The sequence below is a fragment of the Vicia villosa genome, linkage group LG3 (genome assembly GCF_029867415.1).
Source record: "Vicia villosa cultivar HV-30 ecotype Madison, WI linkage group LG3, Vvil1.0, whole genome shotgun sequence".
Taxonomy (NCBI): domain Eukaryota; kingdom Viridiplantae; phylum Streptophyta; class Magnoliopsida; order Fabales; family Fabaceae; genus Vicia; species Vicia villosa.
In genome coordinates, this window is record NC_081182.1 from 191879459 (window position 1) to 191951547 (window position 72089).

General features: G+C 33.8%; 3 protein-coding genes across 6 annotated transcripts; 1 reads left to right on the forward strand and 2 right to left on the reverse strand.

Annotated features, from left to right (window-relative positions):
• Nucleotides 1-1209: 1209 nt before the first annotated feature.
• LOC131593166 (putative disease resistance RPP13-like protein 1) lies at nt 1210-17111 on the reverse strand. 3 transcript variants are annotated; one of them, XM_058865436.1, is made up of 4 exons: nt 16961-17111; nt 16788-16846; nt 13085-13170; nt 1210-4496 (listed from the first exon to the last, which is right to left on the reverse strand). In XM_058865436.1, the coding sequence occupies exon 4, from the start codon at nt 4488-4490 to the stop codon at nt 2430-2432; it is 2061 nt and encodes a 686-aa protein (XP_058721419.1). In that variant the 5' UTR covers nt 4491-4496; nt 13085-13170; nt 16788-16846; nt 16961-17111; the 3' UTR covers nt 1210-2429. The 3 variants fall into 3 exon arrangements, with proteins under 3 accessions (XP_058721419.1, XP_058721418.1, XP_058721417.1); XM_058865435.1 differs by having other exon boundaries at nt 13085-15696; XM_058865434.1 differs by lacking the exon at nt 13085-13170.
• An 11740-nt stretch (nt 17112-28851) lies between these two features.
• On the reverse strand, nt 28852-33688 carry LOC131593164 (putative disease resistance RPP13-like protein 1). 2 transcript variants are annotated; one of them, XM_058865432.1, is made up of 4 exons: nt 33566-33688; nt 33398-33451; nt 29307-32656; nt 28852-29227 (listed from the first exon to the last, which is right to left on the reverse strand). In XM_058865432.1, exon 3 carries the CDS (start codon nt 32648-32650, stop codon nt 29339-29341), a length of 3312 nt encoding a protein of 1103 aa, XP_058721415.1. In that variant the 5' UTR covers nt 32651-32656; nt 33398-33451; nt 33566-33688; the 3' UTR covers nt 28852-29227; nt 29307-29338. The 2 variants fall into 2 exon arrangements, with proteins under 2 accessions (XP_058721415.1, XP_058721416.1); XM_058865433.1 differs by lacking the exons at nt 33398-33451; nt 33566-33688 and having other exon boundaries at nt 29307-33230.
• Nucleotides 33689-50092: 16404 nt separating this feature from the next.
• Nucleotides 50093-50729, forward strand: LOC131659612 (chromatin remodeling protein EBS-like). Its single transcript, XM_058928779.1, has 3 exons — nt 50093-50135; nt 50226-50568; nt 50654-50729. Exons 1-3 carry the CDS (start codon nt 50093-50095, stop codon nt 50727-50729), a joined length of 462 nt encoding a protein of 153 aa, XP_058784762.1.
• The last annotated feature ends 21360 nt before the right edge of the window (nt 50730-72089 follow it).

The window sequence follows — 72089 nt, forward strand, 5'->3', positions numbered from 1 at the left end:
CAGTTAGACCGGAAACTAACTCATCTCTAGTAAGTTCAGAAAATACCTCTTCAGAATCTGATTCTGATGTAGATTCTGATCCGTCATCTTCTGTCGCCATCAGCGCACAGTTGGCCTGCTCATCTTCTGAATCATCTTCTGACTCATCCCAGGTTGCCATAAGACCTTTCTTCTTATGAAACTTTTTCTTGGGATTCTCCTTCTGAAGATTTGGACATTCATTCCTGAAGTGTCCTGGTTCATTGCATTCATAGCACATGACCTTCTTCTTGTCAGATCTTCTGTCATCAGAAGATTCTCCACGTTCAAATTTCCTTGAACTTCTGAAGCCTCTGAACTTCCTTTGCTTGGTCTTCCAGAGTTGATTTAGCCTTCTGGAGATCAGGGACAGTTCATCTTCTTCTTCAGATTCTGATTCTTCAGGATCTTCTTCTCTGGCCTGAAAAGCGTTAGTGCAATTCTTGATATTAGATTTTAATGCAATAGATTTACCTTTCTTTTGAGGCTCATTTGCATCCAGCTCTATTTCATGACTTCTCAAGGCGCTGATAAGCTCTTCCAGAGAAACTTCATTCAGATTCTTTGCAATCTTGAATGCAGTCACCATAGGACCCCATCTTCTGGGTAAGCTTCTGATGATCTTCTTTACATGATCAGCCTTGGTGTATCCTTTGTCAAGAACTCTCAATCCAGCAGTCAGAGTTTGAAATCTTGAAAACATCTTTTCAATGTCTTCATCATCCTCCATCTTGAAGGCTTCATACTTCTGGATTAAGGCTAGAGCTTTAGTCTCCTTGACTTGAGCGTTTCCTTCATGAGTCATTTTCAAGGACTCATATATGTCATAGGCCGTTTCCCTGTTAGATATCTTCTCATACTCAGCATGAGAGATAGCATTCAGCAAAACAGTTCTGCATTTATGATGATTCCTGAAAAACTTCTTCTGATCATCATTCATTTCTTGCCTTGACAGCTTTACGCCTCTGGCATTTATGGGATGTTTGTAACCATCCATTAGAAGATCCCATAGATCACCATCTAGACCCAGAAAGTAACTTTCCAGTTTATCTTTCCAGTATTCAAAGTTTTCACCATCAAATACCGGCGGTCTAGTATAACCATTGTTACCGTTGTATTGCTCGGCAGAGCCAGATGTAGATGCAGGTGTAGGTGTAGTCCTTTCACTTTCATCAACCATCTTTTAAATGAAGCGTTTTTCTCTTCCTGAATCTTTTCTAAACACGGTTAAGTGCTTGCACCTTAGAACCGGCGCTCTGATGCCAATTGAAGGATAGAAAAACACTTAGAAAGGGGGGGATTGAATAAGTGTAACTTTAAATCTTGAACGATAAAAATAAATTGCACAATTATTTTTATCCTGGTTCACTGTTAACGAAGCTACTCCAGTCCACCCCCGCAGAGATGATTTACCTCAACCTGAGGATTTAATCCACTAATCGCACGGATTACAATGGTTTTCCACTTAGTCCACGACTAAGTCTTCCAGAGTATACAGATCACAACTTGATCACTCCAGGAACAACTGCTTAGTTCACTCCTAATACTTTTCTAGAGTCTACTGATCAACACGATCACTCTAGGCTTAGTTCACTCCTAAGACTTTCTGCTCAGCCAACTGCCAAGACTTCCTAGAGTATACAGATCACACGATCACTCTAGTTCCTTACAACTTAATGTAATCAATTCAAGAGTTTACAAATGCTTCTTAAAAGCGATAATCACAACTGTGATATTTCTCTTACAGTTTAAGCTTAATCTCACTAAAATATTACAACAGCAATGTAGTGAGCTTTGATGAAGATGAAGATTCTGAGTTTTTGATTGAACAGAGTTTCAGCAAGTTAATTTGAATTGTATTGGTGCGAAATCGTTAACCTTGCTTCTCATCAGAACTTCATATTTATAGGCGTTGAGAAGATGACCGTTGAATGCATTTAATGCTTTGCGTGTTCCGTACAGCTTTGCATTTAATGTTATACGCTTTTGTCAACTACCTCGAGCCTTGTTCACGCTGTGTCTACTGACGTAGCCTTTAGTAGCTTTAACGTTCCTTTTGTCAGTCAGCGTAGTCTGCCACGTGTACTTCCTTCTGATCTGATGTTTGTGAATACGACGTTTGAATATCATCAGAGTCAAACAGCTTGGTGCATAGCATCTTCTGATTTTGAAGTGCTTCTGTTGCGTGATACCATCTTCTGATCTTCAGTGCTTCTGATCTCATGTTCTTCTGATGCTTCCATAGACCCATGTTCTGATTCTGCTTCGACCATCTTCTGATGTCTTGCCAGACCATGTTCTGATGTTGCATGCTGAACCATTTGAGACACAACTTCTGAGCGCTGAATTATGCGTACTCTTTATATATTTCCTGAAAGGGAAATTGCATTGGATTAGAGTACCATATTATCTTAAGCAAAATTCATATTATTGTTATCATCAAAACTAAGATAATTGATAAGAACAAATCTTGTTCTAAAAGTTTGTAGATGGTTTAGTTTCCTTATCTGCTTTGGCATTTTCTTTATTGCAGTTCCTTCCAGATTAAGATGGCGTAAATGGTCAAGTTTGTAAAAATCTAAAGGAAATTCAGTCAAATTACGACACCCTTTCAATTCCAGTCTCTCTAAGTTATAAAGCTTACAGATAGAGTCGGGCAACCTTTTAATATTTGTCCAAGACAGGTCTAGATAACGTAAAGAATTTAAGCTACCTATCTCATCAGCTAGTTCTTGATTTTCAAATGAAAAACCAAAACCACAAAACGACAACATCCGCAAATATTTTAGCTTTGAAAACAAATCACATTGCACATTGTTGCTTTTCATGAAGCATTCGCCACCATCTCCTCGTCTGTTTACCAACAAACTGTGTAATCCCTTAGCTTTATAAATATGCTTTAATATCCCATCGCCGGCTTTCAAATTACGAGAACACCAAATGTGGCGTGTCCTTTCAGATATCTCTTGCACCTTTTCACCCTCGACTTGTAAGCAAAACTCTCCAGACTCTGATTTTGCCAAGTCATTGACAAGATCATGCATGACAAAACTACCACCTAGTGATCTTTGGAAAAATGAAATTGACTCAAGATCATCAAATGACTCACTGCCCAACTCTTCTTTACTTTTGTTACTTTTGTAGGAATTCAACAAACCATTTGCCATCCACATTTTGATTAACTCATTCTTGTGAAACTCATAACCCTTGGGAAATATGGAACAATATGCAAAACAACGCTTCGAATTTGAAGGAAGATTATGGTAACTCAGTCTCAATACTGGATTTATGTCACTGTCTCTCTCTGATAAACGCCACATATCAGTCTTTAATATTTTCTCCCATTCATTTTTAGAGAAATTTTTTCTCAAGAGGTTCCCCATTGTTTTAACAGCTAATGGCAACCCTCCACACTTGTCTACTATCATCTTTCCAATTGATTCAAGATCTGGATATTCATTCACGTTTCTATCCTGAAAAGCATGTGTCACAAATAAACTCCAGCAATTACTCTCCTCTAGTTGTTCTAATTCAACTAACTTGACAGAATCCATGGCTGATGCATCATCCTTACTTCGTGTTGTCACGATCATCTTACTTCCAGAAGATCCTTTATTAAAAGGAATTAGTAACTGCTCCCAACTTTTCTCATTAGCTTTCCAAATATCATCTAGAACAAGCAAATATTTCTTTCCCATTACGGTCTGTTGCAATTGACGTTGAAGTATTTCCAAGCTTTCATCTGTTGGAGAATTAAATTGCTCGAGAATTTCTTTAGTGAGCCCAAAAATATCAAATGGATTTGAAACATAAACCCAAGCTTTAAGTTCAAAGCTGTTTTGCACCTTGTCGTCATTGTAGACGAGCCGAGCAAGGGTTGTCTTACCCATCCCACCAAGACCAACTATGCTGATTATTGGTGCGTGGTTGCAAATACTACCATTGTCTAAAAGTAAGAAATCAATAATTTCCTCTTTATCACCATTTCTACCAAGTATTCTAGATTCATCCACCAAAGAAGTCGTTGGCACTCTTTTTGAAGATTCTGGACCGACTTCAAGTCCATTACGAGCAGATGTTCCTTCTTTCAATCCCACCACATCATTTTGCTTTAAAAGATGTTCTAGCTTATCTAGCGAGTCTTTCATCCTAGATTCAAACTGATTAGTCAGAGATGAAAAGAAGTGTTTAACTTTGCTCTTTCGTTGTGCACTTGTAGCAATCTCATCCAACAGCTGTTCTACTTCATATACCTCATGTTTTATATCATCAAGCCAAATCCTCACATTTGGATTCTGGTACTGCTTTGTCTCTGCATCATCCAACACTTGATTGATAGAATTCAAATTGATTTCGAGTTTATTCACCATTCGTTTCTTGAAGATGTCTTTGTAATCTCCTGAGACAACCCTCTCTACAATTACTTGGATGACAGGTGTAAGAAATGCTCCTGCAACCATCAGCCCTGCCATGGCTACCTATAAGATGGTAATATGTTATCTTCTGTTAAGAATAAAAACTTATCTTCGTACACACATTGTTGCAATATCAATGTTAAACCATACATATTACATAAAGTGTAATGTTCTAAACATATATTAAAAATAATAGACTGTTTGATTAATGACACATTATGCTGTTATGATAACAGTTATACATGGAGACCATCTTCATTGCAAACAACAAAATCATTTGTGACTTTTATATTTCTACACCACTATTCTATTTTTAGAAATCAATAATTTTATTATTCGAAATAAAATTAGTACAAAGACTATGAGTGATTTATCAGATTTCATAATCATGACAATTTTTATTACATTTTCATTAATAATTAATAATGTAATTTGTTTAAAAAAAACTAGTAAAAAGCTGAATAAAAAACTAGTCAAATATTTTATTAAAAACTTAAAAAATATAAGGAATTTGATAATTAATAAAGTAATTTGTTAAAAAAAAAACTAGTAAAATATTTTATTAAATAATTAAAAACTGTAAGGAATTTGAAATTGCATTTGAATATATAGTTGGGAGAAAGTTTGCAGTTAAATTATACATAATATTAACTCCTCCAAATTTCTGGTAAAATCTTCATAATAACTCTCTTTTGCATTCTTTAATAATATATCTATAATATTGATATTTTACAAAATTTCACTAGTTTGTCAATACCTTTTTTAAAATATTAGTTTAAAATTTAATATTTAGGAAATAGAATTTTTTTAAGAAATTAGTTGACATAAATTGATGGTATAAATTTTTTTACATAGTGCATACCAATTTAACTTTTAAAATCTTTTTTTAAAATAATTAAACACTTCAGTTATAATATAATGTAAGTAATATCTATTAAATCATAATGAAAAAATAAATTTTATTTAATTGTTAATTATATGATAATTAAGATTAAGTTATTACAAGTAAATAATATAAATGTATAATAATTGAAAGCTAAATGTTATGTTGTCCAAGTAATTGAAAGTTAAAATATCAATAAGAATTTATTTATGATATAAAATAAACAATTACTACAAGATTTATGTTTTCTAATAATAATAATAATAAGCATAATAATATTAATAAAAAAAATAATAATAATAATAGACTTTTAAATTCTATTTATAATTAATTAGAGAAAATAGTAATATGCTTTCAATATTATAATGATATAAATGACTTATTTAAAGACACAATTTTTTTTTTGTTTACGACTAAAGTTGATATTTATTAGAGCTTAAAGGTAGTGCTAGGGGTGGCAAAACGGGTCAGGCCCGCCGGGTCAGCTCGTTTGACCCACCATTTTAGGCGGGCTGGGCTGAGGTTTTTCGGCTCGGTACCTTAAGTTGGCCCGCCCCGCCTAACCCGCTTAAAAAATGGGCCGAGGCGGGGCGGGGCGGGTTTTGCCCGCGGGCTTTTTGTTAAAAAAAAAATTTATTTAGAATTAAAACAACTTTAACTATAAAAATAACACTCTTCTCTTAGATTGGAAAAGTTTGAAATAAAAGAACAGTTGTATAACATGCATAATTATTAAGTTGTTAATACATTAGCTCACATGTTTTCTTTAGAATTTTAAGTAAATGAGGGATTTGATGAGTCTATAAGTGTGACAAATTTTGGATTCAACTATTAAGGAATCGATTAATATAAAATTTTATATGAAGTAATTAGTGAGAAAGTTAGGTGTTGATATTTTATGCACCGAGATGTATTATGCGGTGTAATTGTTATCACTGTCTGTCTTACGTAAATTCTTAATTGGGTTTTCTAGTAGCTAGTTTTTAAATAGAATTAGAGTGATATGTATTATTTATTTATTTATTTATTTTGATACGCTTTTTTATTGAGGTCGAGTTTATTTTGTTATAATTGATCTTTATTTGTCTTATTTTTTGAACTGTTTGGACTTAAGACATGTTGAAGTTCTATTGTGCGTTGTTAAAAAATATTTTATCGACATTTTTGGTAATAATTAATTTTTTATGTTAATTATGTAGTAAATCAAACTGTAAAAATAAAAAAATTAATAAAAATTGGCGGGCCGACCCGCCAACCCGCCAACTCGTTAGTAAATGGGGCGGGCATGACTTTTGAGCTCGGACACCTAAGTAGGCCCGCCCCGCCCCACCCCGCTTTTGGACGGGCTTAAATGAGGCGGGCCTAAACGGGGCGGGCCGCCCACTTTGCCACCCCTAGGTAGTGCAGTAAAATTCTTTACACAGTCTGTGCATCACAATCCTTGAAAATAAATACTTTAAATATTATTTAAAGAAAAAGTCAAACATTTATAAAAGTTAACGGTTTGAATTTCACTGACAGTGTAAAACTACTTTACATTATCAGTGTATTTTCATTAAATCCTATTTATTATTATATAAAATAAATTTCAACTATTTCTTTTTGAGTTTTCATTAATATATTATATTAATATTTAATATACAACTATAAAAGTGAAATAGTATTAGTAAATAATATTAAATTTTAAGGTAATAAAAAAAAGTATTAATGTAAATTTACAGTATAAAATTAAATAATGAATGCAACAACTAAAATTTATAACTACAATAATGAAATTTAAAATTTTATTTAAAGTCGCGATTAATTTTAAAAAAAATAATACTTTAGTGTGTATTAGATTCAAATAAAAAATTAAATTGCATTTATATTTTGAATCAAGAAAATAAATTATATATTAAATTTTTAATTTTAATAGTGATATAATGTAACATTAAAAATTATATTATGTTTAACATCACAATATATTGTTGTTAAAAATTATATATTAAATTTTTTTTAATAGTGATATGTGATTTATATTAACATTAAAAATGTGGGTATTAATAGTAAACATACATTTAAAACTTTAAAAAAATGAACTAATTTCTTTGGTTTTAAATTAATGAAAAAACAATAGTGAATTTCTAGTCATTTATAAAATTGATACACTTTTACTTTTTTGCAGTGTTTTAAAAACCGGACCGGTCATCAAACCGGTGAGGGTACTGGGTCACTGGTTTATCGGTCGAACCACTGGGTCACCGGTCGAACCACACGAGCAAACCGAATTAAACCGGATTAATCCGGATAACTCGGTTGAATAGACCTGTCATTATATAGGTATAAAATCGGTCGAACCGGATAATTCAGTCTCTAAAAAAATTTAACTAGTTTTTAAATTTTTTAAAAATATCATATCATAAATTCACAATTTCATTACTTAAATTCAAATTTTAAACAAAGGTATCACACATAACAAAATAGTAAAAAATTACAAAGTCTAATTTCAACATAATCTAATTGAATAGTTTATAACAAAATAACTCTAATGTGTACCAAATTTAATTACAAATAGGATCCTCCATAAAAGAAAATCAAATAAAATTTAATATGTTTATGCTATTTAAGAAAATTTATTAGCAAAGATAACAAATAGACAATAAAGTTTTTTTTTTGAGCAAAGAGAATAAAGTTTTTAATTTGTCACTAACGAAAAAAATTATGTGAGAATGCTATTTAAGTAATACACTATTAAATATATTAAAAAAAAAAAATTAAAAAGAAATGTTAAAAAAAGTTTTAAAAAAAATTTTAAAAAACAAGAAAAAAAAAGCAATTAAACCGCCGGTTTTCCGGTTTGATGGCATACCCGATCCGACTATTGAATCAGACCAGTTACCGGTCCGGTTTTTAAAACTATGCTTTTTTGTCTTCATATATTTCATATAAAAGTATAAATTGTATCAATAAGAATTAATTAAGATCGCTCTTCTCGATAATATGAAAACATTATTAGAATTATCTATATTTAACTCTTGAGAATTTTAATTAAAATTAATTTTAAATTCATTTTGTTGATCTAAAAATTATATTTCTTTTTTATATTATTATTAGGTTGTTGTTCTAACTTCTAATTATTCAACTTCTTTTATATTGTGATTTGGTGAAATACATAACGGGACATAGGGCTGGCAATGAACCAAACTAATTCGAACATAGTTCGAAACTCGATTCGAAAACTAAATCGTTGAACTAGGTTCATGAACCAAATGAGCTGAGTATGAGCTAAAAACTAAATTCTTTAACTAAATGAGCTGAACTTGAACTATACATAGTTCGACTCGTTAGGTTCATGAGTCAACTCGATTATATATGAGATAGATTATATTGTATTTAAAAGTAGGTTTAAATATTTTCTCCAAATCTTAGTATCATATTTTATTTTAATCTAACTGTTTTAATTGATAATTTATATACTCTAGTGAGCAAAATATTTCTACAAATAATTATACAAATAAAATTATCATCGTATGAATTCCAATCTTATAAATTTAATTTTATTTCTATATTTTTTATTTAAAAAATATTAATTTAAAATGTCAAATCTATATATAAAAAAATATACTTTAAAAAATTACTTTTAAGTCCGTGAAATAAACGAGTTGCACCTAACAAGATAAACCTAATGAGTTGAATCGAGATGTTTGTGAACTTCTAACAAGTCGAGTTTGACCTGAAAAAAAGTTCGAGATAAACTCGAACTCGAACTCAAACTCGGCCAATTGTTAACGAGTTGAGTTTGAGCTGAAAAAAAAATTCGTCATGAACTCGAACTCGAACTCGGCCAATTCTTAACGAGTCAAACTGAGCTGAGGCGAGTTCGACTCGACTCGACTCATTTCCAGCCCTAATGTCGGGACATTTTGTGAAATATGAACACGAAATTGTCATTAAACATTTTTAGAAGACAGAAAAAAATAATGAAAATGAAAAATTACTAAAGAATATCTAAAGTCAATATTAATAATAGTAATTAAAAATAACAAAATTAAGATAAAATATCATATAAGAGCTAAAATAAATTAATAATTCTTTTAAAATAAGAAAAAATTAACAGCAAAATAATTATATCTTTAATCAAATACTATTAAGAGAAAATAGATGGTCTACTTTTGGAATAATGGCTTGCCTATATGTTTTTATTAGGTTTATAGAGTCAATCAATATATCATTCTAACAACTTAGTTCTTTTAAAAGAAATATAATATCTTAGCGAGTGAGACATAAAATAAATAAATAAAACACCTCATAAATTAATGGGGATTATAAACAACATATTATGATTTTGGAATATTCGATTTTAATGTGAAAATTTGGCCATAGAAAAGTTGACATATTTAGTTAAAAAATTATAATTATTGAAATGCACTTTTTTATTTGACAAAATAAATCCAAAACATTACATATTTTTATAATTTTTATTGTAGAATTGATAAATATATATTAATTTGTAATAGACAATTCTTGGTTAAATTATAAGTAAAAATATATATTAAATTGTAATTTATGATTATTTGTTAAATTATAAGTTAACTTTTTATCTAAAGAAAAAATACTATATATTTTGAAAAAAAGGAAAAAAAAATTAAATTCCAATATATAGATATACTTATATTTGTAAAAATTATGAATAACAATTGAAAGTTATCGTACAAAAAATTTATTACGTATATATTATTTTTTTGTAAAAAGTTTCTTTTGCATATGATGTAAATAAATTTATTATTTTTGAATCATAAAAAATATAATAGCATAATTTTATTTATGATAAGATAATAATATTAAATATATTAATGATATACATAATTATAAATTTTCCGAAGATTCAATTTTAATGTAAAAAGTTAGCCATAGAAAATTTGACATATTTATTTAAAAAATGATAACTATTGAAATGCCACTTCTTTATTTGAAAGAATAAAACTAAAATTTTACATAAAATTTTTTTTGATAATTTTTATTGTAGGATTGATAAATATATATTAATTTGTTATAGATAATTCTTTGTTAAATTATAAATAAAAAAAAAATATATTAATTGGAATTCATTATATTTGTTATATTATAAGTTAAAGTTCTATTTAAAGAAAAAAATATTTCACATTTTAAAATATACGTAAAAATATTTAAATTTAAAAATATTGTTTTTGGTAGAATGTTTTAATATTGAAAGAAAGTAATCATATAAAAAATAATAACATGATTTTATTGATGAGAAGGAAATTATGTTATATATTTTAATTATATACATAATAATATATATTTTTAAATAAATTTTTTTGGTAGAATTTTAGAATAATTAATGAAAGTAATGAGAAAAAAAATTTATTATGTAAATATTATTTTTTGTAATAAAAAGATATTAAAGAAAAAATAAAATCACATAATAGAATAGGTTAGAGTTACTAAACTAGAGATGAAAGGTTTTAAGATGTTTTTTCCGAAGGATCATCTATGAATATGAATATTGATGACGCGGCGAAAATGATTTTATGTGAGAAATAATAATTTTATGTGGCAGATATGTTAGGGTTCATTTTTAATATAATATATATATATATATATATATATATATATATATATATATATATATATATATATATATATATATAATCGATAATAGATGTGAACTTATTATCCAAAAATAAATTAAAATAAAAGTGCTAGACTTAACATCAGAAATAAAAAACATCATTTAAAAAAAAAAGGAAAAAGCTTTTTGTTTTTCGTGGTTAATATTATATAGTTAAAAAGTTTATTTGATTATTTGCGAAAAACTGAAATTTGTTTAGAAAGTTTCTCAATGCACCCCATGCATATCTTATACACCACGCAAATTTTAATTTTTACCCATTTTTCGAAGATGCATATTCGGAAGCACCCCATATTTTGAAAAAAAATTGATTCTTTCCGTAGATGCATCTACGGAAGTGTATAAAACATAGTAAAACTTAGGATTTACAACTTGGGATTTTCTCAATTAATTGGAAAAATCTCAAGTTCTGTATCTACGGAAGATTTTTTCTAATTAATTGATAATTTGGGATTTTCCGAATTATTAAAACTCCATCAAATCTTTCTCTAGATGTAACTAGAGAAGATTTTTCTCAATTAATTTGTAATTTAATTGAAAATTTTTCCAAATTAACTAAGTTTGTGACATTCACGTTAAATAATAGTAAAAATTGATTTTTTTCATTAATTGGGAAAATCTCAAATTAAGTTAAAAATAATTGGAAAAATCCTAAATTAATTTTTCAATTAATTGGAAAAATCTCAAATTAATTAAGTTAATAAAATCTTCCGTAAATATATCTACAGAACTTATCTTCCGTAAATCCTATTTTGAAGTCTCGCTATGGTGACTTATCGTCTTGCATTATGGGTGGAGGTAAGTTTTCTAGTGTTTATTCTTCATCTTGTTCTGTATGGTGGAAGGATTTAATAAAGTTGGGCACTACTTCATCTTCATCTTTTTCTACTTTATCTCTTGATCCGATAAAGGCTTATTCTAGATTCTTTGTTCATAACGGATATACCACTCCGTTTTGGGATTCCGTGTGGTTGGATGGTGTTTCTTTGAAAGAAGAATTTCCGGACCTTTTCGAGGCTTCTAATTTGAAGTATGTTTCGGTGGAGGCTATGGGTGGTTGGAAGGAAAATAGGTGGTGTTGGGGGGATTTAGGCTTAAACGCGGGAGTGGTGAGGGAAGGTGGTTTCGGTAACATTATGGGAGATTTAAAGGGCCGGTTGGAGGTTTTCGGGGGGTGGAAGGAAGAAAAGGACTCGGTTGTTTGGAGGGGGAATTCGGAGTCGATTTTTTCGGTAGCTTCGTGCTACAATTTTTATGACCATCTTCGAATCCCTTTTGGTCCTCCTAAAAAGAATGAAGAAGCGTTTGGTTTTCTTTAGAAAATGGATGTTCCGTTCAAAATAAAGGCTTTCGGTTGGAGACTTTTCCGGAATAGACTTCCCACAAAAGATCTTTTGCTATATAGAGGTACCCCTTTGTCTCTTGATAATTTGAATTGTGTTTTGTGTGGGATTTGTGTGGAGAACATGAAGCATCTATTTTTTAGTTGTATGGTGGTTAAGAACATTAGGAGGGAAATAGCTTTGTGGGTTGGAAAAGTGGGCATTGGTGAGGAAGATGGTTTGGAGAATTTTATGAATTGGTATCGGTACTTTCGTGTTAAAAAGGTGAAAGAGAGGAAGTTAGGAGTTGTTTGGCTTGCCACTAATTGGACCATTTGGTTGCTTAGGAATGGAGTGTCTTTTCGGAAGGATAAATGGAGTATTAATGATACCATTTGGAATATTAAGATGTTGGTTTGGAGGTGGACTTTTTGTGGAAAAATTACACATTCCAATTTTTCTTTTTACGAGTTCTCAAAGGACCCGTTGTTGTTCCTCTCGTAAGCAAATTTGGTTTGTAATTTTTTTTTTGTCGGGCTTGTTCTCGAGTCCTCTTGTAATGGCTTTGAGAACCCATTGTTCTCCCTTTAATATCTTGCTTATTGAAAAAAAAAATATCTACAGAACATTTCGAAGGTGCGTGAAAAGGACATTGGATATGTTGAGAAATTCTCATTTGTTTATTTGTTTATTGTTAATAAGTTAACTTTTAATAAATGCAATAAAAATAGCAACAAAACATGTACAAAGAGAAAGGAAAAACTTAACACAGATTAAAAAACCAACAAAATTATATTCAACAACTAAAACTAACCCACTAAATACTCCATTGCCGTAAAAAGTCCGCTATCCATTAGAGCTAGCACATATAGGCAGTGGGTAGCCCATCAGGCCGCATAACTTTACATTTAAAAAAAATATATATTAATATTTATATTGTCTTACTCCAAAATAGCATAATGTTTTTTCTCATTTCACTAAAATTTATTTCTATTCTATTCAATCTATCTCTTTTAAATATTATACATTAATATAATCAACATTCGTATTATATTTGTTTTCTCTTAAATTAAATATTCAAGTATTATTTTATATAGTTAAAACATATATTGTATTTAGAAGCACATTATAATATTTATAAGAGATAATATATTGCTGAAAAATGTATTATGTTTAAAATAATATAATTTTTAATTTTAATCATAATAAATATTATGGAGTTTTTATTTTTATTTTTTTTAATTAAAAAACCCATTTAGGGCTCAGGTAGTCCAAAGTCCATCTAGGACCGGACTCGAGTAGTAATTCTCAAGCCCATATTATACCGGATCTTTTTTGCCCAACTCTAAAAAACCTAGGACCCGTCAGAGCCAACCTAAATAGGCCGGATAGTCCATTTTGCCAACTCTAGTGAAAACAAAGAAAGTATAAGATCTCTTAATTAAGAAATATTTTGAGGCTACATAAAGTACTGTGAAGAAGTTGAAGTGTAAGAGAAGGAAATAGAAGAAAATGGATGAGAGAAATAGAAAAGTGAATGTCTTTCCCACAAACCACAAAAGAGATTGATATTTAATCTAAAACAAACCTCGATCACAAAAACGAGTGTCCCAAATTGAAAAATGAACCTTCTACGAAAGCTAAAAGAAATGTAAACGAAATTATTGAAGTTTGTTTGTTATCGACAACCAATTATTTCCATGTGCCATAAAGTCTAGATTCTTGACTTTTGATAGATACACTAGTAACCTATAATAAATGGAAAATTATCATTGCACCCATACCATCGTCGGTGAAAATCTCAAAATACTCTTATATTTTAGATATACATATTCGAAGACAATTCTTTTAAAAAAAGTGTGACTTCGCATATACATCTCTGAAATCACTCATTTTTCTGTGTAAAATATGGCGACTTCGGAGATGCATATGCGAAGTCATCTTAAAAAAATTTGTGTTTTCGGATATGCATATTCAAAATAATTTGGGGTATTTCAGAAAACGCAAACAGCCACCCCCACTGTTTGCATTCTCTTCAACTACCAAATTTTCACTTCAAAACCATTTTTTACCAAGTTCCATTCAGGCATTCCTACTCTACAAGTTCCATTCAAGCATTTCTAAGCTCAAAGCTCATTTCAAGTTCTACTCAAAGCTCCAAAATTTTGTAAGTTTTCTCTACTTTCTACCTCTAGCTCAAAGTTGTTATTAGGATTGTTAGAATTTAGGATAATGTGTAGGTTGATGTTATTGTAGTTCAATGTTAGTGTTTAGCACTTTAGATGTAGAAAACTGGATTTTGGATGAGTTAGGGCAAGAATTGGAAGTTTCTCAAAAATGGTTGTTCGCAGGTTAGTCGGGAGGAGGAGGAGGTACCTGAAGTGGAAGAGGTACCTGAGGTTCACCTTGAGCATGACGAAGATGCTCAGGACGATGTACATGATGCACAAGAGCGTGGTTACCTGGGAGGGCCTTCAGACACGTCTGTCTTGATATACTATCATGACCATGCCACTCAACATATTTAGGATGTAGAGAATTTTTTTTTGTTGCACTTTTTAATTTAAACGGTTTACTTACAAATAGTTGAAATGAATTTAAACGATTTATTCAGGATCCAACAACAACTAACATTGTTTTCTTTTGTGACAGGTTATTAGACCATTCCCGAATACAAAGAGTTGAATCCATGGAGTGGATGGTGAATTATCTGGGTATGGACGCATATATGGCCAATTATGATTGAAGAACAACAAATAGGGCGTGTATCCGGTTCTCCATCTTAAAAGAGATTAACGAGAACAACTTGGTGGCGGCAATTGAGGCTAAGGAGGAGGGTGATGCGATTTTTGTTGAGTACCGCCGAGCTTGTGCTTTGTGGTGTTGGTTCATGTTCTTGGTTGGCACGTCCCTCTTTGTGGACAAAAGTGCAATCTACGTGGACGTGACATATATTCGGTACTTTATTGATTCGTCTACAATTCATGAGTGGAACTAAGGTGTCGCCATTCTGATATACCTATACCCGAAGCTGAATAAAGCATGCAACTGGAGGACCAGCCAATTGACTGGCTCTTACATACTCCTCACGGTACATTTCTTTTTAATTATTTGTGTGTAGCCTTTTGTTCATCCGTTGCATTTTCTACAACCTTCACGTGCCGATTCTCATAATTTCGACTTTTCAGAATTGGGAGACTCGCCAAAAAATGCCCATTCAGATAGTTTATCGGATGATTCATCGCGCTATGCTTTATAAGAATCACACAACCAGTGCTTTAGGTACCAGGTGTTGAAATTACACAAAATATGTGGAGAATTCTTAATCAATATTGATGAACAAGAATCAATCACACCGATCCATTTCGCCTCTTGTTCTTCACTCTTCAATCGAGTGAACCAACCAACCTTGATTGCAAGATGATTCTGTTGCACAATCGATAATGGAAGAAGAGAAAAAAATGAATTGGGAAAGAGAGAAAATTAGGGTTTTAGCAAAAGTAGGGGAAGGATAAGAGAATATCTGCAGAGTTTCTCTGCTCTAAAAAGTGAAACTTATCAATTATGAAACTGCATGTTATTTACAACATTAGGGTAACTCCCTGTTTATAGGTTGGGTTTGCTCGCTCCCTAAGCAAACACCAAATAACCTAATTCTTATAAAATGTGCAAAATAAGCCTAAGTCAATTTTTTTGTCGAAGCAAACTCTTTCGACATTTCGACAACAGTAGGTATTTTGACAATATTATGATTCGATTCCATGAATTACATTCTCAACATAAATTTCTTTATTGTTAATAAGTTAATTTTTGTAATACTTACAATAACAGCTTAATGAGAAAACTAATGAGAAAACTTCATTGCAAACCAATCGAATTTAGTTTTATTTAAATTAAATCAAACTTTTAAATTTATATATTATAAATTTTTGGATTAAATATGTTTAAAGTCCCTCTAAGCTTAAGTATTTTCACTTTTTATCATTTTAAATAATTTCGTTAAATAACCATCCTCCTAATTTATGAGATTCACACTTTTGATCCCTTCGGCTAAAATTGTCGCTAATTTAGTTATTAAATGGTAAATCATTGTAAATCAGTCGTTAAGTTGTGAAAACTGTCATTAAATTGCAGGAGAGGTCAAAAATGTTGTTAAATATATTTACGAGGACTATTCTTTAACTAATATTTTTAAATATACAAAAAGTAAAAAAAAATTAATTTTAGAGAAATTTTAAAAATATTAAACCATAAGTTTTTTAATTATTAAAATTATTATATAGGTTAAAATTTAATATTATGAGACAAAGGCGATTTTCAATAAATTGAGACTTCCAATGAAAAAGAATCCAAGGGTGAACAAAAAATTAGAAAAATGATATCAAGTCTAAATAAGCTGGAAATTAAGGAAGAGAAATCAATTAAAACTAAATTTGGTTGTAGATCCAAGTAAAAGTAGAAAATTCTGAGTTAAAGATAGTAAAGCATATATTTAAGAGGGGAGAAAAAGATATTACCTGTAAAATATGTGAGTAAACAAATTGAGACTATAATCTTCTGCGTAAGAAAAGAAAACCTGAAAGTAAATATAAAAATTGGAGTAAGATTTAGAAAATTAGAAACAATAAAAAATAAAAAATATACTACTAAAAGTTGATAAGAAGATCTCTGAATGAAAGAGAGAAATTACTTGTGGAAACAAAGAAACTTAGAAATAAGATCTCTTAATTAAGAAATTGAAACAGAAAATGGATGAGAGAAACAGAAAAGTGAATGTCTTTCCCACACACCACCACATGATATTTAATATAGAACAAACTGAAAAATGAACCTTCCAAGAAAGCTCAAAGAAATATAATAGAAATCAATATGCAAGTTGTATAATATTAATTTTGCTTATAAAAAAAAATGCAAGTTGTATTGGAGTATATAATTATTGAAGTTTGTTTTTTATCGACAACCAATTAATTGAATTGCTTGTGCCATAAAATATACTTCTAAGACTGGCTTACTTTTCGATAATTTCCTACCTTGTTCATTTTAATATTATTTTGTCAAACTAACTCTTAAGACCACAGTATAAAAATACAAATTTTTAAGTAGTGGTAGAATTATGTTGTAATATTTTATTTTTACGCAAGTTGTTTAAAAAAAATTTTAAAATAGTCTTTAAATTTCATTATATTTGTATGACTATTTCTTTATCACATTTTCACCAACAACTAGCAAAACTGAAAGCATCTATTGCTTAAAATTTCTATTAAATTTATAGCGGTGATAATTTTAACCCATTAACTCATTATCCGTTTAATTTATCTAATAAAATAATAAGAAATATTTATATAATTTAAAATTCAAATAATTTAATTTTTTTAATATTGATAACCACCCCGATACTGGTCGGGAGAGGTTGCAGAAAAATGATATGTTTCTCGTTTTAGCATTGATTCTGGAGCAAGTTCTCTCTTTTTTTTAGTTATAAATTTTTCATCTTTGGTAAGCATGAAATTGGTCAAACACTTCTCCAAATTATATCTTTGGTGAATTCATATTACTTGGCATAAAGAAAATATACTGTTATCATTCTCCTTGACGTGCTAACCAAGTTTCATCATACACACCATATTCATATTCGATAATTTACTAATAGAGAGCCCTCCAAAATGTTTAGGTAGCATCAAATTTTCCAATCAATCATATGAATTTTTCTGTTAACGTCAATAAACCTCTATGGAGCTTCTGAATTCGCATCATACAACTCTTTGGAATGGGAGTTCTCATCATCGAATATACCGGAATCGCTTGAATCACCGATTTAGAGAGAGAAACACGTCCAACAGAGCTTAAATTTTTAAGCATGACGAAAAAGAAAACGATGTGTAATTCATGTGCACAATAAAGGGAAGACAGAATAGAAAATTATTTGGTTACCTTACATACAGAATCATGGCATATCCATGAGAACATGTACTAAATTAGAGAGCCAACATACACCAAAAAGTAGAAAACAAAAGCAAAAGTGGAAGAACTTTTATCACGATGAGATAATGATAAATGACATACACCAAAGAATGTGCAATGGACTTTCTTGAGCATTTTGAGAAATTCTTTTTCAGCAAGAATATATTCAGTTTGTTCTTTTTTCATCACTATTCAATTCAGCAACATATTTGCAATTGAAACCATAAAGTGGATAACTTGAAACCAAAAAAATAAGCATCACATTATCCTTATACCTCATCCACCCCTACAACACTACAGTAGACATGATAGATTTGTGTTAGAAACCCTAGATCTAAGAATGCATTAAAGGACAATAAAATAAAACAACTTTTCTTCTTGCCTTACCCAAGAGCAATATTACATAATATATAGTAGGGTTATCACCACTACTTGGGCCATGGGCCAGCATAATTAAAAACTGCACTAATACATAATAATACTAATCCTGATAATTGCACCCCTTTAGTCTAATATAAAGTCCTTAAGTAAAACTGACTTCTTTTTAATTCTTTTGGGCCGAGATATCATAACATTACTCCCTGGCCCATAGAGAACCTTGTCCTCAAGGTTCAAGGGAGAAGAGACACCCAGCGTTTGAGATTGAGGCCCAATATGATCTTTCTGCAAGTGATTTTGGGGATCCATTATGGTGGGACCCGCGGACAGCTGTGGTTGTAGTGAGGCCACGTGATTGTGAAGTTTGGGCGGTGGAGAAGTGCTGAAGGGATAAGACGAAATCTGTGAGACAGCCTGTGATTGGTTGGGAGGAGATAAGGGCTTGCCTTGGGCAGTGTGCAGCGGGATACAGCTGGGAGTTAGCTGTATTGGAACGTTGGGTTTGGCCTCGGTATCAGAAACGTTCACGTGGGTTGTACTTCCTTTCATAAGTACACTTTGAAAATCACACTTCTTAGATCTACTCATACTTCCTTCCTCCGAAAATTTCACACTCTCCTTTTTGCTAACTACTTCTGCCGCTCTCTCTTTTGTCAAACCATTCTTTTCTGCCTCTCTCTCTTTTGCCAAACCAGTCCTTTCTTTCACTTGTTGTTTTGCTCCGACAGAATCTCGAGTTAACAGCTTCGAACCTTCACACTGTGAGAACGGAATCGAAACTGAGTGTGGTATGGGTTTGAAAACGGTGCTACTGTCCTCAGCATGAAACGGTTTCAGCAACGACACATGGACCACCGGATGTATTCGTGAGGACGACGGGAGATCAAGCATATAGTCAACTTGACCCACTCTTCGGATGATACGATAAGGACCAAAAAAACGCTTTGAGAGTTTCTGAGAAACCCGACGCTCTACTGTAGACTGGCGGTATGGTTGCAGCTTCAATAGGACCAGATCTCCCTCTTGAAAGGTAAAAGGTCGTCTCTTTACGTTAGCTTGCTTTTCCATGATGATCCGACTCTTTTTTAAATGAACCTTTAACTCATTCAAAATGTCTTGTTGTTGGTGCAAGATGTTGTTCAAGGACTCTTCCTCAGCAGATCCAGTGACATAATCCAACAGTCTAGGGGGTTCGCGTCCATACAGGGCCTTGAATGGAGACATCTGAATCGCAGTGTGGAAGGAGGTATTGTACCAATATTCAGCCAAGTGTAAGAACTTGTGCCATTTTCGTGGATGATCACCAGCCAAACACCTCAAGTAAGTTTCTAAGGACCTATTAACCACTTCTGTTTGGCCATCTGTCTCTGGATGATAAGATGTGGAATATTTCAGGTGGGTGCCATGAAGTTTAAAAAAATGTTTCCAAAACTTGCTGAGGAAGAGAGGGTCGCGGTCAGAAACAATGGATCGGGGTATGCCGTGAAGCCGGAAGATGTCCACAGTAAAACGAGCTGCCAAGTCTTTAGCAGTGAAGTGGGGAGGAAGAGGAATGAAGTGCACGAACTTAGTCAATCTATCACAGAGGACCCAAATCACTGTGTGACCTTCAGAGTTTGGTAAGTTTGTAATAAAATCCATCGTTATGTCTTCCCAAACTCTTTCTGGAACTGGCAATGGCTGTAGTAAGCCCTTTTTTTTCTGTGTGTCGTATTTGTTATGTTGACATATTAAACACTGTTTAACCATGTTCTTAACTGTAAGGTACATTCCTGGCCAACAGAAAGAAGCTTGAATCCGTGCCAACGTCGCTTTGACCCCAGAATGACCACCTTCCGGTGTTTGGTGGTACTCTCTCAAGATGCTCATTCGTAGATTCGGCAGATCTGGTATGAAAACTCTGTTTTTGTAATAAAGCAAGTCCTGTGATATTGAGTACTCAACATTGTGTTTGGAAGCCATGTTAAGAAGATTCTGACCTACTGTGTCGTGCTTGTAAAACTTTTTCAGAGTGGTGAATAGATCTGGAAAGGGAGAAGACACAGCAAGAAACATCAGCCCCTCTTTTTCATACTTTCTGCTAAGGGCATCGGCTACCAGATTTGTCCTTCCAGGTTTGTACGAAATCTCAAAATCAAAACCCTGTAATTTTGCTGTCCATCTCTGTTGTTCTGGTGTTTGAATACGTTGCAATAGTAAATCCCTTAGACTTTTCTGATCTGTATAGATGTGGAATTTATGGCCTATGAGGTACTGACGCCATTTCTTTACAGATTCTGTGATGGCAAACATCTCACGAACATACACAGAAGCTGCCTGCATTCGAGGACACATTTTCTTACTGAAGAAGGCAATGGGATGACCGTCTTGAGATAACACCGCGCCAATAGCAACTCCAGATGCATCAGTATCAATGTTGAAGTGTTTTGTAAAGTTAGGTAGAGCTAATACCGGCATGTCGGTCATTTTTGTTTTCAGATTTGTAAAGGCTGCAGCGGCCTCTGTACTCCATGTAAATTTAGTGGAACGCAACAAATCGGTGAGAGGAGCGGCGAGAGTGGCGTAATTTTGAACAAATCGACGATAAAAACCGGTGAGGCCGAGGAATCCGCGAAGTGCCGAGAGGGAACGTGGCTCTGGCCAGTCTAGGATAGCTTTTACTTTCTCTAAATCGGGTGCAACACCACTCGCTGAAATGACATGCCCTAGGAAATTAATCTGCTTAGCTGCAAACACACACTTAGATAACTTCACAAAATAGGAGTGATCCTTTAGTAACTTAAAAACAACCTGCAAATGTTCAACATGTTGAGTAAAATTGGAACTATAAATTAAAATGTCATCAAAGAACACTAAGACGAAACGCCGTAGGAAAGGCCTTAATAGATCATTCATAGCTGATTGGAATGTCGAAGGAGCATTAGTTAACCCAAAGGGCATAACTAGGAATTCGTAATGCCCATCAAAAGTTCGAAAAGCTGTTTTATGTGTATCCCTTGATGCAACCCTGATCTGATGGTATCCTGAACACAAATCTATCTTTGTAAAAATAGTAGCTGATCCTAACTCATCTAAGAGTTCATCAATAGTTGGGATTGGGAATTTATCTTTAATAGTTACAGCATTTAATGCGCGATAATCAATGCAAAAACGCCAAGTGCCATCCTTTTTTTTTACTAGTAGAACGGGGGAGGAAAACGGGCTGGTACTAGAAATGATAGTTCCATCTTCAAGCATTTGTTTAATTAAAAGGGTCATGGCATCTTTCTTTGAGTGGGGGTAGCGGTATGGTTTTACATTGATAGGGGGGTATTGGGCAAAAGGTTAATGTGGTGATCATGGGTTCTTGGGGGGGGAAGGCCTTTGGGTTGTTGGAAGATTGACTGAAATTTGGTTAAAAGTTGGGTAATTTGGGACGGGAGCGTAGCAGAATCTGTTGGAGGTGGTTTAGGCATTGGGATTTGAGGGTTTGTTGGTTCCATAAGTAGCAAGTGAAAAGATGCAATTGCATCGGTATGGATAAGCTGTTTGAGTTGATGAAAAGAGGTGTGGGTTGGAAAGGGTGTTGGGTCGCCGGTCAATGTAATGGGTTTTGTAAGGTGTTGAAAAGTAAGAGATGGAATAGAAAAATCAGCTTGAATAGGTCCTAAAGTCCTGAGCCAAGCCATGCCTAGCACAACATCTGCCCCTTCAATAGGCAATAAGTAAAATGGTAAATTGAAAGGTTTGTTTTGAAGCATGATTTCCACATTATCACATATTCCTTCACATTGTAAGTGAGAGCCATTTCCCACCATTACTGAAAATTGATTGATAGGAGTAGTGTTAAGATTCAAGTGATGAGCAATGCGGGGCTGCATAATATTATTGATAGGAGTTGTGCATTTGTGGCCGGTAAAAAATTTTTCATCGCAATTAAAACATAGGCCTTGAGCGCGTCGCTCTTGAAGTTGGGCTTGGGTTAATTTTCGGATAGGGACTTTGGGTTGATGGGGCAGGGGTGGTTTTTGAAGAAAAGTGGTTGCTGGTTGGGCGTTGTTTGTGGTTTTGCTGGGTTGGGGGTTAGAACTAGTGAAGGTGGGTTTTTGATAGGTTTGTGAAAACTGTTTGGGGAATCTGTTTTTGGAGTCCTTAATCTTAGCTTCGATCAGCTTAGCCAAGCCAATAGCGTGTGAAATTGAAGTAGGTTTATGTATAGCTAACTCATTTTGAATATCCTGCTGTAGCCCAGAAATGAAACAGTTTAAAATGGCTTCTGCTGGCAGCCCCATAACCTTATTACCAAGCTGCTCAAACTTGGTTTGATATTCCATAACAGAACCATTTTGCTTTAATTTAAATAATTCAGCTTGATGGTTTTCAAATGAAGAAGGGCCAAATCTTAATTCTAAGTCCCTAGTAAAAGAATTCCAATCCGTCAACAAGTGATTTTGACACATCCATTTAAACCATCCTAATGCATCTCCTTTCATATAGAATGACGTGAGTGATAAACGATTTTCCGGTGGAAGGTTATAAAATCCAAAAAATTGCTCAGCTTGAAATAACCATTCCAAGGGGTTTGAGCCATCAAAAGGTGGTAATTCCAGTTTTGGGGATCGCATAGGCGGTAAGGGTGGAATATTATGGTGGGGTAAAGGGAAAGTATTTTGGGGTGGAAATGGATAGGGTGCTGTATGTGCAGTAAAAACTGGCTGAGTGTATGGCGGATACGGTGGGAAAGGGGGGATTTGGGGCGGTGCTGTAAGGGTCACCGGTATGGGAGTGGTTTGGGGAACAGCTGTGTGGGACGGTGGATTTGTGGTGAGGATGGTGGGGGTGTAGACAGCAGGCTGAGTTGTGACATGTATGGGTGTGGTAGAGGATCTAGTTGGTGTGTGAGCTGATGTAAAAACATGAGTAAATGGTGGAGATCCAAAAGAAATGCTAGATGAGAATGGTTCCTTACCGGAGGAGGTTGCTGTTTGTGCAGAAACAGCAGCAGCAAGTTGAGAAGGTTGGATTGAAATGCTTTTAAGAGCAGCCATGAGAGATTCAAACCTAGAATCTTCCACCTCTTTTTCATTATCAAACCTTGAATGTAGTTCACCCACTTGTTGTGCTATAGTTGCTGAAATTTGTGCAAACCTAACATCCATTTGTTCTTGAGTTTCAGCCATTGCATTGTTGAGATGTTGAGTTGAGATGTTGATAGCTTCTTCCAAAATTTCTTTAGAAGAAGGATTTGTAGGTTTTGGAGGAGCCATGGAAGGAAAGAGTAGGATCAATGGAAGCACCAATGATAGATTTGTGTTAGAAACCCTAGATCTAAGAATGCATTAAAGGACAATAAAATAAAACAACTTTTCTTCTTGCCTTACCCAAGAGCAATATTACATAATATATAGTAGGGTTATCACCACTACTTGGGCCATGGGCCAGCATAATTAAAAACTGCACTAATACATAATAATACTAATCCTGATAATTGCACCCCTTTAGTCTAATATAAAGTCCTTAAGTAAAACTGACTTCTTTTTAATTCTTTTGGGCCGAGATATCATAACAAGACATGTAAAGAAACACCATCTCAGACATTCAGACAAGAATTTGATTTGCTTCAGAAAAATTCATCCACCAAAAAGAGAAGAAACAAAGAAGACAAGCACGTGACTTGTTACAAATGTGGAAAGTCAGGTCATTATCGTACAATGTGTCCTAACCTAAATAAACGCTACAATAAATTATGTTTTAAGTGGTGGAGGCATACTTGTGAGAGAACTCATGGTGGCAGAGAACATTGTTATTCAGTGGCAGCAGGTACTTCGAGAGGCAATGCTGCTAAAGAAGGATAGAATAGTGACACATGGCTATCTCTGACCTGCATGCCTTCCAAAATTTTCATAATTTAACTTTTAACCAAAAGTTACATTTCTAATATGTTGTAGAAAATAACTATCTTTCTTTAAACGGTAACCTGGAACAAATCTTGTTGAATCATTGGAATGTGAAAATGTGGTTATAGCAGCATGATGTGAAGATCTTTTTCTATGTAAACACATATATCAGATGTAGCAGCATGTTGTTAAACATAAAGTGTTCATGAAAATATAAACAGGGTTTGCACAGTTTATGTCGATGCACAACTTTGTTCAGGAATACTTCTATGAACTTTGTATGTATGGTACAAATTATGCCTTTGAATATGCAAGATCAACTTCCAAACTTCCTCCGGTACTTGATATAAATCCGTTTCGACGCTTTTGATTATCATACCATCCAACTACATTTTTCAAAGTAAAATATATTTCATGATTCCATTGAGAACTATTAAAACAATTTTATATGCATCACCTAAACTCTATTGCCATGAAATAACAGGACTAGATTAAAATAAAAATAAAGCTCGGTTCTCAAGGCCTTTTTGTGGGTAATGGTCAGATTCTAATAGCTGAAGGACTTATTCAACAATTACCACTCCATATACAAGGTCAGGAGATTCCAGTACCTGTATATTTACTGCAAATTTCGGATGCAGATGTGATTTTAGGCTCCACATGGCTAGCCACTCTAGGACCTCATGTAGCGGATTATGCAGCGCTGACATTAAAATTCTTCCTGAAGAATCAGTTTATCACACTGCAGGATGAAGACAATAGGGAAGAAACACAAGCTCAACTGAATCACTTCAAGAGGTTGCATAACACAAAGGCAATTGATGAGTGTTTTACAATACAAATAATACCACGAGATATGCCAGAAGATCACTGGAGAGAGTTACCTTCCAATGAGGCCCTTACAAATGCACCAGCAATATTCCAATGCTTAATGAATAAAATATTTCAAAGTGCACTCCAAAAGTTTGTTCTTGTTTTTTTGTTAATATACCGATATACAGTGCATCATGGAGGGATCATTTATGGCACTTAGAATCAGTCTTACAAACATTGTAACAACATCAGCTATATGCCAGGCTTTCCAAATTCTCTTTTGGCGCTACTGATGTGGTTTACTTACGGCACAAGGTTTCGGGTAGAGGAGTTTCGATGGAAATGAGCAAAGTGCAAGTAGTTTCGAATTTTTATGTTTGCATGGTCTGAGCTGCACTCCTTGTTTCTAGAAGAAATAATTGCTAATTAGTTGTTGATCCGTATTACAAGCAATTAATTGATACATACAAACAAGTCGCTGAACCAACTCAATACAGTGTCAGGGAAGGATTGCTTTATTGGAAGAATAGATTAGTGATACCATCAGAAGAAGAGATAGTGCAAAAGTTACTTAGTAAATTTCACCGTTCTCCTATATGTGGTCATGCTAACACCACAAGAAATGGGACCAATTATGCAGGCCATGGAAGTGTTGGCGACTAGAACCATCATCAAAAGGCCACATCAGGTTGACAATTTGACTTGACAGCTAGCTATCCCAATTTCATCAGTATGGTCAACTTTGTTCTGAAATACTTCTATTAACTATCTATGGTACAAATGCTTCCTTTGAAAATTGAGATGAAATCTCCAAATCATTATCTGCTTGCACAAGTGCATCACCTAAACTCTATTGCCATGAAATATCAGGACTAGATTAGAATAAATCAGTTCTTTTTGTTTGCACTAGCATATCAGGTGTAGCACAATGCTGTTAAAGTTTAAACTTTCTTATGTCCTACTTTGTACATATAGCTCTAAATTCCTCAACAGAAAAAAAAAACAGTTCCTTTGCAAGACATCCTTATTCATAAATACTTTCTATTCATTGTGTCCCATTTTGAGTATCCATGAAATTTATTGTAAAGAATCTCAGCAATTTAAAACCATTTTATATAAATATATAGAATGATTCAAAATTGAAAATGAAAATTGCCATGATATGGTTTTGAATAGCTTGAAGAAGTTGCTTGGTATGCAAAACTTATGTTTTTCAGGAAGAAACTATTTCTGTATGAGGCTATGTCAATAGAGAAAGCTATTCAGAATATTTAGCATGAACCACAATAAATTTGATTAGATCATAGTAGACAAACAATTTGTGATGATCATCAATTGCAAAATTAGAAAAATAATGCAAAGTAAGTCTCTGACAGACACCTCATTTCTTATGAACCACAAAAGGAAACCAGACAAATAAGAAAGGGAAATACAAAGGCTTATTTTTTGAGAATAAATAATAGGAAACGGTCGCGGTTGCGGTCGCGTAAAGGCTTCGTGATTTTGGTCGGTACAGGTGTCGTGACACTGATTGCGGTCGTTGCAGTGTGAATTAACAACAATTTATTCTTTAACATAAAAATATTGAATAACGACATCGGTATCAGCAACTGCCGAAACAGTTTTGTCACGACCGTAAACTATGGAGGCTTAAACACTATATTCCATATGCAAAATCTCTCATTACTTGGAGGCTTATACACAATGTCATTGACACATGTGATAATCTAAGTAAGAGAAGAGTGACCTTGGTTTCTAGCTTCTCTCTATGCATTCAAGACTTTGAAACTCCTCAGTAGCGCTTCTTGCAGTGCAGTCATACAATGAAATATTGGAGTTGGTTTGCAATCAAGGATGGAGTCCACATATGAATAATTAATTGTGTTGTTCGGATGGATTGTTAAGTATAACTTTAGTAAACATGACGAATTCAGAGCCGAAATTATGTCACGTGTGTGTTGGTAAGTAAATAACGTGTGAACATGGGCGTCTGGTGATGAGAAGGACTGTGACAATCGTGAAGAACGAGAATTTGGTTGAAAACACAAACAAAGGCATATCTAGTTTCATGCGTGTGGGCCTCATGAGCCAAAGGAAGTGCTTGCAGCGACTAATGAGGCCGAGACTTCGTCAAAGGGTTCGGGGGAGAGTTACAAACTAAATGGTGGAGGCATACCGGTGAGAGAACGCGCGCATGGTGGAAGAGAATATTGTCTCTCAATGTCAGCAAAGAAGGATTGAAAAACCTTAAAAATACTGATACCATGTAGAAACTGTATAATTGTATATGGTACATGTCATGGTGACTGTTTTAGTGGAAGAGATAATAGAAATTCATTCTTGTATTTAAGTAAAATGAAATTCTTAACTAAATTAAAATGAGTGATCTCAGCACTATGTCACTGTAACAACAAAGCACCTTTGCTCATACATAAAAGAAATCAAGTTTCATGTGCTAGTCCTAGCATTGAGCACTCAGTTATGAGCAAAGAGTACAAAACTTTGAACCTCAATAGTAAGAACAACAGTTTTGTTAAGCTTGACAAATAAAACATAAATAATAATGGACTAAAAGAATAGGAACATTTAGATGAATAATATTCTAATGAACAAGTTCACAAAAGTACCGCACACTGGTTCGTGCGTTACAATTCACGGTTCTCTAGGTGTCCCAGCGATTTATGTGACTATATGTCATAATTTAACTTTTAACAGAAAGTTACATGACAAATATGTTAGAGTAAGGCTTTCTTTAAATTGTAACCCGGAGCAGATCTTGTTGAATCGATAGAATGTGAAAATATGGTTGCAGCAGTATGTTGTAATGGTTTAAATTTGATTTGCACGGTTTATGTCAATGCTAAACTGAAATTGGAGAATCTATAAGTTCAATTGTATGCAAAACTTGTGATGATGATCATATTTATTTGGCATATGACATGAATATAGCATAGCAAAATGAGAAAAGTTATTGTAGCCAGAGCCCTATTTGAAGCTGTGTCAAATTTACCAAAATGCTATCTCATGAAAATACCTTTCAGCCTTTGGAATGGAAGTCTCCAAATTTTTACAAAGATCTTGTAACCTAAAAACTACCAATACTGTGTAAGAATTGTATGGTAAGGTGTGTAAAATGAGACCAAACGTAGAATCAATACAATATCAAGTCTATATCTAGTAGCATAGTATCTATCCTTTACATAATCCATAGCATAACCAAAAAAACAGCTAATGCATCAATACTCAGTTCACAAAAACTCAGAAAACACATTCTGCACATGCCTGGCAGAACTGCCAGAGCAGGTTGAAGTCGATCCCATAATATGCACTCCTACCAAACTGAAACACTGCCACTAAATAGAATCCTAACCAAAATTTTTGACACTCTACCCCTTCTTGAGGTAACCAAATTTCGGTGTGGTAAAACATTTCTACAAAGAAAACACCCTTCAAACTGGTGCTAGCATTGGCTATAAATGCAACAAGGATAAAAAGCCTTCCCTTACTAAACAGTGTATCACAAAAGTAACCAGTTTGTAAATCAAATTACCCATAAAAGGAATAAGCAATTAGTTTTAAATTCCTCAGAAACATCATTTCTTTTATAAGACAACTTTGTTGAGAAATGCTTCTATATTTTTCAGGAAGAACCTATTTCTGTTTGAGGCTGTTATAAAGCATGAATAACAGAATAAGAAAATCACTCTAGCCAGTCTCAAGTCTCAATATTTGGAGACAGGCACAAGACACATTACAAAACAAAGGAAAGTGTACACTTAAAAAATGGAAATACAAAGTCTTATATTTTTTTAAGAATGATTACAGACTCTTCTTAACCACAAAATTAATAGAAAATACTTGAAATCCATAGTTTTGATGTTGATGGCAATGGAATGTCTTGGTCGGCAATATCTTTGAGGATCACATCACTGTTAAACATGAAATAGAGAGTTATTATTGTGCCAAATAAAAAATTAAGAAAAAAATGAACACATTGATTGTACTTGCCTGTGACAAACATCTCATTTCTACCGTTCAATCTAATGCTGATGAATACCGTCAATCCGCACAGTAGGGATATGACTAATTGTATGCCAACGCTCTCCTCCCTCCTTTTTGTACTTCTCTGAAAGTAATGGACAATTTTCAATGTACAAATCAGAAAGGGAATTGGGTAGACCCTCCTCCGGCAAACTCTCAAGGCTAGGGCAGTTGCAAATCCATATAGTACCAAGAGAATTGAGGTGGAGAAATCCCTTGTAGTTCAATATTCTTAGCTTTGAACATTTATCCAGGGTAAGATGGTTCAGAGTTGGTGGCAGTAGATTCTGCTCGGGGAAGGATTCCACGTTTTCAAAATCATCACTAACCGTAAACGTATATACATAATTGATTTGGAACAAACCACACTCCTCTCTGGAAGCAATTAATTTTGGGCAATTGCATATTACAAGGGACCACAACTCGGAAGCCAAACCTCCAAAAAGAAAAGACTCCAGCCTTGGACAATCCAACAACTTTAGAAAACGTAGATTGGTGAACAAGTGTAGTGAAATAGGCAACGAGGGGGACTGCCATCCTCTTATGGAAAAATCCTGAAGAGAATTATAACACAAATCTAACGAAGGACATTCTACCAAGTCCTTAAAATCCAACCACAACACTCGCAGAAAGGGATTGTTGATTAAATGATCCATGGAGAACTCAACATACTGATTTTTACCAAGGACAAACCTTTTCAAGCTTGATGACAACTCATTTATCATAATCCGCTTATAATTCCGGAGATCCAACACTATGATTTTATCATAATTGAGAATTGACACGTCCACCATTTTGCACCCACCTATAAACAATTTTTGTATTGAAGGAAGATGTTGAGGCAGTGATACCCTTTTCAATTTGGGACAATCATTTATAGAAATCTCTTTAAGCCGAGGAAACCCTTCAATACAAATCCCTTCCTCCCATTCAGACATGGAGTCAAATTCCAAAACTTCGAGGAACTTGAACGGATCATTTATGGAGTTATTGCCAAAGATCTTTATTCCATTACAGTTCTGAAGTTTAAGAGATATTAAATTGGGTAAATCACATCCCCTTATCCAAGATGGAAACATATTGCCATTGTAGTTCTGGATAGTGAGTCTCTTCAGATTGTTATTTGGTTGAAGGGCATCCAAGACAGACACATTGCTTTCCACTACAGAACCATCAAATATAATATGTATTTCTTCTAAAAACTTCTTATCTTGCAAACGGCTCTTTACGGCATGTGTTGGATCCGTGACATTGTTCAATCCTGAAAGACAAATTTTTCCTTGAAGAAGATTGAGACTTTCTAACTCCTCAATATCAGACCCACTCGACTCTCCCACAACAAAATTAGTCAGCGTTTTTAGATGGTTAAGTTTCCTTATCTGCTTTGGCATTTTCTTTATTGCAGTTCCTTCCAGATTAAGATGGCGTAAACCGTCAAGTTTGTAAAAGTCTAAAGGCAATTCAGTCAAATTATCACAGTTTTTCAATTCCAGTCTCTCTAAGTTATAAAGCTTACAGATAGAGTCGGGTAACCTTGTAATATCTGTCCAAGTCAGGTCTAGATAGCGCAAAAGATTTAAACTGCCTATCTCATCTGCTAGTTCTAGCTCTCCGTGTGGAGTTCCGTAATCACTAAATGATAACATCCGCAAATATTTTAATTTTGAAAACATATCACCTTGCATATTGTTGCTTATCATGAAGCATTCGCCACCATACGTTGGTGATTCTACCAACAAGCTGTGTAATCCCTTAGCTCTATAAATGTGCTTTAATATCCCATCGCCGGCTTTCAAATCAAGAGAACACCAAATGTGGCGTGTCCTTTCAGATATATCTTGCCCCGTATCACCATTCACTTGTAAGCAAAATTCTCTAGACTCTGATTTTGCCAAGTCATTGACAAGATCATGCATGACAAACCAACTATCAGAATATGGAGTTCTTTGGAAAAATGAAATTGATTCAAGATCTTCGAACGATTCACTACCCAACTCTTCTTTACTTTTGTTACTTTTGTTATTCTTGTCAAACTCATAACCCTTGGGAAATATGGAACAATATGCAAAACAACGCTTCGAATTTGAAGGAAGATTATGGTAACTCAGTCTCAATACTGGATTTATGTTGCTGTCTCTCTCTGATAAACACCACATATCAGTCTTCAATATTTTCTCCCATTCACTTTTAGAGAATTTTTTTCTCAAGAGGTTCCCCATTGTTTTAACAGCTAATGGCAACCCTCCACACTTGTCTACAATCATCTTTCCAATTGGTTCAAGATCTGGATAATCACTCGCGTTTCTGTCGTGAAAAGCATGTGTCACAAATAAATTCCAACAATCACTCTCCTCCAGTTGTTCTAATTCAACTAACTTTGTAGATTCCATGGCTGATGCATCATCCTTACTTCGTGTTGTCACGATCATCTTACTTCCAGGAGATCCTTTATTAAAAGGAATTAGTAACTGCTCCCAACTTTTCTCATTAGCTTTCCAAATATCATCTAGAACAAGCAAATATTTTTTTCCCATTAGTGTCTGTTGCAATTGACGTTGGAGTATTTCCAAGCTTTCACTATCTGTTGGAGATTTAAATTGCTCGAGAATTTCTTTAGTGAGCCCAAAAATATCAAATGGATTTGAAACATAAACCCAAGCTTTAAGTTCAAAGTTGTTTTGCACCTTGTCGTCATTGTAGACGAGCCTAGCAAGGGTTGTCTTACCCATCCCACCAAGACCAACTATGCTGATTATTGGTGCGTGGTTGCAACCACTACCATTGTCTAAAAGTAAGAAATCAATAATTTCCTCTTTATCACCATTTCTACCAAGTATTCTAGATTCATCCACCAAAGACGTTGTTGGCACTCTTTTTGAAGATTCTGAACTGACTTCAAGTCCATTACGAGCAGATGTTCCTTCTTTCAATCCCAACACATCATTTTGCTTTAAAAGATGTTCTAGCTTATCTAGCGAGTCTTTCATCCTAGATTCAAACTGATTAGTCAGAGATGAAAAGAAGTGTTTAACCTTGCTCTTTCGTTGTGCACTTGAAGCAATCTCATCCAACAGTTGTTCTACTTCATATACCTCATGTTTTATATGGTCAAGCCAAATCCTCACATTTGGATTCTGGTACTGCTTTGTCTCTGCATCATCCAACACTTGATTGATAGAATTCAAAGTGATTTCAAGTTTATTCACCATTCGTTTCTTGAAGATGTCTTTGTAATCTCCTGAGGCAACCCTCTCAACAATAACTTGGATGACAGGTGTAAGAAATGCTCCTGCAACCATCAGCCCTGCCATGGCTACCTATAAGATGGTAATATGTTATCTTTTGTTAAGAATAATGGAACAAAAAATTATCTTATGTTAAACCATACATAGTGTAAAGTTCTAAACATATATTAAATATAATAGACTGTTTGATTATGCTGTTATGCTAACAGTTATATATGGAGACCATCTTCATTGCAAACACAAATCATTTTTTACCTTTATATTTCTACACCACTATTCTATTTTTAGAAATCAATAATTTTATTACTCGAAATAAAATTATTTATTACTCGAAATAAAATTAGTACAAAGACTGGTGATTTCTCAGATTTCATAATCATGACTACTTTTATTACATATAATTAATAATGTAATTTGTTAAAAAAAACTAGTAAAAAGCTGAATAAAAACTAATAAAATATTTTATCAAATACTTAAAAAAAATGTAAGGAAATTTATAATTAATAAAGTAATTTGTTAAAATAAAAGTAGTAAAAAGCTGGATAAAAACTAGTAAAATATTTTATTAAATACTTAAAAATAAGAAAAATAATAAGCATAATAATATTTATGTTTTATAATAATAATAACAATAATAATAATAATAATAATAAGCATAATAATATTTATAAAATAAGAAAAATAATAATAATAATAATAATAATAATAATAATAATAATAATAATAATAATAATAATAATAATAATAATAATAATAATAATAATAATAATAGACTTTTAAATTTTATTTATAGTTAATAAGAAAAGATATTACCTGTAAAATATGTGAGTAAACAAATTGAGACAATAATCTTCCGCGTAAGAAAACCTGAAAGTAAATATAAAAGTCAGAGTAAGATTTAGAAAATTAGAAACAATAAAAAATAAAAAATATACTACTAAAAGTTGATAAGAAGATCTCTGAATGAAAGAGAGAAATTACTTGTGGAAACAAAGAAACTTAGAAATAAGATCTCTTAATTAAGAAATTGAAACAGAAAATGGATGAGAGAAACAGAAAAGTGAATGTCTTTCCCACACACCACCACATGATATTTAATATAGAACAAACTGAAAAATGAACCTTCCAAGAAAGCTCAAAGAAATATAATAGAAATCAATATGCAAGTTGTATAATATTAATTTTGCTTATAAAAAAAAATGCAAGTTGTATTGGAGTATATAATTATTGAAGTTTGTTTTTTTATCGACAACCAATTAATTGAATTGCTTGTGCCATAAAATATACTTCTAAGACTGGCTTACTTTTCGATAATTTCCTACCTTATTCATTTTAATATTATTTTGTCAAACTAACTCTTAAGACCACAGTATAAAAATACAAATTTTTAAGTAGTGGTAGAATTATGTTGTAATATTTTATTTTTCCGCTAGTTGTTTAAAAAAATTATTTAAAATAGTCTTTAAATTTCATTATATTTGTATGACTATTTCTTTATCACACTTTCACCAACAACTAGCAAAACTGAAAGCATCTATCTATTGATTAAAAATTCTATTAAATTTATAGAGGTGATAATTTAATCCATTAACTCATTATCCATTTAATTCATCTAATAAAATAATAAGAAATATTTATATAATTTAAAATTCAAATGATTTAATTTTTTTAAAATTATAATGTTCCTGCAAAATAATATTGATAACCACACCGATATTGGTCGGGAGAGGTTGCAGAAAAATGATATGTTTCTCGTTTTAGCGTTGATCCTGGAGCAAATTCTCTCTTTTTTTAGTTATAAATTTTTCATCTTTGGTAAGCATGAAATTGGTCAAACACTTCTCCAAATTATATCTTTGGTGAATTCTTATTACTAAAGCCTAAAGAACGTGCTAACCAAGTTTCATCATACACACCATATTCATATTCGATAATTTACTAATAGTATCAAATTTTCTAATCAATCATATGAATTTTCCTGTTAACGTCATCATCTCCCCCATATAAACCTCTATGGAGCTTCTGAATTCCCATCATACAACTCTTTGGAATGGGAGTTCTCATCATCCAATATACCGGAATCACTTGAATCACCGATTTAGAGAGAGAACACGTCCAACAAAGCTTAAATTTTTAAGCATAACGAAAAAGAAAACGATGTGTAATTCATGTGCACAATAAAGGGAAGACAGAATAGAAAATTATTTGGTTACCTTAAAAATAGTATGTACCAATTACTACTGAAATAAATCTCAATATAAAGCACAGAAAGTTATTTTGTTTTGCTTACATACAGAATCATGGCATATCCATGATAACATGTACTAAATTAGAGAACCAACATACACCAAAAAGTAGAAAACAAAAGCAAAAGTGGAAGAACTTTAATCACGATGAGATAATGATAAATGACATACACCAAAGAATGTGCAATGGACTTTCTTGAGCATTTTGAGAACTTCTTTTTCAGCATGAATATATTCAATTTGTTCTTTTTTCATCACTATTCAATTCAGCAACATATTTGCACTTGAAACCATAAAGTGGACAACTTGAAACCAAAAAAATAAGCATCACATTATCCTTAAGGATCACATCCACCCCCACAGCACTACAGTAGACATGTAAAGAAACACCATCTCAGACATTCAGACAAGAATTTGATTAGCTTCAGAAAAATTCATCCACCAAAAAGAGAATAAACAAAGAAGACAAGCACGTGACTTGTTACAAATGTGGAAAGTCGGGTCATTATCATACAATGTGTCTAAGAGACTCTAAAGGATAGATTGAAGTACTGTTATATATATATCAGAATGTTGAGTATCAACTTCTTACAATAGTTATAGAATATTAAGACAATGGATGGAGTAATCACTCCTTGCAGCAAGGACAATTACAAGAAATATGAAAATAATACTCCCAAGATGAAATACCACTACTGGTGTGAGGAAGGTTCTCCCTCCCAGTCCTGCTACCACTCCAATCCAATCCCCCTTGCATCATGCGTGACCTCCTCTTTTAAACATCTCTCCTTCCCTCATTCTCATGCTTCCATCCACTCCTTGACTTCCACGTGTGCAATTAGTTATTCTCTCTGTCCCCACCACCTCCTCATTCCCTTGGAAGAAACACAAGCTCAATTGAATCACTTCAAGAGGTTGCATAACACAAAGGCAATTGATGAGTGTTTTGCAATACAAATGATACCACAAGATATACCAGAAGATCACTGGAGAGAGTTACCTTCAAATGTGGCCATTATGAATGGTTGGTGATGCCATTTGGACTTACAAATTCACCAGCAATATTCCAATGCTTAATGAATAAAATATTTCAAAGTACACTCCAAAAGTTTGTTCACATTTGTTTGATGATATACCGATTACCGATATACAGTCCATCATGGAGGGATCATTTATGGCACTTAGAATCAGTCTTACAAACATTGTAACAACATCAGCTATATGCCACGCTTTCCAAATTCTCTTTTGGCACTACTGAAGTGGATTACTTACGGCACAAGGTTTCGGGTAGAGAAGTTCCGATAGAAATGAGCAAAGTGCAAGTAGTTTTGGAATGGCTGATCACACTAAGCAATATCAAACTGTTGAAGGTTTATCGAAGCCTATGCCAACATTTCTGCTCCATTAATGGATCTTTTGAAGAAGGACAGTTTCAGATGGACCCCTGATGCTGATGCAGACATAGCCTTCCGAAAACTAAAAACAGCCATGACGGAAGCACCAGTGTTAGGTTTACCGGACTTCTCACATCCATTTATTATAGAAACTAAAGCCACATGCATAGGGGTGGGAGTTGTACTGGGACAAAAAGGCCCTCTTATTGCCTACTTCTCCAAGAAAGTGTCACCTCGCAAGCTGTTAGAATCCCATTTGTGCATAGTTTGTATATAAGTTTTGTGGTATTTCTGAAACTCTTGTGCCAAATTTGATTACTTTTTGATATAATAGTATGTAAATAAATAAATTTATGTTTATTTTCTAAATTAAGTTAGTTTATTAACTCTTGTTATGTTTTCTTTAGGTTTTAACAACTTTTGGGCAAGATGGAATGAGAAGAATGATCAAAGCAAGCTTGCAATGAGGATGGAATGCAAAAAGAAGAATTTTTGTGCAAGGAGGTCCGCTCAGCGGAGTCCAAGCGGACCCAGACAGGGATGCAGCAATTTTTTCCATCAGCAAGTCCGCTCAGCGGAGCTGAAGCGGACATGGGCAGAGAAGAGCAGAAAATTTACCTCCGCTCAGCGGACCTTGAAGACAAAACAGATATTTTTACTGCTCCGCTCAGCGGACACCCTCCGCTCAGCGGACCTACTTTTTCAACTTTTGTTCTTAGCCACATAAAATTGATGATTAAGCATGGTTAGCTTGGTTCTTATCATAACACACATTTGGAAAGAAAAGTTAGGGCAAGAGAAGAAGAGAAAAACCATTATTAAGAGAAAATCAAGATTTCCAAACATCTTTCTTTGATCTTCTTGAGTTTGATGTCACTAAATCTTGGTTTGTTGCTTGTTGTTGGAGCTTCCATGGATATGGAGGGCTAAGTTTCATCTTGTGTCAAGATTAGAGGTAGTTAGTTTGTAAATATGTACTTTCTTTGATCTATTATGTATGAACTTGGTTAATGATTAATACATGGTGAATATCTTGTTATTTATGTTTCATTTGTTGTTTTGGATCACTATTGAGAGATATGTTTCAAAGCTAGACCTAAAAGATATTCATCTATCAATAAACAAACTCTAGAGATAGATTTGTGAGTTGATATTCACAAGTATCAAGCTTTTAAGATTATCATGTTGATTGTCGGCATGAGAGATCATCTGACGGTGAATATGATAATAATCACGATATTGCTTTAGAGATAAACAGTATCGAGAGGATACGTGATTGTATTAATCATGAATAGGTTCATATATATAATCTTTAGAGTACATATGAAGCAAACTAATGAACACTAATCTTGACACAGTTTTACCAAATCGTTTTTAAACCCGAATTTATTGTCTTTAATTTCTTTTAATGCTATTTATCTTTCATGATACTAAACACACCCAGAGCCTTAACACAAAATACACTAAGCTGTAGAACGGCGATAATATCGCATCAATCCCTGAGGAGACGATACTAAAAATACTTATCCTATACTTTCTAACAAAATGGCGCCGTTGCCGGGGATTGGCGTTAAGATATTATAAGCATAGCAATAGTTTTTGTGTGTTTTGAGTATAAATATTATTATTATTACCTAGTCTTTGCTCACTTTTTGGTTAGTGTTTCAGCTCCAGTTTATGCGTGGGAGTGTCCCAGCAGATCAGCTTCTTTTTGATCCAGAAATTGAAAGAACTGCAAGGAGATTGAACAGTAAAACCAGAAGAAGAAGGAAACTAGCCAAAGAACGAAGATTAGCCCAAGAAGCTACTACTTCATCAGCACCACAAGTCATAGAAGAAGAGATGGCAGGGCATGGAGAACAAGACCCACCACCACCACCGCCACCGCCAAGAGCACCATGTGCTAACAGTCCAAGAAGAGCAGCCCAGTTTGCACGAAATGACAACAATGCAAGAAATTCTGAAATGAAGACTGGCATTCTTCAGTTACTTTATGCTAGTCCCTTTGCAGGACTTGATCATGAGGACCCATATACACACTTGACAAAGTTCTATGAGATTGCCGGAGCAGTCGGAGCACCTGAAAGAGAGGAAGAGCAAGTGTTTAAAAGACTATTTCCTCACTCATTGATTGGTAAAGCAAAGGATTGGTACCTTGATCAACCTACTCAAACCATGACAAATTGGAATGAGTTAGAAGAAAAGTTTCTTGATAGGTTCTTTCCTCAGTCAAGGTTGCTTGAAGCAAAAACAACGATTTCAGTGTTCTCTTAAGGTGTGAATGAAACTCTTAATGAAGCATGGGAAAGGTATAAGTCAATGTTGAGAAAATGTCCGAGTCATGGCTTTGATGAACTCACCCAGATTCACATTTTTCGTAATGGCTTACAACCACAACCGAAGCTTCTTTTAGATGCTACAGCTGGAGGTTCTTTGATGGCTAAGACAGCAGAGGAGGCCATAGAGATAATTGAGAAAATGGCCAGGAATGATCATCAGGTGCAACATAATCGAGGAGTTGTTCAAAAGAAACCGGGACTTATTGAATTAGGAACCAATGATGTTATTCTTGCTCAGAACAAGCTTCTTTCTCAACAAGTGGAGGAGCTTACAAAACAAATGGCAAGGTTACCTCAACAACTCAAGGAATTACATGATCCTAACAAGAACAAACAAGTTGCTTCGTGTGAGCTTTGTAGTGGAGACCACCCTACCGGATATTGTCCACCGGTGAATGAAGTGAATTACATGGCGAATCAAAATCAAGGAGGCTATCAACAAAGACAAGCTCCTTACCAAAACCAAGGTGGATACCAACAAAGACCTAATGCACCGCAATATGGCCAAGGGTGGAGACAAGATAATTATCAACAAAGACAAAGTCCTTATCAACAACAACCACCTTCTCAAGACAAGCCTTCAAAGTTGGAGGAGACTCTAAATCAATTCATGCAAGCATCAATGGCGAATCAAAAGAGTAATGAAGCGGCAATAAAGAATTTAGAGACTCAAGTCGGCCAACTTGCAAAACAATTAGCCGAGAAGCAAACCGGACCATCATTCACGGCAAACACTCAAACCAATCCTAAGGAGCATTGCAAAGCGGTTGTAACTAGGAGTGGGAGGGTGCTTGAAAGTGAAGTGGAGAAGGAGGTCGAGGAGGAGGAAGTTAGGATAGAAAAGGAGAAAGAGATGGAAAGTGAAGTAGAACCAAAGAAAAATGAGGGAGTCTTAGTTGAAAATGAGAGTGAAGAAAAAAGTGAGGAAGAAGAAGAAAACAATAGAGAGAAAAAGAGAAAGATTAAAGAGGGAAAGAAGAAAGTTACGAGTCCTCCCGTTCGTAATTTACCGTACCCTCGTGCGCCTTCGAAGAAAGATAATGAGAAGCAATATGCTCGTTTTCTTGACATATTTAGGCAATTGCAAATTAATATTCCTTTTGGTGAAGCTTTAGAGCAAATGCCAAAATATGCCAAGTTTATGAAGGACATTCTCACAAAGAAAAGAAGTTACACTGAGCCCGAAATGGTTGTCCTAGATGCTAAATGTAGTGCCATCATTCAAAGTACTTTACCAAGGAAAGAAAGAGATCCAGGAAGAGTTACTTTGCCGGTTACTATTGGTGACATTCATATTGGAAGAGGTTTGGTTGACACGGGATCAAGTATCAATTTGATTCCTTTATCCATGGTCAAGAGGTTAGGCATTGTGGATATGAAAAATACAAGAATGACACTTCAATTAGCCGACAAGTCTACAACTATGCCTTTTGGGATAGCGGAAGATTTACTTGTGAAAGTTGACAAGTTCTTCTTTCCGGTTGATTTTGTTGTCATTGATATGGAGGAAGATGTTGATACCCCGTTGATTCTAGGAAGACCTTTTATGAAGACGGCAAGGATGATGATAGACATTGATGATGGTTTGATGAAATTGAGGTTCCAAGATGAGGAAGTGTGTTTTGATCTCTCGGAAGCAATGAAACATCCAAATGATACAAGTGATTGTTTTAGAATTGATGCTATGGAGGAAGTTATCATGAAAGCTGAAAGTAGAGCTCATGTGTTCAATCCTCTTGAGAAAACATTAACCAAAGCTCTTGATGTTCTCAATGAAGAAGAAGAAAAAGAGATTGAAGAGTGTTTGCGAGATCTTGATGTTTTTGAAGAGATAAGTCCTTTTGAAGCAAAGATGGAGGAGTTGAAAGATGAGCCAAAGGTGGAAGAAACCAAATTAGAATTGAAGATGTTACCGCCCCATTTGAAATATGTTTTTCTTGAAGAAGGTGGTAAGAAGCCGGTGATAATTAGTGGTTCATTGTCTAAAAAGGAGGAAGAGAAATTAATTCATGTTTTGAAAGCTAACAAGGAGGCGATAGGATGGGTTCTTTCCGATCTAAAAGGAATTAGTCCGGCCTATTGTATGCATAAAATCATGATGGAGGAGGATTTTAAACCGGTAGCTCAACCTCAACGCCGGTTGAATCCTACAATGAAAGAAGTTGTAAGAAAGGAAGTGGTGAAACTATTGGAAGCCGGAATGATTTATCCTATTTCCGATAGTGCATGGGTGAGTCCAGTCCAAGTGGTACCAAAGAAAGGAGGAATGACCGTGATCACAAATGAAAAGAATGAGTTGATTCCGACAAGAACCGTGACGGGTTGGAGGATGTGTATTGATTACCGAAAGCTTAACCAAGCTACTAGGAAAGATCACTTCCCTTTACCTTTTATGGACCAAATGTTGGAAAGGTTATCGGGTCAAGAGTTCTATTGTTTCTTGGATGGCTACTCCGGGTACAACCAAATCTCGGTCAATCCGGAAGATCAAGAGAAAACGGCGTTCACTTGTCCCTTTGGAATTTTTGCTTATAGGCGAATGCCGTTTGGATTGTGTAATGCACCGGCCACTTTCCAAAGATGTATGCAAGCTATCTTCTCGGACTTCATAGAAAAGACAATGGAAGTTTTCATGGATGACTTCTCCGTTTTTGGAGCCTCATTTGATCTTTGCTTGAAGAATTTGGATGCCGTGTTGAAAAGATGTGTTGAAACCAACTTGGTCCTCAATTGGGAAAAATGCAATTTCATGGTTACCGAAGGCATAGTTCTTGGTCACAAAGTTTCTTCCAAAGGAATTGAAGTCGATCGAGCAAAAGTGGAGGTTATTGAGAAGTTACCACCGCCAACAAATGTCAAAGGAATTCGAAGCTTCTTAGGCCATGCGGGATTCTATAGGAGATTCATCAAAGACTTCTCAAAGATTGCAAAGCCTTTGAGCAACTTGCTCAACAAAGATAAGTCTTTTGTTTTTGATAATGCATGCCTTTTAGCTTTTAATGAATTAAAACAAAGATTGACCACCGCACCCATAATCATAGCACCCGATTGGAAACTTGATTTTGAACTAATGTGTGATGCTAGTGATTATGCGGTAGGAGCGGTGTTGGGTCAAAGAAAAGGAAAATTTTTTCATGCTATACATTATGCTAGTAAGGTTCTTAATGAAGCACAAATTAATTATGCAACAACTGAAAAAGAACTACTAGTTATTGTATATGCATTAGAAAAATTTAGGTCCTATCTAATTGGTTCGAAAGTTGTTGTTTACACTGACCATGCAGCGATAAAGTATTTGCTTACCAAGCCGGATTCAAAGCAAAGGATCATTAGGTGGATATTGTTGCTACAAGAATTCCACTTAGAGATTAGAGACAAGAAAGGAGCGGAAAACTTGGTGGCGGATCATTTATCAAGGTTGGTGAATGAAGAGGTAACAAACAAAGAAGAAGAGGTTTTGGAATCATTCCCGGATGAAAAGTTGTTCATGGTGGAAGAAAGGCCGTGGTTTGCTGACATGGCTAATCATAAGGCATCGGGTTGGATGTCGGAAGATTGGAGTAAAAGTGCAATAAAGAAGTTTCTCCATGATGCCAAATTCTATGTGTGGGATGATCCATACTTGTTCAAAATTGGTGTGGATGGTGTGCTAAGAAGATGTGTGACGAGAGAAGAAGCAATGAGAATCTTGTGGCATTGTCATAATTCACCTTATGGTGGGCATTATGGTGGGCAAAGAACGGCGGCAAAAGTTCTTCAATCCGGGTTCTATTGGCCGACGTTGTTCAAAGATGCTTACTTGCATGCACAAAGTTGTGACAATTGTCAAAGAAGTGGTGGAGTGAGTAAAAGGAATGAAATGCCATTGACAAATATGTTAGAAGTGGAAGTGTTTGATTGTTGGGGAATAGACTTTGTAGGACCATTTCCTTCATCTTTTGGTTGTGAGTATATATTGGTTGCGGTTGATTATGTTTCAAAATGGGTGGAAGCGATAGCGTGTCCAAAAGCGGATGGAAAGACCGTAATCAAATTCTTGAAGAAAAACATTTTTACAAGGTTTGGAACACCAAGGATTCTCATTAGTGATGGTGGCTCACATTTTTGCAACACACAGCTTGAAAAAGTCTTACAACAATATGGTGTGAAGCACAAAGTAACCACGGCCTATCATCCACAAGCTAATGGTCAAGCCGAAGTTTCCAACCGAGAAATCAAAAGAATCTTGGAAAAAACAGTTTCGTCGTCAAGAAAGGATTGGTCACAAAAGTTGGATGATGCTTTATGGGCTTACCGTACGGCATACAAGGCACCGATTGGTTTCACTCCGTTTCAAATGGTTTACGGGAAGAGTTGTCATTTACCTGTGGAATTGGAGCATAAGGCATTTTGGGCCTTGAAGTTACTTAACTTTGATCCGAAGGCAAGTGGTGAAATGAGAAGATTGCAATTGCTTGAGATGGAAGAATTGCGATTACAAGCCTATGAATCCAACAAAATCTACAAGGAGAAAGTGAAAGGATATCATGATAGAAAGATTGTGGAGAAGGATTTCAAAGAAGGCCAAATGGTTCTATTGTTCAATTCAAGGTTGAAGTTGTTTCCGGGCAAATTGAAATCCAAATGGTCGGGTCCGTTCCGAATCAAAGAAGTAAAAGACTATGGAGCGGCTGTGCTTGAAAATCCGTCAACAAATGAAAGTTGGACCGTCAATGGCCAAAGACTCAAGCCGTATCTTGGTGGTGAAGTCGATCGAAATTCGGAATCCGTTCCGATTTTTGATCCGTAAAGCTGCCTCGGACCGTCGAGCTCACCGACATTAAACAAAGCGCTAGTTGGGAGGCACCCCAACATTGTAAGTATTCTCTGTTTTATGTGTTTGGGATGTTTGAAAAGTCGGTGGAGAAAAAATCGGGTGGAGCAGACTGCTGAAAAACCAGAAAAACCAGATTTTTACTGCTCCGCTCAGCGGACCCCCCTCCGCTGAGCGGACCTGCTAAAAACCAGAAAAAAAAAGAAGGGGCCCAATGGACCAAACCGGTCCAAAGGCCCACTTAGGAAATAGATCTGCGGCTGAGCGGGTTCAGAACCCTAACTCACCACATTTGTGAAATTCATTTGCCTCTACAAGCTCTCTTCTCCATCTCCATCATTTTCAAACTCTCAAGCCTCAATTTTTTTCTTCAATCAAGTGTTGTGCTGTGTTTTTCTGCATTCACAAGGTATGTGTGGTTTAAGGTTGAAATCTTTTGTTTAAACTATATTAGGGTTGTAGATTTATGTTTCTTTTAAGCTTTAGTGTGCTTTGGTAGTATAAGTAAGATTAGATTGTAAAGTATGTTTGATTTTAGTAAGAAATTCTGTGAAGGTTTTTAGATTTAGGTTAGATTGAATTGTAAATGTTAGGGTTTCTTAAATTGGATGTTAATATTCCTGTTGTCTACTGCTTATGTGCTTGCATCCTTGTGATTGAAAGGGGTTTGAAACCCCATGGTTGTTCTGGTGCAGACCTGTTTCTGCAGGTATTTTTGATTTTCTGCGCAGGTCCGCTGAGCGGACCCCCTCCGCTGAGCGGACCCTGCTGAATGCAGAATTTCAGTTCTGTTTTCTGTTGGGTATGCAATGGTTTAGGGCCTGGTTTAATACTACCAATGGACTTGTAATATGCTATAAATGTTGCTTTTGACGATGTTTGTTCGATGTTGTGTTGTTTTTTGTAGATGTCGTCAAGAAGTGATCGGGGAAAGCGAGCTAGGCAATTGGCAGGCTCGAGTTCAGGAGCTGCTCCGCCACCACCCTTTGATTCCCATAGGTTTCTAGGACCAGAGCACCAGGAGAGGTTTGAGAAATTGGTTGGTCGGAAGATTTGGCCAGAAAAGGTGTTTGACCTCCCGCATAGAGGTAACTTTTATCAGTTTCTGGAGAATATCGCGGAACGCCATTGGGAAGCTCTGATTTCTCCAGATACTCAAATCAATGCGGACCTTGTGCGCGAGTTCTATGCAAATGCGATTCCGGTTGAGGAAAGGGTGTACACTTACACGTCCTATGTGAGAGGTAGGGGCATTTCTTTTTCAAGGGATGCAATTAACAATTTTTTGGGAAGACCGTCTCCTCGTGCTGCAGGTGAGAAGTGTGAGTATGCAAGAAAAAAGGCTGCAAAGACTTGGAATATGCAGGAGATTGCTGATCTGCTATCCTTTGAGCACCGAGGGTTCACTCTTAACCCTTCCGGTTATATTCAGAAGATGGACAGGAAGAACATGACTCAAATGGCACAGCTGTACACAGTGTTCCTCCTGAACAATGTCATGCCGAGAAGCCACACATCTGACCTAACCATTGACATGTCTTGTCTTTTGTTTTGGATTATGACAGGTGGAGAAGTGGATGTGGCTCAAATCATTTCTGAGGAGATTAGGATTGTGGCTTCAAGTGGAACCAAAAGAGGGACAAAGCCGTCTGCTCAGCTTGGTTTTCCAAGTTTGATTATGGGGCTGTGTAGGAATGCAGGTGTGGAGTTCCCTAATGTTCCAAGCATGAAATCCACTAGTGTTGTGGACACAGGTTATGTGCATAGGCACTGCTCTCCCAAGCTAGGTGTCCAGCAGCATCCTCAGCCACAGAACATGGCTCCTCCTGCTGGTGGTAGGTATAATGAAGAATTAGCTTGCAGGTACAATTGGGCGTATTTTGATGCCAACAGAAGATCGCAAGCAATGATTCATGATTCTCTGTGCAAGCTCTATCGCCACCAAGTCAATCCGGCGGATGTTCCCTCTTTTCCTACTAATGAGGATTATGAGGCTCATTGTGCATGGCCTGCGGAGAGGCCATTTTTCAGAGAGGGGGATGGTGAAGAGGAAGAAGAGGAAGGAGATGGCATGGAGCAGGATGATGAGGAGGATTGAGGATTTTCAGTGATTTTTTTTATTATTGTTGTTTATGTAGTTTATGTTTAGTTTTATAATACTCTGTTAGTTGCTTTTATGTTGTTGAACTAGTAGCATAATTTCTAGTACCTTTGTTAGTATTAGTAACTACTTTTGTGCCATCCAGATGAGGATGAGGTTTGTTGTACTTTGGTGGCCGTGGGTGCCACCCGAACATATTTTGTAGGCAACTTATGCCTTTGTTGTTTAAGTATTTGGTTTAAGTAATGTGTGCTTGTGTGGGCAAGTTATGCCCTTGTTGTTATAATATTGTGTTTTAGTAGTAGAATAGTGTACATATATTATATGTTAAGGTGTATATAATTTTTTGTGTTTGTCTTGGAATAGAAGTGATGCTCTAAAGAAGAAAAAGTGATAAGGTGTGTCAACATCAAAAATTTGGATGGTGATGATGATATTCTTGATGATGTTCATACCAAGGTAAGTATTTTGTTGCTTTGTAGATTATAAGGTGACTATGAATTAAGGACTTTACACAAAGTTTTGATCACATTGCATTTTAGAAATTTTGTTTGTGTTTGAATCAAAAATAGGACAAAACTAGATAAGTGAGTGGACTTCCATTGTGTACAAAAATAAAAGTGTTCTAGTGATTGATGTTAACTCAAATGATTCATGTTTAATCTTGCTTTGTATGAGACATTAGAGCTTAGAAGGGATCGAGGCAAATTTTTTTTTGAGTACTATGAGAAAAACCACCTTAAACAAGGCTACCCGTGAGTGTGTGATCTTTTGTAACCAATTTTGAGCCTAAAATTTTTGTTTTGTCAAGTGACTAAAAAGAAAAAAAACAATGAATTTCGATAAAGAGAAGTGATTCACTTGACAATTTCTTTGGTAAACACTTAACCTAATAGTACTTGAACCTTAAATGGAAAGCATTGATGTCTTTATAGATAGAAATGTTTAAAGTTGGGGAGAGATGTTTCTTAAAGATAAAGAAAAGAAAGAATATGGTGGTGCAATGCATTCTTTGAAAAAAAAAAGAGAGGAAAGACAATGATAAAAGAAAAGGAAAAAAAATTTGTGTTAATGGTCTAAAGAAAAGGAAAGGATGCATTGTATGGTGAAAAACAAAAGGGTAACATATTAGTAGTGTTGTACATAAATAATGCTTTCCATGATCATTCACCCTTTTTTTGTTTCAATGGCCGTGTACATATAATATCACTTGTTTGGAACCCAGGCCAAGTTATAACCAAATGAAGTCCTCAGTGATCTTTGTCTCTATTGTCTCGTGTGCATAGTATAGATGAATATATGAATTGTTTTGGATGTGCATCATTACTAGGGAGTGTGATTTGTCCTTTATGCTATCATGGCAATTGTCCTTCAATTATTTTTGTGAAGTGAAACATAGGTGATTCATTCATGAACATTATCTCTTTAATGCAATTGTGTTGAAAGTTTGTGTTCAGAAAGTGGTTCATAGTCATGTTAGAATCTTGTACAAGCAAGGAAGACTTATCTTGTAGGTATGTAACTCAAGTTTGAACCATTCAATTGATGTTGCTAACCTCATGTGATTCGATGATGTATGTTTTTGAGCTAGCTTTGTTCGAGGACAAACAAAGATCAAAGTTGGGGAGAGTTGTTAGAATCCCATTTGTGCATAGTTTGTATATAAGTTTTGTGGTATTTCTGAAACTCTTGTGCCAAATTTGATTACTTTTTGATATAATAGTATGTAAATAAATAAATTTATGTTTATTTTCTAAATTAAGTTAGTTTATTAACTCTTGTTATGTTTTCTTTAGGTTTTAACAACTTTTGGGCAAGATGGAATGAGAAGAATGATCAAAGCAAGCTTGCAATGAGGATGGAATGCAAAAAGAAGAATTTTTGTGCAAGGAGGTCCGCTCAGCGGAGTCCAAGCGGACCCAGACAGGGATGCAGCAATTTTTTCCATCAGCAAGTCCGCTCAGCGGAGCTGAAGCGGACATGGGCAGAGAAGAGCAGAAAATTTACCTCCGCTCAGCGGACCTTGAAGACAAAACAGATATTTTTACTGCTCCGCTCAGCGGACCTACTTTTTCAACTTTTGTTCTTAGCCACATAAAATTGATGATTAAGCATGGTTAGCTTGGTTCTTATCATAACACACATTTGGAAAGAAAAGTTAGGGCAAGAGAAGAAGAGAAAAACCATTATTAAGAGAAAATCAAGATTTCCAAACATCTTTCTTTGATCTTCTTGAGTTTGATGTCACTAAATCTTGGTTTGTTGCTTGTTGTTGGAGCTTCCATGGATATGGAGGGCTAAGTTTCATCTTGTGTCAAGATTAGAGGTAGTTAGTTTGTAAATATGTACTTTCTTTGATCTATTATGTATGAACTTGGTTAATGATTAATACATGGTGAATATCTTGTTATTTATGTTTCATTTGTTGTTTTGGATCACTATTGGGAGATATGTTTCAAAGCTAGACCTAAAAGATATTCATCTATCAATAAACAAACTCTAGAGATAGATTTGTGAGTTGATATTCACAAGTATCAAGCTTTTAAGATTATCATGTTGATTGTCGGCATGAGAGATCATCTGACGGTGAATATGATAATAATCACGATATTGCTTTAGAGATAAACAGTATCGAGAGGATACGTGATTGTATTAATCATGAATAGGTTCATATATATAATCTTTAGAGTACATATGAAGCAAACTAATGAACACTAATCTTGACACAGTTTTACCAAATCGTTTTAAAACCCGAATTTATTGTCTTTAATTTCTTTTAATGCTATTTATCTTTCATGATACTAAACACACCCAGAGCCTTAACTCAAAATACACTAAGCTGTAGAACGGCGATAATATCGCATAAATCCCTGAGGAGACGATACTAAAAATACTTATCCTATACTTTCTAACACAAGCAAAAGCAATCCGCCTACATAAGGGAATTATTGGCTATTACCGAAGCGTTGGCCAAATTCAGGCACTATTTGTTAGGCAACTAGTTTATCATCAGAACTGATCAGTGAAGTTTGAAAAAACTGATGGATCAATCCCTTCAAACACCCGCACAACAAGCGTGGCTACATAAGTTTTTTGGGGTATGACTTTAAAATTGAATACAAGCCTGGAAAGGATAATAAAGTTGCGGATGCATATCATGAATTTTTATGTTTGCATGGTCTGAGCTGCATTCTTTGTTTCTAGAAGAATTAACTGCTAAATTAGTTGTTGATCCGCATTACAAGCAGTTAATTGATACATACAAACAAGCCACTGAACCAACTCAATACACTGTCAGGGAAGGATTGCTTTATTGAAAGAATAGATTAGTGATACCATCAGAAGAAGAGATAGTGCAAAAGTTACTTAGTAAATTTCACATTTCTCCTATATGTGGCCATGACGGAAGCACCAGTGTAAGCCTACTCCATGAATGACCCTGCAGAGGTTAGAGAGCAGTTATCCAACATAGATGCCTTGTTATCTTGTTTGAAAGCCAAATTATGGAGAGCACAACAAAATTAAGAAGAGTTGGGATGATAAGAAGAGACGAGAGGTAACATTGCAAGTGGGAGATGAAGTATAGGTCTAGCTACAAGCCTACAACCATATAGACAACATTCTGCTGCGCCGAGAAAGAATAAAAACATTTCGAAGAAATACTTTGGACCATTCAAAGTGTTGGGAAAGATTGGCCTTGTGGCATACAAATTGGAGCTACCCCCACTGCAAGAATACAACCTATCTTCCATGTATCTCAACTGAAGTTGTTTAAAGGAAATGCTCCGGAACCGTATATGCCTCTACCTTTGACTGTCTCAGAAATGGGAGTGTTGGCGACTAGAACCATCATCAAAAGGCCACATCAGGTTGAGAATTTGACTTGACAACTAGCTATCCCAATTTCATCAGTAAGGTCAACTTTGTTCTGAAATACTTCTATTAACTATCTATGGTACAAATGCTTCCTTTGAAAATTGAGATGAAATATCCAAATCATTATCTGCTTGCACAAGTGCATCACCTAAACTCTATTGCCATGAAATATCAGGACTAGATTAGAATAAATCAGTTCTTTTTGTTTGCACTAACATATCAGATGTAGCACAATGCTGTTAAAGTTTAAACTTTCTTATGTCCTACTTTGTACATATAGTGTGAGATTTTGGATCGAACTCTAGTATGGCCGAAGGGTAGCTTCTTGGTTCGACAGGGTTAAGCATGAAGTCGAAGGTTGTTCACATGCTTGTGTCGAAGATGCTAGGGTTGTTAGCATGTTTTATAGTCCCCTCCCCTAAATACTTTACTAGTGTGTTTTCATTCAAGTAGTGATTTTGGTTATTAAGTCTCCTAGTTCTTGTGTTCAATTTGGTTGGGTCCACTGAAGTTTAGAGTTGCCAAATCAAGAGTTGTTTTGTTAGCAAATTCATGAATTGTTATGATATTTCCACTTTCGATTCATTGATGAATTGTTTTTTTTTATTTTTTATAATTTGCATACTGAGTTAGGGAAGTGTGGCAGTAGCATGCTTATTTTCACTTTATTGATTCAATATCTAATTTATTGTTTGTTTATTGATTGATGTTAGTTGCAATTCATACCCATCATACAGAAATGTCTTCTTATACTATCAAAGGGACCAACCAGACAATAAGAGGTAACAACACTACCGACTCATTTCACGTTCAAAATAAAAATCATATCTCCTATAGTATCAATCCAAACATGGTATTTGTTTTACTTTCAGGAGGAGACACCGTTCTATTCAATGCTGGAGGAAATGAACTCCCCTACGTGGGGCTTGTGAAAGAAATCACTTTGGGCAGAAGTGATCCAGAGGTAACTGTGGCCTGGTTTTACAGGCCTCGCGACACCTGTTACGCCAATGCGAAGTTTATTGGCAAGGATGAACTCTTCTACTCTAAACATATAGATAATCTTAGTGCTGAAACCATTATTGGCAAGTGCGTTGTCCATCATTTCACTGACTACCTTGATCTTAAGAGTATCGGCCCTACAGATTTCTATTGTCGATATAGATATGATTATATCACTAAAAACCTCGACGCAGGAAGAGATAAAGTTGCTGTGTGAGTTTTTTTTATTAGTTTTGTTTTTTATTAGTTTTGTTTGTGATATGTAGAACTCAATTATTTCGGTTTGTGTTTTTTGAAGGTATTGCATATGTGAATTGCCTAATAACCCAGATCGCGCTATGATAAAATGTGAAGGGAGCTGCCATGATTGGTAAAACTAAATCTACTGTTCTACTATACAACTTTTGTAATTACTTCAAAATTACACCTTTTCCTTAATTCATATTAATTTGTAATCACGCTTTTCTCAGGTACCATCCTTCCTGCATAAAAACGACTTTAAAAAAAGCAGAAGAAGTGGACAAGTTTTATTGCCCCAAGTGTAGGAAATGAACCATAGGTTTTTTATTGCATCTAGTGATTTTTTTCTTCCAACAAAGTTCAACATTGTAACCTAAACAGTTGGGATAGGGATCCTGAACTTCTTCATTTTTGTTATTTTCTATGGTTGCTGAAAGAAAAGAAAAAGATGTTGTTAAATAAATCAATTGCAAAAGTATACATGATAATTTAAAACCTTTGAATAAGAATGAGATGTATTGTATGCTATATATATATATATATATATATATATATATATATATATATATATATATATATATATATATATATATATATATATATATATATATATATATATATATATATATATATTCACAATCTCTTTTATCATGAGCAACTTCTTAAATATATATGAATGCTGTCCTAACTTAATTTGATAACAGCTTAATTCATCATCCATTTTTTGCGTTTGTAAAACAAAAGTTCCCTAAAGTTTCCGATTTACGACTTAAAAAGGTTAGTCTTCATTTATAAAATTATGTTGTAATTTTAAATTTTCAAATTTTCATATCACGGTCTCTCCAAGTATGATTATAAGGTTTTCATAAAAATTAGGTTTTGTTCAAATTCGAATTATAATTATGTTAAATCTGATGATATGTTATGATATTCTAATGATAGAATATGCTCTAACTCATTCTTTGCTCTTATATGCTCTGACATTTTGGTTTAAACTTTATTTGTGAACTATAAATGATTAGAATTATTGGATTTGGAATCATTTTTCACTCTTTATATAAATGATTAGAATTATTGGATTTGGATTTGGAATCATTTCTATTATTTATTTATCTAAGAATATGAATTTAATACAATATTAAACATAAAAATAATATAATTTATCTTTCATTAAGTTGTGTTTTGGAATGATACATAATTGTGTATCCACACACTTGACATGTTGTTTCATAAGTTAGTTTATATAATATATACTTTGATATGTGCTTGCTGTTTCATTGAGAAACACTAATTTCTTCAATATAGTTCAAAGAGGAGAAAACCCAAACAAATGTGAAACAAGAAATTAGCGAGATTTTTGGAAAATGTCACTTTTTGCACTTAACCTCCAATGGTGGAAGTTATGTGTTATTTTTGACTTTTTTTAAAAAATGTCACTTTTTACACTTAACTTCCAATGGTGGAAGTTAGTGATATTTTTGGCTTAAAAGGAAGTAGCATGTGGATATCCTCAACGAGAATCCATCGATAGTAACTCCAATACGTAATTGTCATCTCACATTGATTACAACGAGGTGATAACAAACTTTTTAATATAAATATCCCAAAATAATTAGCGCAAAACGAATATTCATAAAATCCAATGATATGAGACTACCGCTAGCGATAGGCCAAAAACGTATATAATCGCTCAATGACATTCACCATCTCAACTTTAAAGCCTTTGTTATCATGTGAACACATATTATTTATTTTCGAGATAAATGAACAAACTGAGAAGGGCAACTCCATATTAATGATATAAATAAATTATTTATTTTCTCATATTTTATAGTAATAAATAATAAGTGATAATCTAATTTCTCATCGATCTCTTCAATGAGAATCCATCTCTCGTGACTACAGATCTGGCAAGGATATCCTCAACGACACATATTATTTATTTTCGAGATAAATGAACAAACTGAGAAGGGAAACTCCATATTAATGATATAAATAAATTATTTATTTTCTCATATTTATAGTAATAAATAATAATATTAAAATTAATTAACAATTATCATCCTTAAACATACTATAGCACCCAACTAACTATCCATTATTTTTTAAATTAAACAATTTAATTAATCAAATATATTTAAATATTATTATTTTTTGGAAAAGCCGTAAGGATCTCTTCAGTGATAATCTAATTTCTCATCGATCTCTTCAATGAGAATCCATCTCTCGTGACTACCGATCTGGCAAGGATATCCTCAACGAGAATCCATCGATAGTAACTCCAATACGTAATTGTCATCTCACATTGATTACAACGAGGTGATAACAAACTTTTTAATATAAAAATCCCAAAATAATTAGCGCAAAACGAATATTCATAAAATCCAATGATATGAGACTACCGCTAGCGATAGGCCAAAAACGTATATAATCGCTCAATGACATTCACCATCTCAACTTTAAAGCCTTTGTTATCATGTGAACACATATTATTTATTTTCGAGATAAATGAACAAACTGAGAAGGGCAACTCCATATTAATGATATAAATAAATTATTTATTTTCTCATATTTTATAGTAATAAATAATAAGTGATAATCTAATTTCTCATCGATCTCTTCAATGAGAATCCATCTCTCGTGACTACAGATCTGGCAAGGATATCCTCAACGACACATATTATTTATTTTCGAGATAAATGAACAAACTGAGAAGGGAAACTCCATATTAATGATATAAATAAATTATTTATTTTCTCATATTTATAGTAATAAATAATAATATTAAAATTAATTAACAATTATCATCCTTAAACATACTATAGCACCCAACTAACTATCCATTATTTTTTAAATTAAACAATTTAATTAATCAAATATATTTAAATATTATTATTGTTTGGAAAAGCCGTAAGGATCTCTTCAGTGATAATCTAATTTCTCATCGATCTCTTCAATGAGAATCCATCTCTCGTGACTACCGATCTGGCAAGGATATCCTCAACGAGAATCCATCGATAGTAACTCCAATACGTAATTGTCATCTCACATTGATTACAACGAGGTGTATAATCGCTCAATGACATTTACCATCTAAACTTTAAAGCCTTTGTTATCATGTGAACACATATTATTTATTTTCGAGATAAATGAACAAATTGAGAAGGGAAACTCCATATTAATGATATAAATAAATTATTTATTTTCTCATATTTTATAGTAATAAATAATAAGTGATAATCTAATTTCTCATCGATCTCTTCAATGAGAATCCATCTCTCGTGACTACAGATCTGGCAAGGATATCCTCAACGACACATATTATTTATTTTCGAGATAAATGAACAAACTGAGAAGGGAAACTCCATATTAATGATATAAATAAATTATTTATTTTCTCATATTTATAGTAATAAATAATAATATTAAAATTAATTAACAATTATCATCCTTAAACATACTATAGCACCCAACTAACTATCCATTATTTTTTAAATTAAACAATTTAATTAATCAAATATATTTAAATATTATTATTGTTTGGAAAATGACATACATAACAGAAAATCTTACTTGGTCCAAAACCCTTAATCAGTATGATTGTCACATCTAATTTACATATAAATTCCCAAGATATAGTTTTGCCACTAGCGGAAGGGTTAAACATGTAGAGAATAGTATGCTGACGTTTCTCGCCCCAACTTAAATGAATTTGTTATGTGAGCCTCCATACTCTAAAAATGTGACTGTTGTCCTCTGACCATCAATAATAATCCAACATTTAATAGCCCACAAAGGGCCGTAAGGATCTCGTCAGTGATAATCTAATTTCTCATCGATCACTTCAATGAGAATCCATCTCTCGTGACTACCGATCTGGCAAGGATATCCTCAACGAGAATCCATCGATAGTAACTCCAATACGTAATTGTCATCTCACATTGATTACAACGAGGTGATAACAAACTTTTTAATATAAAAATCCCAAAATAATTAGCGCAAAACGAATATTCATAAAATCCAATGATATGAGACTACCGCTAGCGATAGGCTAAAAACGTATATAATCGCTCAATGACATTCACCATCTCAACTTTAAAGCCTTTGTTATCATGTGAACACATATTATTTATTTTCGAGATAAATGAACAAACTGAGAAGGGCAACCTATCATCTAAGTTTAAGGTAATTGCCCCTAATTGCCTTGCCATGCTCCATTTTCTATATTCTTTCTCAAAATTCTTCAAAAACTGGCTACGCTCATTTACGAGCTAAAGTCCATTTTTCCTCTTTTCATCTACATTTTCTGAAAACGAGCAAGCAAAGCAATTAAGAGCCCATGGAAAACCATGGATGCAAAGGGTGCCTTACACCTTCCCTTTGCATAAATTACCCCCCGAACTTAGATTTCTTTAAAAGGTTTTTTTCTGTTTCTTTTAGCCTTTCTGAATTTGTTTGGATAAAATAAAAGTCGGTGGAGACTCATGCTTAACCGCGACATTTCAAATAAAGTCAGTTCACCGTATTACAGAACTGGCGACTCTTACATTTCAAACCACAATTCTGAATTCCAGGCCAATTCAAGGTGTTCTAGCTATTCCAAAACGTTCCTCAAAGATCATTGAAGGTGTTTGGATCGTTCCCTTGCCTCAATACCTCAAGAACACTCCACTGTAAGTCGTTCTTGGCTAATTCCTAAATTGATTCGACTCAATGTATTCATGCATTCATTCTCAAATCTAATTGCATATTCATGTTTAGATTGGCTTGTTTATCGTTTCTGGATAATTTGGCATGTTATTGTGTTGTTATGAGCATGATGCCATGTTAGGGCATAAAGCTCCAATTTAGGGTTTTTGTACACGAGTAAAATCAGGTTTAATCAGGTCCATGACTGTATTCGCAAGGATCAAACGAACTCAATGGTAAGGGTGCGCCAAATTTATGTAAAGGTATAAGCCTATTCGCTATTTTTTTTCAATTCGTATAGAGGTTTTTTTACAGCGTATCGGACCAAAAAGCGCTGTAAAAAGATGATTGCAGGAATTTAGTGAAGAAGACGACTACGTGTCGTCATCTGGTTGGCCGGTTCAAACATTTTTGGCGCGCGCGTATGGGATAGTGCAGGCGGATCACGTGTTTCTCACTCTCACGCGTATGATGCTGCTTTGCCTTATCAACCATCAAATCTCCAGGCCAGATGATCCAACGCATCCAGATCTGCCAGTCTATCATATGGACCTCAGCGCGTGCCACACACAATCCAGCTGAGTATTTTCCAAATTTTTTTATTATTAATTACATAGTCCTATTATAATTATTTATATATATACATATAAATCATTAAACATCTTTTTTTTCTTTCTATAATAAACTATTTATTTTCTCTAAAACCTTTTTTTAATTTCATATGTTTATATATTAGTTTGATTTATAATTAAAATTATTTTATCTATTTATATTTATATGTTCTTTTTAATTACACATTTATTTAATATTTATTTAATTATATTGTTTATTCATTTTAATTCTATTCTAGTTTATATTTAATTATATATCATATTTATTGTATTCTAACTCCAAAAAAATTCAAAAAAAATTATTTTCACACTCGATTTAATGTTCTTGTCCCGATTTAATTAATTAGGTCGTAAGACCAATAATTAATTAAATCAATTTACTATTACACTCGATTTAAATCCCAATTAGGGTTTGCCCTACACTAAAAATCTTCTTCTTCTGTGCCTTTTCAGGGTTAGCAATATGATTAATCCCGACTACGCGCCTGATCCAAAATACGAAGTTAAGTACTCTGTTTAATTTAATTTAAATTCTATTTGGTTTATTTTTAGAATTAGGGTTTGTTCCGCTTTCATCTTTTTCTGCCTTGTTTTTATTTCAGGGTTGATCTTAAAGGCGCCCTATCAACCATATCAGATCAAATCAGAGCTAAGTACCTTTCATTTATTTACTTATTTTAATTTATTGTCTCGACCTTCTTATTTTAGGGTTAGAAATGTTCGCCTTTGAACTAGCCATACACTCACCCTATTTTTGTCTGTTTGCATTTTCAGGGTTTGTCGATCGCCAAAGCTACAAGTTTGGTAACCCTAAACCCTGCTTTCCTGTTTTATTATTACTTATGTCAAACCCTGATTAAGGGATCCGCTGGTTACAATTTCCCGCCCCCGTATTTTTGCTATATTTGCGTGGTTAGTAATTTAGGGAGTGCAAGATTGTAATTAACCTAGAATCACTAATTTACAAGATAATATATTTTGAATTGAATCACGTGATTGGTGCACACACCCTTAAGAACAAATAGTTGCATTCTATGAACTTGTTAAAGAGATCTTTTTACAGAGTCATTATAAGGAAGATCAAACACCTACCCTGGCATTACCTCAAATTACATCTAAAAAGTCAAACTTTAATTTCAGCTTATTTTTATTATTTCTTTTATTTAAATTTACTTATTGCATTATAACAAAACACCTATTTGCTCTTTTGTTTAATTGACTTAAATAACTTGTGTTTCCTACGCAATCCTCGTGATCGATACTTGGGGTAAAACCCATTATAACTACACCGGTGAAAATAGTACACTTGCTATTTTTCCGATCAAGTTTTTGGCGCCGTTGCCGGGGATTGCCAAAATATAAGTTTTATTTTAGTCAATTAAAATTTTATTGCTTTGCAATTAAAATTCTTTTTGCTGAAATTTTTATTTGCTTATTTTAATTTTATTTTTTTTTACTTATCTACTAATCGATTTCTAACCTTGTATGCGAGGTAAGGCCTCAGCTGAACTTCTTTTTGACGCAGAACCAGAAAGACTATTGAGAGCACGACTCCGAGAAGTCAAGCGAAAAAGACTGGCATCGAAAGAAGACTCCCCTGTAGTTTCAGAATCAGAAGACGAAGAAGTAATATCTATTCAGTCCGAGCAGTCAGATTCTGAGCCTGAAACTATGGCAGCTGATCCACCTCCTCCAGAGAGACTTTTGGGTGATTATGGAAGGGCCAATGCACCGCTTGGAAGAATGACCATTGTAAACCAACCGGTCAATGTTGCACACTTCCAACTTCATCCTTCAACTATCCGACAGTTGGAGAGCAAGCCGTTTGCGGGACGAATCAATGAAGATGCAAATAAGCATCTACAAAGATTCCTCACCACGACAACGTCATTAAAGATTGAAGGTCATTCTGAAGAAGCTAAGAGACTTGTAATGTTTCCTTTTACCTTATCTGAAGATGCGGAAGAGTGGTTTTACTCACTTCCAGCTGGAAGCATCACAACATGGCAACAGATGGAAACCGCTTTCTTGAATGAGTATTTCCCAGCTTCAGTCTTCATTCGAAAAAGATATGATATAGTGAACTTCAAGCAGAAAGAAGGGGAATCGTTGGGGGATGCATACAAAAGGTTCAAGAGATGTTTGGTTGCATGTCCTACTCATAATATGGACCCAACCGAGCAAATGCAGACTTTCGTAAATGGTCTCCGAATTCAGACAAAACAGCTTATTGATACGGCTGCCGGTGGCTCAACTAATTTTTCAACAGCCACGGGTATCAAGAGGATCATAGAAGCTATTGCTGCTAATGAGCACATCGAGTTATATGACCGTGCAATGAGCCAACCGGAAGGTAAAATTGATTTGAAGCTTGCTGATCAGGTAGTTAAAATGGAAGACCAAATTGCAGCTGAAGTAGAAAGAAGACTGAAGAAGATGAATCTTAGTGAACAAAAGGTAGCACAAATCGAACCAGCTGCCTCAGTTGTATGTGAAATATGTAGTGGACCACATTTTGTTATGCATTGTGTGGCAACGCAGGAACAGGTGGAACAGATTCATATGTTGAGGCAAAATAATCCATACGCCAATACTTATAATCCGGGTTGGAAAAATCATCCTAATTTCGCATGGAAGGACCAACAAGGAAACTTTCAAAAGCAAGGATCAACCCAATTTTAAACTCCAGCGCAATCACAACAACACATACCTCCACAACAACAACTTCCATATCAACAACAATTCCAACATCATCCTCAACAATTTCAACAACAGGTACCAAAGAAAGAAGATTGGGAGATCGCTCTTGAAAAAGTGGCAACCCAAAACTCTCAGTTTCAAGAAGAGACAAGAGCCAACCTCAGAAACACCACGGCTTCAATCAAAAATCTTGAAGTTCAAATGGGTCAAATAGCACAACATCTCACTCTACAGGCACAAGGAAACTCTCCGAACGAAACTGTGAAAGATCAGAAAAATCTAGAGAAGATCAATGCTGTTACAACAAGGAGTAAAAAGGTGTTAGAATCAGAAAAGGAAAAAGAAGAGATAATTATCATCCTTAAACATACTATAGCACCCAACTAACTATCCATTATTTTTTAAATTAAACAATTTAATTAATCAAATATATTTAAATATTATTATTGTTTGGAAAATGACATACATAACAGAAAATCTTACTTGGTCCAAAACCCTTAATCAGTATGATTGTCACATCTAATTTACATATAAATTCCCAAGATATAGTTTTGCCACTAGCGGAAGGGTTAAACATGTAGAGAATAGTATGCTGACGTTTCTCGCCCCAACTTAAATGAATTTGTTATGTGAGCCTCCATACTCTAAAAATGTGACTGTTGTCCTCTGACCATCAATAATAATCCAACATTTAATAGCCCACAAAGGGCCGTAAGGATCTCGTCAGTGATAATCTAATTTCTCATCGATCACTTCAATGAGAATCCATCTCTCGTGACTACCGATCTGGCAAGGATATCCTCAACGAGAATCCATCGATAGTAACTCCAATACGTAATTGTCATCTCACATTGATTACAACGAGGTGATAACAAACTTTTTAATATAAAAATCCCAAAATAATTAGCGCAAAACGAATATTCATAAAATCCAATGATATGAGACTACCGCTAGCGATAGGCCAAAAACGTATATAATCGCTCAATGACATTCACCATCTCAACTTTAAAGCCTTTGTTATCATGTGAACACATATTATTTATTTTCGAGATAAATGAACAAACTGAGAAGGGCAACTCCATATTAATGATATAAATAAATTATTTATTTTCTCATATTTTATAGTAATAAATAATAAGTGATAATCTAATTTCTCATCGATCTCTTCAATGAGAATCCATCTCTCGTGACTACAGATCTGGCAAGGATATCCTCAACGACACATATTATTTATTTTCGAGATAAATGAACAAACTGAGAAGGGAAACTCCGACAGCTTGCAACAACAATAAAAAACAATATGAGAAATTAAATCAATTTTCCAACCTAAACTTGTACACTGAGTAAGAGTGGAACTTAAGGAAAGAGTGCAACTACTTTGATCCACGTTCTCCTCCTGCATATCTAACCAATAGAAATATAAGTGATCCAAATCTCATCTTCCAAAGCTATGTTTCGCACATGCATGTGAAAAAAGCTAAGTTTAATTACGCAGATGCATGAGTGAAATTTGAAATGGAACTTTGCCCAGAAACGCACATACATGTGCAAATTGAATTCCATGTGTAGTTTCGCACATTCATGTGAAAAGCCGAGTTCAATTATGCACATGCATAAGAGAAATTGTACATTTATCTTACATTTAGGTCTTACCAAGACCTTGTGTCTGAAAGAGAAAGAGAAAGAGATCTCTTGGTGAATATACTGCAAATGTTGAAGAAATTCAATGCGTCCTAATTTCTGGGTGAATATACTGCAAATGATAGTTACCTTTTTCGAAGTTCTGATCATTGTATTTCGTTTTTCATAATAAAATAAAAAGTGATTAGAGATGAGGAAATGAGGAATGCATTACTTGACTCCTGTGTATAGATATTGTTAGTGTTGCTCATTGCATCTTAGTTGTCGAGAAAGAATCAAGTAAACAAATACTTGTTTTTAAGAAAAAAAGGCAAAAATAAAGTATGTTATTCCCCGACATATTTTCTATTGGAAATACACTCTACATTGAACTTCACTTGCATAGATTAGCAATTGATCAGTTCTGCAATGCAAATCAACCTTTTTTTTGGGTTGACACAATCAAACCTAATAATATAACCCAACAGATAAGAGATGACCAAAGAAAAAAATTCAACAGAGAAGAGAAAAACACGAAGAGAACAATCACCTTGAATGTGGCTGTGGTTGTAGTGGTGGAGTTCCGATGTGGTTGTGGAGATGAAGACCCGGTAAATGCTTTTCCCACCTGCAACAATAAATTGTTGTCATTTCCCATGCTTCTCTACCTGTTGCTGCTACTCTGAGTCTAAGAGTTCAAATCAAGTCAAGCTATAAATGTGTTCTTAGATTGGTGTTTTTTAGATCTGCTCGTGGAATAAAATAAGTGAATGATATTTGTACGATAACTTTTTGACCAATTTTATATTCAACTAGAGTGCAGATAAGTTTTATTAGGATAAGTTTTATTGAATTGTTAATAATAAATATTATAGTTTTTTTAATTATAAATATTTAATTTTATTCTCATATTATAAATATATATTTATATTTTTTTTAACAACTATTTATTGTTTTGTTCTCATAGGTGTCATGAAAAATAGTTAAAAATGCATGAAAAATCTACTTCTAATGAAAAGTTGAGAAGACAATTTGAAGAGGTAACCCATTTTTATAGACAAACATGATAGTCTGATGTAAGTGTTTTTAGGTGTGTTTGATGCACCTTATAATGGTGACAAATTGTTTATCATGTGTAGGGGTGAAGAGGAACCGATAACCCAGTCCAAATCACTCGAACCTAGAAAAAAGAAAAAGAGAGATTTTCATTCTCCTCATAAATGCGAAGAAGTAAAATATGCATTGATATTTCATTATTAGTCTTTGTTTTGTATACCTTTTATTTGTTTTATTTTTAAAAAAATTTAAACTACTAATTATTTACAATATACATTAGACCATGAACATTCTCTAAAATATTCTCTTTCTTGTTGCAACTAGAAATTTCTTTAGTATTGGATGTAGATTTTGTATCATAAAGTATTTTGCCCACAAGTTTTAGAAGTTTGGATGTAAATTTGTATCATAAAGTATTGTTAATTTGTAATTTCTTGTGTCGAGGCAGGTTGTTACTCGAACACAAGGTGTGTCGAAGTGTGTAACAGTTTGTTACACATAAGTTTGTTTTAAATTTAGATAGATTTGATTTAGATTTAAAATAGATTAGATTTGAAACAGGTAATTCCTTGGCATGGTGGTCCTCTACAAATAAAATCAGCTTGGTCCTGAACAAGCATATCAAATTGATACGTTCCGCGCAAAATATCGATAAGATCTAAATTGGCGGATGAGAAGAGACGAGTTGAGGAATTGCTTGAGTCTTCGAACACGAAGGTTCGCGGACTGAATGAAAGAGTTGGAAAATTGGAGAATGATGTTATCTTTTTGCTAAGTGTAGTTTCAAAACTTTTAAGATAAAAATAATTTGCACAAGTATTTTTATCCTGGTTCGTTGTTAACTAAACTACTCCAGTCCACCCTAGACAAGGTGATTTACCTCAACTGAGGATTTAATCCACTAATCACACAAGATTCTTTTCTGTTAAAACCGCTAAGTTTTTCTGTTAAACCGCATGGCCGTGTGATCCCACACATTCTCTTCTCCTTTTAGATGTTTTGATGGTCTTTCTACTACTATTATATTTTTAAGTTCATGTGTTATATATATATATATATATAAAGAGTTTATACTTTTCACATCATTGTATGTTGCACACTAATGGCGACATAGAAGGGTTGGAAGATTGTGAAAGAAACAACTTTGAGGGCTGTGATCGTGATGTTGTAGAAGTTGGAGATGAGGAATTTTAAAACCCAAAGAACACATTGGGTCTGTCTTAGAACAAATAGTTTCTATTATAAACACAATATGTTCTATGGATTTTATAATTTTCTTTTTCAAACCTTAATTTATTATTGTATGTCTTTACATTATTATTATTATATTTTTAAGTTGATGTGTTATATATATATATATATATATATATATATATATATATATATATAAATATATATATAAAGAGATTATACTTTTCACATCATTGTATGTTGCACACTAAAATAGATCTTCATCAACCTATACTGAGGGCTCAGGAAATGAGCAGCCATTGGATAAATACTAAGAAAAATCAGATTGGACGCCTTTCAGTTTGTTCATTTATCTCGAAAATAAATAATATGTGTTCACATGATAACAAAGGCTTTTAAGTTGAGATGGTAAATGTCATTGAGCAATTATATACGTTTTTACTCCATCGCTAGCGGTAGTCTCATATCATTGGATTTTATGAGTATTCGTTTTGCGCTAATTATTTTGGGATTTTTATATTACAAATTTTGTTATCACCTCGTTGTAATCAATGTGAGATGATAATTACGTTTTGGAGTTATTATCGATGGATTCTCGTTGAGGATATCCTTGCCAGATCGGTAGTCACGAGAGATGGATTCTCATTGAAGAGATCGATGAGAAATTAGATTATCACTGAAGAGATCCTTACGGCCCTTTGTGGGCTATTAAATGTTGGATTATTATTGATGGTCAGAGGACAATAGTCACATTTTTAGAGTATGGAGGCTCACATAACAAATTCATTTAAGTTGGGGAGAGAAACGTCAGCATACTATTCTCTATATGTTTGAAGGGACTCAGCTAACATGAATCCCTTTGAATGAATCCCTTTTACCTTCTATTAAAACCCATAGAACACATTGCGTCTATAGTAGAACAAATAGTTTCTATTATACACACAATATGTTCTATGGATTAAAATTGATTACAACGAGGTGATAACAAACTTTTTAATATAAAAATCCCAAAATAATTAGCGCAAAACGAATATTCATAAAATCCAATGATATGATACTACAGCTAGCGATAGGCTAAAAACGTATATAATCGCTCAATGACATTTACCATCTAAACTTTAAAGCCTTTGTTATCATGTGAACACATATTATTTATTTTCGAGATAAATGAACAAATTGAGAAGGGAAACTCCATATTAATGATATAAATAAATTATTTATTTTCTCATATTTTATAGTAATAAATAATAAGTGATAATCTAATTTCTCATCGATCTCTTCAATGAGAATCCATCTCTCGTGACTACAGATCTGGCAAGGATATCCTCAACGACACATATTATTTATTTTCGAGATAAATGAACAAACTGAGAAGGGAAACTCCATATTAATGATATAAATAAATTATTTATTTTCTCATATTTATAGTAATAAATAATAATATTAAAATTAATTAACAATTATCATCCTTAAACATACTATAGCACCCAACTAACTATCCATTATTTTTTAAATTAAACAATTTAATTAATCAAATATATTTAAATATTATTATTGTTTGGAAAATGACATACATAACAGAAAATCTTACTTGGTCCAAAACCCTTAATCAGTATGATTGTCACATCTAATTTACATATAAATTCCCAAGATATAGTTTTGCCACTAGCGGAAGGGTTAAACATGTAGAGAATAGTATGCTGACGTTTCTCGCCCCAACTTAAATGAATTTGTTATGTGAGCCTCCATACTCTAAAAATGTGACTGTTGTCCTCTGACCATCAATAATAATCCAACATTTAATAGCCCACAAAGGGCCGTAAGGATCTCGTCAGTGATAATCTAATTTCTCATCGATCACTTCAATGAGAATCCATCTCTCGTGACTACCGATCTGGCAAGGATATCCTCAACGAGAATCCATCGATAGTAACTCCAATACGTAATTGTCATCTCACATTGATTACAACGAGGTGATAACAAACTTTTTAATATAAAAATCCCAAAATAATTAGCGCAAAACGAATATTCATAAAATCCAATGATATGAGACTACCGCTAGCGATAGGCTAAAAACGTATATAATCGCTCAATGACATTCACCATCTCAACTTTAAAGCCTTTGTTATCATGTGAACACATATTATTTATTTTTGAGATAAATGAACAAACTGAGAAGGGCAACTCCATATTAATGATATAAATAAATTATTTATTTTCTCATATTTTATAGTAATAAATAATAAGTGATAATCTAATTTCTCATCGATCTCTTCAATGAGAATCCATCTCTCGTGACTACCGATCTGGCAAGGATATCCTCAACGAGAATCCATCGATAGTAACTCCAATACGTAATTGTCATCTCACATTGATTACAACGAGGTGATAACAAACTTTTTAATATAAAAATCCCAAAATAATTAGCGCAAAACGAATATTCATAAAATCCAATGATATGAGACTACCGCTAGCGATAGGCCAAAAACGTATATAATCGCTCAATGACATTCACCATCTCAACTTTAAAGCCTTTGTTATCATGTGAACACATATTATTTATTTTCGAGATAAATGAACAAACTGAGAAGGGCAACTCCATATTAATGATATAAATAAATTATTTATTTTCTCATATTTTATAGTAATAAATAATAAGTGATAATCTAATTTCTCATCGATCTCTTCAATGAGAATCCATCTCTCGTGACTACAGATCTGGCAAGGATATCCTCAACGACACATATTATTTATTTTCGAGATAAATGAACAAACTGAGAAGGGAAACTCCATATTAATGATATAAATAAATTATTTATTTTCTCATATTTATAGTAATAAATAATAATATTAAAATTAATTAACAATTATCATCCTTAAACATACTATAGCACCCAACTAACTATCCATTATTTTTTAAATTAAACAATTTAATTAATCAAATATATTTAAATATTATTATTGTTTGGAAAAGCCGTAAGGATCTCTTCAGTGATATTCTAATTTCTCATCGATCTCTTCAATGAGAATCCATCTCTCGTGACTACCGATCTGGCAAGGATATCCTCAACGAGAATCCATCGATAGTAACTCTAATACGTAATTGTCATCTCACATTGATTACAACGAGGTGATAACAAACTTTTTAATATAAAAATCCCAAAATAATTAGCGCAAAACGAATATTCATAAAATCCAATGATATGATACTACCGCTAGCGATAGGCTAAAAACGTATATAATCGCTCAATGACATTTACCATCTAAACTTTAAAGCCTTTGTTATCATGTGAACACATATTATTTATTTTCGAGATAAATGAACAAATTGAGAAGGGAAACTCCATATTAATGATATAAATAAATTATTTATTTTCTCATATTTTATAGTAATAAATAATAAGTGATAATCTAATTTCTCATCGATCTCTTCAATGAGAATCCATCTCTCGTGACTACAGATCTGGCAAGGATATCCTCAACGACACATATTATTTATTTTCGAGATAAATGAACAAACTGAGAAGGGAAACTCCATATTAATGATATAAATAAATTATTTATTTTCTCATATTTATAGTAATAAATAATAATATTAAAATTAATTAACAATTATCATCCTTAAACATACTATAGCACCCAACTAACTATCCATTATTTTTTAAATTAAACAATTTAATTAATCAAATATATTTAAATATTATTATTGTTTGGAAAATGACATACATAACAGAAAATCTTACTTGGTCCAAAACCCTTAATCAGTATGATTGTCACATCTAATTTACATATAAATTCCCAAGATATAGTTTTGCCACTAGCGGAAGGGTTAAACATGTAGAGAATAGTATGCTGACGTTTCTCGCCCCAACTTAAATGAATTTGTTATGTGAGCCTCCATACTCTAAAAATGTGACTGTTGTCCTCTGACCATCAATAATAATCCAACATTTAATAGCCCACAAAGGGCCGTAAGGATCTCGTCAGTGATAATCTAATTTCTCATCGATCACTTCAATGAGAATCCATCTCTCGTGACTACCGATCTGGCAAGGATATCCTCAACGAGAATCCATCGATAGTAACTCCAATACGTAATTGTCATCTCACATTGATTACAACGAGGTGATAACAAACTTTTTAATATAAAAATCCCAAAATAATTAGCGCAAAACGAATATTCATAAAATCCAATGATATGAGACTACCGCTAGCGATGGACTAAAAACGTATATAATTGCTCAATGACATTTACCATCTCAACTTAAAAGCCTTTGTTATCATGTGAACACATATTATTTATTTTCGAGATAAATGAACAAACTGAAAGGCGTCCAATCTGATTTTTCTTAGTATTTATCCAATGGCTGCTCATTTCCTGAGCCCTCAGTATAGGTTGATGAAGATCTATTTTAGTGTGCAACATACAATGATGTGAAAAGTATAATCTCTTTATATATATATATATATATATATATAACACATCAACTTAAAAATATAATAATAATAATGTAAAGACATACAATAATAAATTAAGGTTTGAAAAAGAAAATTATAAAATCCATAGAACATATTATGTTTATAATAGAAACTATTTGTTCTAAGACAGACCCAATGTGTTCTTTGGGTTTTAAAATTCCTCATCTCCAACTTCTACAACATCACGATCACAGCCCTCAAAGTTGTTTCTTTCACAATCTTCCAACCCTTCTATGTCGCCATTAGTGTGCAACATACAATGATGTGAAAAGTATAAACTCTTTATATATATATATAACACATGAACTTAAAAATATAATAGTAGTAGAAAGACCATCAAAACATCTAAAAGGAGAAGAGAATGTGTGGGATCACACGGCCATGCGGTTTAACAGAAAAACTTAGCGGTTTTAACAGAAAAGAATCTTGTGTGATTAGTGGATTAAATCCTCAGTTGAGGTAAATCACCTTGTCTAGGGTGGACTGGAGTAGTTTAGTTAACAACGAACCAGGATAAAAATACTTGTGCAAATTATTTTTATCTTAAAAGTTTTGAAACTACACTTAGCAAAAAGATAACATCATTCTCCAATTTTCCAACTCTTTCATTCAGTCCGCGAACCTTCGTGTTCGAAGACTCAAGAAATTCCTCAACTCGTCTCTTCTCATCCGCCAATTTAGATCTTATCGGTATTTTTTGCGGAACGTATCAATTTGATATGCTTGTTCAGGACCAAGCTGATTTTATTTGTAGAGGACCACCATGCCAAGGAATTACCTGTTTCAATCTATTCCATAACGATGAAGAGCCATTGGAGGATGTTAAAAATAAGCAGTTGATTGTTTATATGGACATAATTGATTTCCTGAAGCCGAAATATGTACTAATGGAGAATGTTGTTGACCTTTTGAAATTTTCTGAAAATAAACAGTAAAACTGCCATTTTCATCTTCTTTCTCTTTTCTCACTCGTTTCTCTCCACACCGAACCATGAACATTGAACCCAAAACCAAACCCGGTTCACCAGCGTGGTCCATTCCCACGAACCCTAACAGGTCTACCCCGTTGAAGAAAACCCTCGTGTTAAAGGACAGTAAAACCACGTGGTTTATCTGTTGTATTGTAAATCATCACTAAATTCGACACATAGGCCAAGGTTTCCGTTCTTGGAAAAAAGTCGTCTATACGTGTAGACCACGAAGAAATGATATATGTGATGCCTCAACATGCACGTTAATTTAAGTTTTATTATTATTTTTTTAAGTTTTATTAAATTATTTTTATAAACTACTAATATAAATTAACAGCAAATGTTGCAATTTATAACACTGTCCCAACGTTAGGGGGTTTTGCTCTTAGCTCCTGTTAAAGATTTTTTCTTAAACCCCCCCCCCTACAGTTCTTCAGATTCCCTCAGATACACACCTGACTGCCACATTTCAACCAAGATTCTCTCTAAGTGCATACGTGGCAGTTCACGTGGTAATTTTTTTAACCACACGGACTTTATTTATTTATTATATAATATTTTTTAAACTTGTTTATTATTATTTTTTTAAATTTTATTAAATTGTTTTTATAAACTACTAATATAAATTAACAGCAAATGTTGCAATTTATAACAACGTCCCAACGTTGGGATAGTCTGTCAACGATGTTTTCACATAGTCCCAACGTTGGACGAAGTTGAAATTACTTGTTAGCCGAAGTAAAAAGTCATTTCTTCATGTTTTCTCGATATAAATCTAGTATTGATATTGTTTCATCAATCTTCTTCAGGTTTTCTCTATGTCGATATATTTTTAAATTAAACAATTTAATAGATCAAATATATTTAAATTTTATTTTTGTTTGTAAAATGATTAAAAATCACATATAAAAGACAATCCTTACCCTAAATCACTATGATCATCACATATTCTTTATTTTTCAGATATTTGTTTTACATCATTGTTCCAAAGTTAGGTCCATAGTATAATCTCTTTATATATATATATATATATATATATATATATATATATATATATATATATATATATATATATATATATATATATATATATATATATATATATATATATATATATATATATATATATATATATATATATATATATAACACATCAACTTAAAAATATAATAATAATAATGTAAAGACATACAATAATAAATTAAGGTTTGAAAAAGAAAATTATAAAATGCATAGAACATATTGTGTTTATAATAGAAACTATTTGTTCTAAGACAGACCCAATGTGTTCTTTGGGTTTTAAAATTCCTCATCTCCAACTTCTACAACATCACGATCACAGCCCTCAAAGTTGTTTCTTTCACAATCTTCCAACCCTTCTATGTCGCCATTAGTGTGCAACATACAATGATGTGAAAAGTATAAACTCTTTATATATATATATATATAACACATGAACTTAAAAATATAATAGTAGTAGAAAGACCTTCAAAACATCTAAAAGGAGAAGAGAATGTGTGGGATCACACGGCCATGCGGTTTAACAGAAAAACTTAGCGGTTTTAACAGAAAAGAATCTTGTGTGATTAGTGGATTAAATCCTCAGTTGAGGTAAATCACCTTGTCTAGGGTGGACTGGAGTAGTTTAGTTAACAACGAACCAGGATAAAAATACTTGTGCAAATTATTTTTATCTTAAAAGTTTTGAAACTACACTTAGCAAAAAGATAACATCATTCTCCAATTTTCCAACTCTTTCATTCAGTCCGCGAAACTTCGTGTTCGAAGACTCAAGCAATTCCTCAACTCGTCTCTTCTCATCCGCCAATTTAGATCTTATCGGTATTTTGCGCGGAACGTATCAATTTGATATGCTTGTTCAGGACCAAGCTGATTTTATTTGTAGAGGACCACCATGCCAAGGAATTACCTGTTTCAATCTATTCCATAACGATGAAGAGCCATTGGAGGATGTTAAAAATAAGCAGTTGATTGTTTATATGGACATAATTGATTTCCTGAAGCCGAAATATGTACTAATGGAGAATGTTGTTGACCTTTTGAAATTTTCTGAAAATAAACAGTAAAACTGCCATTTTCATCTTCTTTCTCTTTTCTCACTCGTTTCTCTCCACACCGAACCATGAACATTGAACCCAAAACCAAACCCGGTTCACCAGCGTGGTCCATTCCCACGAACCCTAACAGGTCTACCCCGTTGAAGAAAACCCTCGTGTTAAAGGACAGTAAAACCACGTGGTTTATCTGTTGTATTGTAAATCATCACTAAATTCGACACATAGGCCAAGGTTTCCGTTCTTGGAAAAAAGTCGTCTATACGTGTAGACCACGAAGAAATGATATATGTGATGCCTCAACAATTTAGTAACAATAGTAGATTGTGTTACTATTATTTGCCATATGTTTCACCAATTCATATGAAACATCAATTGACTTTTCCCTTTACTTAACAACACTCAAATGATTGGGTTCACCTTCAAAACTCTCACATCTCTAAGGTGAATACATGAGTTTTTTACTATCACCACAAGACCTTTAACCACGTGCATGGAGTTTGTCTCTGAAAATCTTGAGTTGTGCTTTGTGAAACAATTTTCAAGAGAAGGAGTAGAAATTTTCACATGCATCAACTCTTTTTTTATTATAAATCTTAAATGATGCATTCTGCCTTTAAACACATTAAAACTTTTTTTAGCAAGTAGGCTTAAGCAATGACAAAATTCATTATCTAACTTAGGCATATAATATTACACATTTTCATCTGGGTATGGTTTTGTGAAATCCTCAAACATGTCCTCACATCCTCACATTGAAGTGTTGGTTGACAACACAATGCATTACAAATTATTCTCCTTCACGAATGATTTTTCTGGTTATAATTAGATCATGATGGCGTCGGAGGATATGGGGAAAACAACCTTCATAACAGCGGTGAACATTTTGTTACAAGGTGAGTCCGTTTGGTTTAAAGAACGTTGGGGCAACATACCACTTACAAAAGTTGTTTGACAGACTGAGAAAGTTTCGCATGAGGCTGAACCCCAACAAGTGCACTTTTGGAGTGAGATCTGTCAAACTGTTAGGGTTCATTGTAAGCGAAAAGGGAATCGAGGTTGATCCTGCAAAGGTAAAAGCGATACAAGAAATGCCTGAACCTAAAACAGAAAAAAAGGTTCATGGTTTCCTGGGTAGATTGAACTACATTGGACAAACAACTCAGCTCCCAATGCTGAACAACAACTTCCTCTCCCAATTTCAACAGAAGCAGACACAAATAGCCTTCACAATACCAGACCCAAGAGGTACTCACCCATACCCAAGTAAATGACATACTGGATGGTAAAACACTTCACAAATACAACCAATAATAGTGCATGCATAGTCATATGCTAATCCATCTGACGGTGCTCGATCTTATCTTCCAAAAAAATTCTTTGCTGGACTCAAGGGAAATGTGTCCTCAAACATGTCCTCACAAAGAATAAAAAGGTCAGGTGGAATGAAGTAAGTGAAATGAGACATAAATTGTATGAAATCAGAACAAAATTATACACAACAGTAGAACAGAAAGGGATATAGTATAACCATTGATCGGAAGCCAGAATCAATTTTTTGAAAGACTAGATGAAAATGTGTAATATTATGTGCCTAAGTTAGATTATGAATTTCGTCATTGCTTAAGTCTACTTTCTAAAAAAGTTTTAATGTGTTTAAAGGCAGAAAGTAACATTTAAGATTTATAATAAAAAAGAGTTGATGCATGTGAAAATTTCTACTCCTTCTCTTGAAAATTGTTTCGCAAAGCACGACTCAAGATTTTCAGAGACAAACTCCCTGCACGTTGTTAAAAGTCTTATGGTGATAGCCAAAAACCCATGTCTTCACCTTAGAGATGTGGGAGTTTTGGAGGTGAACACAATCATTTGATTGTTGTTAAGTAAATGGAAAAGTCAATTGATGTGTGATATGAATTGGTGAAACATATGACAAATAATAGTAACACAATCTACTATTGTTAAACAAAATTTAGTAACAATAGTGGATTGTGTTACTATTATTTGCCATATGTTTCACCAATTCATATGAAACATCAATTGACTTTTCCCTTTACTTAACAACACTCAAATGATTGAGTTCACCTCTAAAACTCTCACAT

Coding starts and splice junctions, on each gene's coding strand:
- LOC131593166 (XM_058865434.1), bottom strand. CDS start 4,490: ATGGCAGGGCTGATGGTTGCAGGAGCATTTCTTACACCTGTCATCCAA.
- LOC131593164 (XM_058865432.1), bottom strand. CDS start 32,650: ATGGCAGGGCTGATGGTTGCAGGAGCATTTCTTACACCTGTCATCCAA.
- LOC131659612 (XM_058928779.1), top strand. CDS start 50,093: ATGTCTTCTTATACTATCAAAGGGACCAACCAGACAATAAGAG. Junction 50,136..50,225: donor GACCAACCAGACAATAAGAG/GTAACAACACTA, acceptor TTTTACTTTCAG/GAGGAGACACCGTTCTATTC. Junction 50,569..50,653: donor GGAAGAGATAAAGTTGCTGT/GTGAGTTTTTTT, acceptor TGTTTTTTGAAG/GTATTGCATATGTGAATTGC.